The 71,760-nt window shown below is 37.2% G+C and overlaps 4 protein-coding genes across 6 annotated transcripts; 3 read left to right on the top strand and 1 right to left on the bottom strand.

Annotated features, from left to right (window-relative positions):
- The first annotated feature begins 22,422 nt into the window (after positions 1–22,422).
- LOC119998181 (plant UBX domain-containing protein 7-like) lies at positions 22,423–28,759 on the top strand. Of its 2 annotated transcripts, none has more exons than XM_038845430.1 (11): positions 22,423–22,722; positions 23,465–23,571; positions 23,704–23,814; positions 23,992–24,184; positions 24,299–24,376; positions 24,477–24,545; positions 26,056–26,199; positions 26,686–26,788; positions 27,416–27,681; positions 28,167–28,343; positions 28,450–28,759. In XM_038845430.1, the coding sequence occupies exons 1-10, from the start codon at positions 22,621–22,623 to the stop codon at positions 28,326–28,328; spliced, it is 1,335 nt and encodes a 444-aa protein (XP_038701358.1). In that variant the 5' UTR covers positions 22,423–22,620; the 3' UTR covers positions 28,329–28,343; positions 28,450–28,759. The 2 variants fall into 2 exon arrangements, with proteins under 2 accessions (XP_038701358.1, XP_038701357.1); XM_038845429.1 differs by having other exon boundaries at positions 22,424–22,722; positions 23,983–24,184; positions 28,450–28,729.
- Positions 28,760–29,168: 409 nt separating this feature from the next.
- LOC119998294 (vesicle transport protein GOT1-like) lies at positions 29,169–34,572 on the bottom strand. Its single transcript, XM_038845586.1, has 7 exons — positions 34,372–34,572; positions 33,940–34,001; positions 32,222–32,313; positions 31,957–32,037; positions 31,742–31,839; positions 31,577–31,658; positions 29,169–29,601 (listed from the first exon to the last, which is right to left on the bottom strand). Exons 2-7 carry the CDS (start codon positions 33,968–33,970, stop codon positions 29,563–29,565), a joined length of 423 nt encoding a protein of 140 aa, XP_038701514.1. The 5' UTR covers positions 33,971–34,001; positions 34,372–34,572; the 3' UTR covers positions 29,169–29,562.
- Positions 34,573–40,274: 5,702 nt separating this feature from the next.
- LOC119998175 lies at positions 40,275–55,184 on the top strand. Of its 2 annotated transcripts, XM_038845423.1 has the most exons (16): positions 40,275–40,525; positions 40,622–40,784; positions 42,342–42,887; positions 43,449–44,660; positions 44,788–45,115; positions 45,928–46,183; positions 46,289–46,505; positions 46,642–46,994; positions 47,155–47,691; positions 48,505–49,702; positions 50,137–50,490; positions 50,677–50,914; positions 51,387–54,046; positions 54,124–54,269; positions 54,472–54,593; positions 54,645–55,184. In XM_038845423.1, exons 2-16 carry the CDS (start codon positions 40,665–40,667, stop codon positions 54,977–54,979), a joined length of 8,622 nt encoding a protein of 2,873 aa, XP_038701351.1. In that variant the 5' UTR covers positions 40,275–40,525; positions 40,622–40,664; the 3' UTR covers positions 54,980–55,184. The 2 variants fall into 2 exon arrangements, with proteins under 2 accessions (XP_038701351.1, XP_038701350.1); XM_038845422.1 differs by having other exon boundaries at positions 54,472–55,184.
- A 4,381-nt stretch (positions 55,185–59,565) lies between these two features.
- On the top strand, positions 59,566–61,658 carry LOC119998550. The gene is made up of 4 exons (XM_038845899.1): positions 59,566–59,781; positions 60,186–60,622; positions 60,773–61,166; positions 61,245–61,658. The coding sequence occupies exons 1-4, from the start codon at positions 59,566–59,568 to the stop codon at positions 61,656–61,658; spliced, it is 1,461 nt and encodes a 486-aa protein (XP_038701827.1).
- Positions 61,659–71,760: the final 10,102 nt, after the last annotated feature.

Genomic DNA, 71,760 nt, shown 5'->3' with positions numbered 1-71,760 from the left:
GACTGTCTTAGAAGTAGTGAATAAACAAATTTTCATTGTCATGGTATGGATGCATTCGTCGACATTACATAGTAAGGTGGTCAAGTGGCATTCTTTTTCCATCATACATTTGGAAATCTCGCATTTTGAACTTCGTCGGTATTTCCAAGCCTTTCACTAAGCTCAAACTTTGCGGATCCAATATCTTAGACGTCTTAAATCCATCAATTAATCGTATCCTGCTCTCTAACTTCTTCATAGCCTCCATTGGATCCTCTATCGTTGCCTTCTTCATTTCAACTTCCTTATTGCCGAAGGTCAGCCCCGAACTTGGAAATGGAGGTCTAGAGTGGTGCATATCGTCACATGGGAATGACTGGCTAGGCATAGAGCCAACAGAGTTGGCGGAAGATATCGATGCAAAATCCCGTGGGCCCCAAGAATACATAGGTGCCTCGTTGACTGATTGCTAGAACTTCTCGGAAGTGTTCCCATGGAGACCTTGGGGTATCTCTTGGGTCACCGGCTTTTTCAAGGAGCTAGGTTCTTCCAATGGTTCTTTCTCTTTTACAGCTAACTATCGCATCAAAATTTCTATTTGACTTCTCATTTCGGTCGTCCTTTCCTTATGGGCCAATTCGCTATATTCCTTCTGTTCTTTCATCTACATCAGTTTTTGATTTATTTCTTCCATGACTTTAGTTCTCAAGCATGTATGGTGTAGGTGATGAGGGTTATGATGCTCAATGGTGTATGAACTTTCTACGATGAGAACATTATACTTATTAATTAGTTATATTTTATCATTATTTGTGTCATGTATGTATGGGTATGTGTCATGTGTGTAAGTATGAAATGAATTTCACTATTGGATTTTGTGGTTTGAAAAAAGTACTATAGCAAACCTTCCTTCCATTAACATCATTTTTCATATACAACCCCTTTTTTTTTTTAACAAAAGAAAAGTTATGTCAATAATACTGATGCGAAACCATGAGTTGGTGCCTATATGCATGAATGATAGAATGGAACAACAAAGAAAAAGGAAAACAAACACAAAGAAACAAACGTAGTGAGTAACAATCATCAAGTTTACAAAAGTAAATTCAAACAGTAGGTGACAAATTTAATAACAAAACTTAGTACCAGCCACCACGATTTTTTTCTAGTAGCGTAACAGTATGACAACAAGAAAGAAAATAACAAAAGTATGTGGACAGAGTAACAGTAAGGGTAAGAGATATCCTCTCAGTGTTCTAACACTACACTTTACGGTCATGGTTCTATCAATCTCGCAAGGTCCTAGCAAGGTGCCCCCGTAGTCCTATAAGGCATCGGGGTTCCTTGCTCAACTCATTAGGGAAGTTTAGCAAGTGAGAATGTACCTACTATCTATACGGGGATAGAATCCCATGAAAGTAATAGTCCATCTCTCCTATCCAAAGTGAAGCCTGGGTGGGGGGCTATGTGTGTGTAAGTGTGGTAAAAACATGTACATTGTGTGTGAGAGGTTTTACCAACCAAACCCTTGTCGTACTCTTGTCCAAACCTGTATACAACAAATGTCCATGAAATGCTACAAAATGAACAAGCCATTAAACCCCATAATCATCACAATAGAATATACAAATAAAAGAATGAAATATATATACAAATAAAAAAAAGAAATTTTATCCTTGTATCTACACACCATTAATCTACTATATTTACACCACCTTTAAAATTTTTGTAGTTTACATAAATATCCTTGTATACAATGACATACTAACCCTTAAATTAAAATTTTAAAATAAATAATTTTTACATATTTAATTAGAGACTCCTAAGCTTACACCAAAATTTTCCAAAGGGAAAAAAACAACAGGACGTCGTTTTTGTGGATGAAAAACAACATGGACTTGTCGTTTTTCTTCCAAAAAAACACACGACCTGTCGTTTTTCTCCTAGACAAACAACACGACCCTATCGATTTCTAGAGAGATTACAAATCAACATAAGCTGTTTTTTTTGTGAAGAAAAATGACTGATGGTGTTGTTTTTTAACATATAAACAATATGATGTTACCGTTTTATAACCCTAGAAATAGACATAGTGTGCCGGTTTTTATTTCAACCATATTCTAACTAGAAATCGGCCAACATTTAACAACTATACACACTTACTCATGCTATATACATAAATCGACAAATCCACATGTTCAATTTGAGAGATTTCATTAGATATAGAAATATTTAAGAGAGAATTCACAAGAACTTATCTCTCCTCTAAAGCTTTTTGACGTTGATAATGAGAAGTTTTTGGTCGTCTACTTGCGTGATTTTAGACGTCGATTCAGGTGTGAAAAATTGGTGGCAGCTAGAGTCTCAACATGCGAAAATTGGTAAGAGACTTGAAGTTTGAATGTGTAAACTTAACACTAATATTTCTAATATTGTATAAAACAAGGGGAATTTTGTATTTCACTATAAATTTGTGTGTAGACTTATAAATTTATGGTGTGAACTTATCATGTGCAAAGAGTGGTATAGAGATAGTAGATTAGTGGTGTGTAAATAAAATTTTCTAAATAAAAAAATTGTTAAATCAAGTGTTGGCCCAAAAAAGGAATAAAATCACGAAAATAAATATTGGCCCAAAAAGAAAACAAAAGGCATGAAAATGAATGTTGGCCCAACAACTGAATATTAGTCCAAGAAGAAAACACAAGCCATGAAAATAAATGTAGGCCCAAAGGAAAGAGCAAAACCATGAAAATGCATGTCGGCTCAAAAACAAAATATTAGCCCAAGAAGGAAGTACAAGCCAAAACTACGAGTCCAAATGTAATTTTGTCAAAAATAGTTCATAATCTAAATTAAATTCACGCATTTAAATTTTTATAATAAATACTAACTACAAATAATTTTTTATATCTTTACAAAAATAATTTTATTTGTGGCCTTTCATTGGCAAAGCAATACTTATAAAATTAAATATATTCTAATACAAAATCTTTCTCTAAGTTTGTTAGCATAGCCAAAGTGACATTTCGAGATTCTTATTGATTGTCCTTTGATAGGATGAGAGATAAAAGTGCGGCTACCAAGGGGACTCCGTATAACATACATGTCTAGGTTTTCGACACATTATTCTTTACCATCAAGTCCTACGATTAGGAAAAATATTTCTATTCATTGTTTGTCAAACACCACTTGAACTATAGATGAGCTTCTAGAGATGGACTGTTCTTACATTGAGACTTTTTCCTTTTAGAAACATGTCTCTGACATGTGAGAATCTGCCACTGTGACTTCTTTGTAGAATTGCTTATAGAAAGTTTCCTCCATTTCTGTCCATGTATCCATAGAATTAGTGGGTAACTTAATGTATCAGTATAAAGTTGTTCTAGTAGAAAGCTATACGAATGAAAGAGTTTCCAAACAACTTGAGCTTGTAATCATCTTCTGAGCCAACTTCTCCACACTGGATAGTGAAGCAGACTATGTGCTCCACAGTTGACCGAGCATATTCTCCAGAGAAAAGAAAAAGTTCGGAGGTCTAAACTCTCTACGGAGTGGAATACGGTCTACTCTCTTTGTGAAAGGCCTGCGGTACATGGGTCTCCCCAAACGCCTAGGGCCTAACATGTCCCGAAATATGTTCACGGCCTGGTCCCTGTTCACTGCATGCTTAGGTTAATGTTGAATCATCTATTGGGGATGATAATTTTGTTGATAGCCAAACGAACCCTACCCTTGAGCTCAGTCTGGGGATAAGGTTAGTGTTGCTACTGTTATGGTTGAAATAAAGATATATCCATGATTTTGTAGGAGGTGCAACATGAGGGGGTCTCAGGTTGGCCTATTCAAATCTCTTTGCTCATTCACCCTTATTCTCAAAGTAATAGTTGTGCTTCTAATGGTAGGAACGGTAGTAACCAGAGGTAAAGAAGTAAAGCAAGAAGGCATTACCTAAAAACTCCTTTCTTGCGAACCAGGTTTTAGAACATTCTACACCAGAGCTGAAGGAGTAGTTGCAAAAACTTGAGTTGGATTGGTCACAATAGCGTGGCCATTGCTGCTACTGAGATTGAATATAGATTGGTTGACTTTCAACATAGTGGCAAGCTCTGTTAGAAATTGTTAAAAAGGCTGACGTAGAGTTGGCTGCTGAATAGTCTGCATTGATTGCTGAGGGTAGAAGTTGAAAATATAACTTGTTGTGAGCCTTGCATTGATCGAAGAACTTCTCGAAACTCTTGGAAATTCCATTGATGAGTTTCATGGTTTTGCAAGTCTATTGACAAGCTTGCTACATGTTCTTGGCTATATGCTCCATGGTCTCCATCAAACTATTGTTTGCCGAGAAGATTTCTTGGCTAAGAGTTTGACAAGTGCAGGACTCATATTCCTTCTCCTTCACCTTCGTCGGAACGAGTGGATTGGAGGATGTTGTGCAATTCCCTTGATGAAAGCGATGGAAACGAATCTCCAGCTAGTTCACCTATTATTGTTTTTCCCGTTCTCTTTGTCATGGTTGCAAGTAATTGATATTTCACGGCCCACCAAGTGTGCCAAAAATATGTTCGGTGTCTTCTATACTGAATAGGAGATATCAAAAATTCGACCGTTCAGATCAAGAGTATTGGCATTGTAGATGATGAAAATACAGGTGTGCCAGGACTTGTTGTCAATCCAAAGGTTTTGATAATATGTTGCACCAAGTCTAACCTCTTCACCAAACGAACTGTATGTAATTAGAGAACACAAAGCTGTTGGCTCAAGGTTTGCCTTTCGAGAAAAGGACTTAAAATTCATGTAGTGTCAATCTGAAAAAAGCAAAATTAAAGATATGTAATAAGACTTCTAATAGAGGGAAACGGAAAACAACTCATTCTTGAAATGCATCAGGAATTTCATTGGAAAGGGGTACATCATGATATGTAATAAGACGTACTTTATAAGCTAAATTAAAGATATAGTCGCGGACGCTTTTGGAAAAGAAAAGAACAAATCTAGAACAAGTTGGCCTAAGACATGCTAATTGAAAAGATAAGTGATCGGAGTCATTTCCTAAGTAAGTAGTAAAGATTTGAAGACGCTGAGTCTATGGAAGACGAAGAGTCTATGATTCACGTGGAGTGTTTGTAAATTTCTCTTCTTTCTTCTTATATTGTGCTCATGGTATGTCTCTTCTCCTGTTTCTTTGGCATTTACTGTAGGTACTCTATCATGGGGTATCATGAGGATCGTGGTAAAACCACCTTCTTGTTGTGATTGGAGTGATTGGACTAGTGAGCTTCATAACCGTAACCTTCGCCTGGAAATGCGGACGATGATAGCATCTCTTTGATCTTGCTCATTCTTCAAGGTGGATGAAGATATTCTAGGAAACCGTGGTCTCTTCCATCTTTCTGATTGGTAGGTTCGTGCTTGAGATTATGGAAACATGGCTAAAGATCATCATTCTGTTGATGCTTCTACATGAAAGATCGTGGAAAAATGTCTTATTCCCTTAGGTGCAGGACGAACGTGGCTCTGGTTTCATAGTGTCATGTTTCAACTAAAAACAAGTTTGAGAAAAATCAGGGACGTAGGGCTAACAGACTCCGATTTTTCCTGGACTCTCTGAGATGATCTTATTGAAATCTCAGTTATTCCTCAACAAACCAACTTTGAAGACTATAATTCGTTAAGACCAAAATCACTTTATTATCTCCTTTTGGACACCAAATTTTCAGACAACCCTGATTTGTAGTAACTAATCCCTGAATTTCAAGTCAGCAATCACCCTAAAAACATATAAAATGAACAAATGTCAACAATAAAAATATTGTGTCCTTACCACGTGCCGCCAGAAGGTTAAATGCTCTTTGTAAAATGTGAGGTTCGTATTGTCACGTGTCAGCTGACGTGTGGGGTTATTTTTTATACAAACAATATGAAAACGTATCATTCTATTCAAACAATTGTCAGCAACATAAATTGGTTATCTTACATAAACTACCTCTCTTTTTGACAAGATGAACTAGAATATCACGGGGTTGAAATTAGAGCATAGAGTGAGAAACAAAGAAAGGAGAAACTTAATAATAAACTTCTAATATTAAGAACTTAAAGAAGAAGAAGAGAGAAAATCCAAGTTTTTAATAATTAATCTTAAAAAATTTTAAATTTGGGAAGGACGGTTAAAGTCATAGGCCATTAACTTATAAATATATTTCTATTGGCTAGGAAGTTGCCAGTGTACAAAGAGAACCCTCTTGGATGGATCCCATCATTAAGTATTTAACAGAAGGAAAACTTCTCGAGGAAAAGAATGAAGCAAGAAATATTCGGGTTAGATAAACAGAATACTCCATTATTCAAGGTCATCTTTACAAAAGATCATATATGCAGCCCTATCTAAAGTGTCTTACTCCTCGAGAGGCAGAATATGTATTATAAGAAGTTCATGAAGAAATTTGTGGCAGTCATGTAAGGGCAAGGACATTAGCAATAAAGTTCTCCGACATGGCTATTATTGGCCCACATTGAAGAAGGATGCCGAGCAATTGGTCAGAAAATGCGATAAATGTGGCGTCATTCAAATGTTGTCCATATCCTGTCATCCGAGATGATCAGCATACAAAACCCTTGTCCATTTGCGCAATGGGAATTAGATTTTCTCGGGCCTTTCCCGCAAGCAACGACTCAAAGGAAGTTCCTCATCGTTGTCGTCGACTATTTTACTAGGTGGATATAAGATGAACCCTTGGCAACTATCACCGATCATAAGGTGAAAGATTTCGTTTGCAACTCAATCGTATGTAAATTTGGAATTCCTCAGATCCTTATCATTGATAATGGAAGATAGTTCGTGAGCAATGCAATTAAAGCCTTCTGCGAGGAGTTAGCCATCAATCTCCAAGATACGTCTGTTGCTCATCCATAGGCAAATAGACAAATAGAAGTAACAAACAAGATAATATTGTAGGGTCTCAAAACTCGCCTAGATAAAACTAAAAGACTCTATGCCGAACAACTGTCCCATGTACTTTAGTCTTATCGAACAACTCCTTGGACATCAATAGAGAAACTCCTTTCTCAATGACTTATGGGTCAGATGTTGTTATTCCAGTGGGCATTGGAATTCCAACACACCTCGGGTGTAACAATACTCAGACCAGGAAAACAATCAACTTCACTTAAACAACTTGGAATTGTTAGAGAAAATCTGAGAAAAAACACGAATCAAGACAACAGCTTACAAGAGAAGGACTACTCGGTAAAGCTCAAGCAGCTAGATAAAAACCCGGGAAACTCGAAGAAACATGGGAAGGACCATATCGAGTCATCAAAATACTATTTGATGGTATCTACGAGATTGAAGGCCCCGAGAAACCGAGGAAAATGAGGCCATGGAATGCAGAAAATCTTCGAAGATATTATATTTAGAATTTCTTTTTAAAACATTTGTTTTGCCTTTCATTTATTACTAAGTTACAATTTTTAAGTAATAATAGCAGTAGCAGCTTCTTTAGATCTTATTTCAAAGTTCTCTTTCTCTTTCAAGTCCTTATCCATTACAACTTGTATTCAAGTTACAATGGTAATTATTGCTCGATTTGGCGACTTCCTCGGATAACATTTCATCAAAGTTTTTTCAAGATTTTGGTTAATTACAACTTGTCATATTCAAGTTACAATGATTATTGTTGCTCGATTCAACCTTATAACTATAAGTTACAAGGGTCGAGAATAACTAACTTTCGGTTATAACTTACAATTTGAGAGATCAAATTATAAGAACAGAATAATACAACAGGCTAACCTTACAACTTAGGACGTTAAGTTACAAGGACCGACCAAAAATCAAAGCAGTGGATTATTCTCACAAAAAAGAATCCAAATAATCACCACCGAACAATATTATTGCTCGGTAAACACAAGTTTTTTGCAAACTGAAGTAAACAAGATAATCTCGAAACAATAATGAACAAGTAGAAAAATATGAAACAAAAACCAAAGTTATTACAAAAGTAGTAACTGACCACATACGACCAAACAAATCGAAAGGAAAAATAGTCATAGACGACTAGAAAAAGAGTTTCTTCAGTTAGAAGCAAGATCATTCTCGGTAGGCTACTTAATTAGTGGCTAGGATAGAAGCCTGTTCAGTTGGAGGAATGACTGCTTGAACACTTGGAGTAGCGAGTGCATCATCTGACAACTCGTGAACCTCGGTAGGTGGATTTTCATCATCAATATAAGTGTCGATGTCAACATCTTCATCACCGCCCTTTTTCCGATCTTTACGAGCTTCCTCAGCAACTCAATAAGTTTCTTAGATGTCCTCCTTATTTTGGTCTTCTTCATTATCCTTCCCGGCCAAAGTCGGACAAAGAGGAGTCCTAATCTCGGGATCAAGCTTGGCATCAAAGAGAATTCTTCTGGCTGACTTCAAACCAGCTTGAACACCAAAAAGACCTTCTTATCGAAGCATGAAACCAAAGTCGTATGACCTCTTGAAGTCCTTGGCTCCAACTGTCAGACCCTTTTGATACCTTAGAGAAGCCTCATCCGTAGCAACTTGCTTCCGCCTCACCAGCTCGTCCTCCAAGCTTGCAATCTTTGCTCTCCAACTCTCCTCTTGCTCGACCAACACACTTACCTCAGTCCGAGCTTTCTTCAAATCCTCCTCAGCCCTTATTCGAGCCTTTTCAGATAACCTAAACTTCTCTTCAGCAACACTTTTTTATGCCATCATATTGGTAATAGCGTTCATTACGCTGCTTATCTGCAAACAAAAGAAGTGTTAACACTTATGTAAAATAAGGGAATATTGCTCCAGCCATAACACACGTTGCTTGCTCTTCAACTTCTCAAAACAAGAAAGTGCAGGAAATGGCAACTCCGCCACTATTTATAGTGGGGCCAACAGCTGAGATCAAGAGACTCCTCATATCCTTTCATCTGAGCCGTAATCTCAACAGTCGAAAAGTTACATGTATTTAATGACAAGTAATAAGTACAGACCTCCAAACCGGCCAAATAAATTCGACTCAACATAGGTGTGGGGGGTATATGATGACACTGTATGCAAGTAACCAATCCAAACGTAACACGTGGCATGAGCGAGCGAACCACTTGAAGATGTTCATACTTGGAAATCAACTAGATTATGTTATGCAGTTCTTGTCAGAATCGAGAATCACCTCGTCTCCGATGAATAATTTTCGGACCGAGATAATCATCTCAGCTAAGCGGAATTACCATATGAAAACAGACTTGGTGCCTAACTTAAAGATGACCATGCCCACCTCAGTCCCGAGATGAGCATTATCTCATTACCGAGATATTTTATACCTTAATGTATTTCAGTAATGAGTCATTATGATAAGACTTCTATTATAACAAGGAGAACAAACACAGTACGTCTCATGAGTTATATGGGCAACAAAAGTTCGACTCCTAATCTAAGTAAGACTACTCCAACACTATAAAAAAAAGGTATTTTCACAAGGTAATTGATTCATTCACAATTTTGCATACTTTCGTTCTAAGAGTTTTGAATCCCCAAGTTCTTGGTCTTGATTTTTGACTTAAGCATCGGAGGGTCTTTTCCAAGAAAAACGCCTTGCTTTTGATTTCTTAGCTTATGTTTGTTTATCTTCTCAGCCTCAAAGTCAATCGTGCTCCGTCTGATTTGATCTATCTGAGACGTCTAGTGAGTCAAGGTAGATTTACACATCATCAGATTCAATGTGAAAAAACTTGAAAGGAAAATTAGGGTCTGATGACCTGTATCAATAATAATGTCAGTTTAGTAGCTCAAAAATATATTTATGAATTAGTGATCTTTATTATTTATTGATTGCGACGTGGCTGTTGCACATGTATACGCAATACTAATCTTCACATGAACATTTAGTCATGCAAACTTATACATATGGTTAAAACACATGTACATAATTTACAAAAACATGTACCTTTTATATACAACTTTGTACACCGGTTATAAATATTTCTATTTTTTGTATAAACTTGTACATAAATATACAAAATCAAATAAAAAATGTTAAATTTGGGCATCTTAAAAAGATGGTTAAAGTCAAGAGGGTGGTTAAACAAGAGTATACAAGCTATTTTTGTTAAATCCCCTTCCATGGCTTCTAGGTGGGGCTATTTTAAGGAATGGGTGGCGATGGTCTTGGACAATGGCAGGGTAGAGGATGCTCTTATAACTTTTGTAGCTGCCTGGTCCTTGTGGATTGCCCGAAACAATGCTATTTTTCATGGGCAAGCTCGTGGCCCGGACAGAATAACTGAACAAATCACTGAATACATTTGGGAGTTGCAGCATCTTAAAGACCCGCCTGTTCCTAGTGCTACTCAGGTTATCCCTGCCTCTCCTTCTTGGCGTCCTCCTCGGACTAATGGGTTTAAGTTAAATATCGATGGAGCTTTGTTTAAAGATCAAGGATGTCATGGGATTGGAGCAATTATGCGTGATGATAGAGGAGCTGCCAAGTTTGCTCTCTCGGAGAAGTTTTCAGGTTTGGTTGATCATATTATTGTTGAAGCTACAACTCCGCTAAAAAGGGGTCTAGACAACGCAAGAGTTGGGTTTTTATGGTTTTCTAATTGAAACAGACTCTACAAATATTGTCTCTGCTATGAAGTCTTCCTCTTGCAATATGGCTGACTTGGGTCCTTTTATTGTGGCCAATAAGCAAATTTGACAGGATTCCAGCGGGTTGGTGATAAATGTATAAAAGTCTATATATAAACAGTGTTTTAGGTAGATATATACATATATAAGTCTATATATATAGTTGTATATATATATATGTGTGCGTGTGGTACGAAAGTCAAAGTAATAGTTATATATATAGATATATATATATATATATATGTATGTGTGTATATATATATGCAAAAGTCCAACCTAATAGTTATACGTATAGATATATATGTATATGTATATAAGTGTCTGACATTAATAAATGATCTTTGTATTGATATTTCATGTATACAGCCCAACTTTCCTCTAAAGTCTTCAAAATACGGCATTAGTGAAGCTTATCAATAACTTTTCACTTCTATAAAAGGACCAGACACTGAGACAAAAAGGGAGGAGTCTCTCTGGAGAAAGAAAAGAGGAAGAGAAGAAAAAATATCAGAGAGTGAGCTAGAATCATAGAGAGAGTTCTGGAGTTTCATTTTCTCTTTTACAACAATTCTATCACATATTCTTTCTAGAATTTTGTGAGATAAATTGCGGTTGTGTAACCTAGTATGAGGAACTAATCCTCTTACGAGGGTGATGATGGATCCACTCTATTATGTTTAAATAAATTTGGTTTGATTAATTGTTAGTTTATTTATGCTATGTCAAGTGTTAATTAGCTATTCTTTATTGATAATTAAATCCTGATGCTTAGCTATCATCTAGGGTTGATTACCATGATGCAACTTGAGACATATGCCCATGTCCAATTTGAGACCAGCTTCTTGCAGTTGACACCGGAGTTACTTAGGCATAAATGCCATATGCTAGGATCTCTGTAATCGCTACATAAGTTACCATATGTCCTAATGCATTTTTTATTGTCCTAGCCAATCCATATACCCATGGATGGTTGAAGTTGAGAATAGACGTGGTAAGTCAGATGCCCATGACTATTACGTAAATTAGGGGACTTGATTTTTGACATGCATGAATGAAATGAGAATTATTGGCTAAATAATTTAAATACAATAGAGTTGGTGAAATCGGATCCCTAGTGTTTGTCTAGTTGTGTTAATCTTTATTCATTTTGTTTCTACTGATAATTACGAAGAGTTGGAATTGCATATATTTAATATTCAGTTCTTGTGGGTACGACACTCGTATTTACCACTTCTATACTACAATTGATTCGTGCACTTGCGAGTATAATTTGGGTTTGAAATCGCTATATTTTTAGTAGGTCTTAAATTTCATATCAAGTTTTTGACGCCGTTGCCGGGGCCTGATTTAATATATTGTTATCTAACTTTTGTGTATATATATGTATATATATATATATATATATATATATATATATATATTAATATTAGTATCCTACACCTCCTTAATGGAAGGTTTTTCAGTTTTTTTTTTTTTTTTTTGTGGATGGCTTAACCGCCCCATCGAACTATATATTATTGGCTGGTTCTACTGCTACCGCCTATATCTGTTTATAATAACTGTCACTAACACTTACTAACTTACTAACATTTAAATTTCTGCCACTAACAGTAACGTTTATTTATTTATTTCTTTTACAGTATTATTTATATTTGTGGTTGGCTTTACACTGCCCCACCTTTATATATATATATATGCTTATGTGGTCGGCTGAGCCGCCCAATATAACTTTTTATTTCTGTTAATACTTATGGTTGGCCTTTATGCCCCATTTTATTGTTTTTTATATTAATTTCTTATTTTGTGTATATTCACTCTTTTAATTTTGTTAAAAAAAAAGAAAAAAAAAGGATTATTATTGCTTACATTTTCTTTTATGCAAGGACGTCGATCTCAAAGTTCAAATCTTCTTAAATACAATCCAGAGATTGAACAAACTCTTGCACAGCTGAGAAGAGAAGTAAGAGGAAAAATGGCAGAAGAGAATCCTGAGAATGCTCTTGCTAGAATTGCAAATCCACCAATCAATGAACCTGCTCGGAGGCCAATGAAGAATTCATTTGTACCTCAGAATATGGAGCAACCATCCAGCATAGCATTTCAACCCAATGTTCAAGGCAATGTCACATTCTCTCCAGTTCTACTCAATGCAGTCCCATAATTTCGAGGCACAACATTTGATGACCCTTACCTACACATCAGAGAATTCTTTGAACTTTGTAAGACACAATCTGTTCAAGGTTTGACATCGGAAGAAGTACGACTCATATTGTTTCCATTTTCTCTCAAAGACAATGCAAAACTGTGGTTCAATTCTTTGACCCCAGGATCGATCACTACATGGGAGGAAATGGCAACAAAATTTTTGAAGAAGTTTTTCCCAGCCCAGAAGACGAAGCAATTAAGAAGGGAAATTCAAACATGGCAGCAAAAAGATGGGGACTTATTTTATGAAGCTTGGGATAACTTTAAACAGCTACTGCTCAAGTGTCCACACCACAACTTGTCACAAGATGATCAAGTTCAAGCTTTTTATGAAGGACTCGACGCAACAAACACAAGCATTGTAGATTCAGCTTGTGGAGGCATATTAATGGAGAAAAGCAGTGAAGAAGCTTTTGAACTATTTGAAACTTTAAATGAAAATTCTCAACAATTTTCATCTACAATTTTCATCTAGAGTAAAGCAAGGGGTAAAGCTTCCAAAAGGTGTGTACGAAGTTCACACCAGAGTAGAAAATCAACCTCAGTTGCAAGCCATGGAGAAGAAGATTGACATGATAATGAATGCAATTTCATCTTCCCAACAGGCAGGCCAAGTTGAGATGTGTGCCATTTGTTCTCAACCTAACCACACCATGGAAACATGTCCCATATCTTCCAACTCTGAACAAGAACATACCAATTATGTGGGGCAAGGTGGTTTCCAACCCAACAACAATCCATTTTCAAATACATACAATCCAGGATGGAGAAATCACCCAAATTTCAGTTGGGGAGGACAAGGCCAGAGTAAGCAATACAATCAGAAGATGACGCAACAAGTCCCTGCCGAACCAAAGAAGTTTTCTTTGGAGGAGCAAATGGCTTTTCTAGCTTTCAACACCAACAATTTTATTCAGAAAACGACTGAGCAAAATAGCAAGTACGACCAATAATTTAGCAACATACATGGATCTATTCAGAAACTTGAAGTTCAAGTTGGTCAAATTGCTGAGCGATTAAGTGAAAGAGAGCTGGGCAAATTGCCGAGTCAACCAGAAGTCAATCCAAAAGGCAAGGAACAAATCAACGCCATTACCACCAGACGCGGAACAACTGTGGGATTTTTAGAGAATGATGGTGAAGAGGCCAAGAAGAAAACAAAAACTGATGAACAAAAGCCTGATGATGCAACTCAGCCCAAGCCGGCTGACTTGTCAAAGCATAAAATGAATGAATCTCATGTGCCCTTCCCTAGCCGGTTGGTGAATGAGAAGAAGATTGACCAGATGCGGTGAATAATGGATATATTCAGAAAGGTGGAGATCAACATTCCTCTCCTTGACGCAGTTCAACAAATTCCTTCCTATGCAAAATTTCTCAAAGACTTCTGCACCAGAAAGAAGAAACTGGCACCATACGAGAAGGTTATGCTGTCTGAACAATGCATTGCCGTTCTAAACAAGAAGCTACCACCAAAGCTGAAGGATCCAGGGAGTTTCACTATCCCTTGTGCTGTTGGGCAAGTTTCTTTCGAGAAAGCTTTTCTAGACCTGGGTGCTAGCATCAACCTGATGCCATATTCAGTTTTTGTGCAACTTGGTCTCGAAAAGGAATTACAACCAACTTCGATCACTTTGCAATTGGCGGATCGGTCAATAAAATTTTCACAAGGTATCATAGAAGATGTTCTTGTCAAAGTTGACACATTTCTCCTTCCAACAGATTTTATTATCCTTGATATGGAGGAAGACAGAAACATACCAATCATTTTGGGGGGGCCTTTCTTGGCCACTGCGGGAACTATTGTGGATGTACAAAAGGGTTGTTTGTCCATGACTGTGCAAGGACAAACGATGGAATTTATTCTGTTCGAAGCTACTCGACATCCTTCAGATATAGGGGAGTGTTTTAGCATTGAAGTTTTTGATGGCTCAATTTATGAATCATTTTTGGAGCATCAATCTACTGACCATTTGGCAACATGCCTTGCGTTTCCTGAACTGCAAGTTGAAGAAGATGGTGAAGTTGCAGAATTTTGTGTATATTTGCAAGCACACCAACCAGTGAATCATAGGTGGATCCATACATTTGAATCTCTCGGTCCTCCACTTCCGAAAGTGGTTCCTTCAATTGCAAATCCACCAAAGTTAGATTTGAAGCAACTTCCAGAGCATTTGAAGTATGTTTATCTTGGTGCTGAAGAAGCGTTACCTGTCATTGTAGCCGCTAATCTTACCAATTCGGAGGAAGAAAGTCTCTTGCTGGTGCTACGGTAATACAAAAGTGTTATTGGCTGGTCCATTGCTGACATCAAAGGCATCAGCCCTACTATGTGCATGCACCGAATTTTACTGGGAGATGATTCAAAATCCTCACGTGAAGCACAAAGACGCCTCAATCCAGCGATGAAGGAGGTAGTTCGATCTGAAATATTGAAGTTGTTGGATGTAGGAGTCATCTATCCTATTTCCGACAGTCAATGGGTCAGTCCTGTTCAAGTGGTTCCCAAGAAATCGGGAATCACGGTGATTACTAATGACAACAATGAGCTCATTCCAACAAGAAAACAGACAGGGTGGCGTGTTTGTATTGATTATCGAAAGCCGAATTCTGCCACAAGAAAGGATCACTTCCCTTTACCATTTCTTGATCAGGTGCTGGAAAGACTGGCAGGTCATTCCCATTATTGCTTTCTTGATGGCTACTCTGGCTATAATCAAATTGTGATCGCACCGGAGGATCAAGAGAAAACAACTTTTACATGTCCTTTTGGGACATTTGCGTACAGAAGAATGCCATTTGGGCTTTGCAATGCACCAGCTACTTTTCAACGGTGCATGACAAGTATATTTTCTGACATGGTGGGCCACATTATTGAAGTATTTATGGATGATTTCTCTGTGTTCGGATCATCTTTTGATACTTGCTTGTGCAATCTTGCCTTGGTTCTGGAGAGATGCCAGAAGACTAATTTGGTGCTTAATTGGGAGAAATGTCATTTTATGGTTCACGAAGGTATTGTTCTTGGTCATCTTATTTTCGAGAAGGGGATTGCCGTTGATAAAGCAAAAATTGAAGTTATTTCTAGATTGCCACTTCCGACTTCTGTAAGAGGTGTGCGATCTTTTCTCGGACATGCGGGGTTCTATCGTCGTTTCATCAAAGACTTCTCGAAGATTTCCAGGCCATTGTGCAATTTGCTATCCAAGGATGCCACTTTCCACTTTGATGATGAGTGTTTGCAAGCATTCCGCAAATTGAAGCAATTACTTACATCTGCACCTATCATGATGGCACCAGATTGGAGTTTACCATTCGAGCTCATGTGTGATGCCAGTGACTATGCAATTGGAACGGTATTGGGGCAAAGAGTCAACAAGCTACCACATGTCATTTATTATGCAAGTCGTACTCTCAATGATGCCCAACTCAATTACTCAACAACAGAAAAAGAATTGTTGGCGGTAGTTTTTGCATTGGAGAAATTCCGATCGTACTTGATTGGATCCAAGGTGATTGTTTATAGTGATCACGCGGCTCTCAAATATTTGCTGTCTAAGAAAGATTCAAAGCCGAGGTTGATTCGTTGGGTGTTATTACTCCAAGAATTTGATTTGGAGATAAGAGATAAAAAAGGAGCAGAAAATGTTGTAGCAGATCATCTTTCTGGTATTGTCCAAGCAAATGATGGTGAGAAGGCGGAGCTTCCATTGAATGAAACTTTTCCGGATGAACAGCTTTTCTCCGTACAAATTAAGATACCGTGGTATGCTGATATTGCCAATTACCTTGCAAAAGGTGTTATTCCCAAAAACTGGACTCACCAACAACGGAAGAAATTTTTCTCCACAGCCAAGCATTATTTCTAGGATGAGCCTTACTTATACAAGCATTGTTCTGATCAAATCATTCGGAGGTGTGTGCCACAGGAAGAACAACGGAGTATTTTACAATTCTGTCATACATTCGCCTGTGGTGGTCATTTTGGTACCCAGAGAACTTCTGCAAAGATTTTACAATCAGGGTTCTATTGGCCAACTCTTCATAAGGATGCCCACATTTTTTGTTCCACCTGTGGAAATTGTCAGAAACTTGGCAACATTTCTCGCAGGGATGAAATGCCACTCAACAATATTTTGGTGGTTGAAATCTTTGATGTTTGGGGAATAGATTTCATGGGGTCATTTCCCAAGTCTCATGGGAATGAATATATACTAGTGGCAGTAGACTACGTGTCCAAGTGGGTTGAAGCTGTTGCAAGCCCAACCAACAAAAGTGAGGTGGTAATCCGGTTACTTCAAGGTGTAATATTTCCAAGATATGGCACTCCACGTGCTATAATCAGCGATGAAGGGAAGCATTTTCTGAACAGGAGTGTGTCTACACTTCATGCCAAGTATAATATCACGCATAAGATTGCCACTGCTTATCATCCTCAAACCAGTGGACAAGCAGAGATTTCTAACCGAGAAATTAAACGAATTTTGGAGAAGACTGTGAATATCAAAAGAACTTATTGGAGTATAAAATTGAATGATGCTCTTTGGGCATATCGCACTGCATATAAAACTCCAATTGGCATGTCTCCGTATCGTTTGATTTTTGGCAAGGCTTGTCATCTTCTTGTAGAGCTCGAGCATAAGGCATTCTGGGCAATAAAAAGGTTTAATTTTGATTACGATGCAGCTAGTGAGAAGAGGAAACTGCAACTCAATGAACTTGCCGAGCTACGTGACGAGGCATACGAAAATGCGAGGATTTATAAGGAAAAGACAAAAAGATATCATGATCAGCGCATCACAATGAAAGAATTTTTTCCTGGTCAAAAGGTACTTTTGTTTAACTCTCATCTAAAACTTTTTCCAGGGAAGTTACGTTCAAGATGGTATGGCCCATTTCAAGTTGTTCGAGCATATCCCTATGGAGCTGTTGACATTAAAAACTTGGAGACGGGAAATGAATTCAAGGTTAACGGTCATCACCTCAAACATTATTTGGAAGTTAATTATGACACAACAGTGTCCAGCATTACTCTCCAAGACCCAGGTAATTGAGTGTTGGGAACACTTCGTCTTGCCCAGATGATAAATACAGCGCTTATGGGAGGCAACCCATATTTCTGTCTTATTTTTGTTTTTTTTTTAATATTATTATTATTTATTTGAAAAACAAAAGTATTTTGGTCTTCATTGAGCGTTGAACTGAACAGCGGAGCGTGATGGTAAATAGACTGGTGATGTGACAGGCACCCCAAATTTCTTCCATACTTGTAGTACGTTTTTCTTTATTATTCTTGATTCATCGAAATCTCAAATCAATTTTTTTTGGAGTGTGTTTTTTTTTCTCTCTAGCAAAGATCAGAAAATATGTCGAGACGCCCACGCACCATCTTATCAAAATTCCAGTCCAGGTTTGCATTATTCAACGAAGCTGAAATCATTCTTGAGTGTAGAATTGATGAAAAGATACAGCGAGACGTCATCAACAGATGGGCGATACACTACCTGAGGGAGCATTCCTTGTTGTTTCTCGTAGATCCAGATCCAGAAGATAATTTACTAGTGTATCCTCAAATCATTCGTTCTTTCTATCACACTCTCATCGAGCTACCACGAAGTGAGCGGACTGGGAATCATCCTGTTTACCAGGTTGTTATAGCTGGTGTGACTGTTCAATTCACAACAACATATCTATGTTGTTGCTTAGGGTATCCACTAGCATATGATAAGACCATTGGATTTCGACAACCGGTCTTTGCATCAAAGCAGGAAATGATTGATGATATGAGTAACGGAAAGAGGAATAAACACACCAATGCTACACGCCGAGCCTACTTGCCACCAAAGTTGTGGTTGTTGGATGATGCTATCAGGGAAAATCTATGTCCTATTGGCCATGAGCAAGAACGACGGGGAAAATTCTTGTCAGTTTTATACTCTATGTATAAAGGGTATTGGTTTGACATTGGGAAGATCTATCTGGCCATAATTTTCACAGCCAAATCTTTCGTCGAGAAGAAGCCAACAAAGGCAGGAAAGTTATTTTTCCCACGGCTTATCACAAGGTTGCTTTCATACAAAAGCATTCGACCTCCTTTGCCTCAGGCATCTTTGGGATATCAGGTCACCATGCTGGAAAAAAAGACATGGCGTCAAAGCATTAACCATTTGAAAACATCTTCTTCTAGAAAGAAGCAGCCCCAGGAAGAACCCTTAACATCACCACTTGAAGAGTCCTCCTCAGCAGTTGCAGTGTCTCAACAACCAGATCGTGTGAGTGTAGCGATAGCCCGGCTCGAGATGGGGCTACAAACATTAGAGGCTGGACAACAGAGGCTGGAGCACATGTTGACCGTGCTCATGGATATGATACGGCATTGAAAACATAGCAATCCAATGGTCCAAATTTTTTGCATCAGGTTGTATTTCTCTGAACCACAGTTTAGCATATTTAATTTTCATATTTAGTTTTTTTTTTTTCCCATTGAGGACAATGCGAAATTTTAAGTGGGGGAGGAAATGATTGTTAGATATAAAAAAAAAATGTAGCTAGAGGAGGCAAGTGTTGTGCTACCTTAGGTGCAAGCTTGAAACACTTGTAGTTGATCTCTTGGAGGGATGCCAACTCAACCAGCTAAGTAATTAGTAGTTTGTCCAGGAAACAACCACCGATAAGGTATTTGGGAGTCCTAAGCATGGACTAGAAGAAGTGTCCATAATTGTAAAGCCCCAAAGTAGAGATACAAAGGACTGTTGACCTTGGCTTGGGTTCCATTGAGCCGACCAGAAACTCTTAGAGAATGACAACCTATTGTAAGGCCTTGTTAGCCTTTTACCCTTTGCTACGGGGTACATTTCTTTAGTTAGGTTGATAGTAACCTAGCATCCAGTCTCAAGGATCCTGGTGTTGAGACAAATTCCGTTTGTTTGCGGTGCTTTGGGAATATTGAGTCTTAGAACCGTTTGTTGTTAAATGTTTATTCCGTTTAGTTATTTGAAATATATATATATTGTTTGTGATTTGGAAGTTATGATTTTACCGTATTTCTGAATTGGTCTAAATATCTCTGAAGTATGGATAATAATTTGAGTTGAAAACCCATAACCACTTGTGGATTATTCTGACTTTAGTTTTGTCTCACCTATTCTATTTAATAATTGGATCAATTGCACAGAATTACGTATTTGTGGGGTATGATATTTGAGATTAATTATGAATATTGTGATTTTCTAGAGTTGATTTGGAATTCTTTGAATATTTATATCTTGGGATATATATATATATATATATATATATATATATAAAGTAATTATAAATAACAGGCGTGTCTATCAGTTTCTCTGCTGAGTAACCGGGCCTCTTGCCTCAGTAAGCAGTGAGTGTTCACGTAAAAAGGTAGAAAAATAAAGACATCAACCTATGTGACAAGCGAAGTTTTGTAGCCTTTTTGACTCGAGTTATTAAACTTGTTGGGGTGTCTTTACACCTAATGCCCTGAGCCAACTGGATTGGGAGTCATTGGTTGAACGCTTGTTACAAGGGTCAACTAGAAAGCTTAATAAAACTGAGCATTGCACAAGTCACATAAAAAATATATATATTATTGAAAAAAAAATCCCTTGATATTAACTGTTCATTGAGTCTGATGATTCTTGTGATATTGCAGTGTTTGTGTTAAGCTTAAATTAAAGCCACATATTTATGTTAAATTCGCTACGCTAGTCACCTCACGCTAAGAAAGAATGGGTGGTATGAAATTTAGTCAGAATGATTTGTTCTAGTGATAGTGGTTGATGGATTCTTGAATATATTCATATTATCGAGATACTTGGATTATTTACAGTTTTTGCATGAATTTTCCGAACGCTTGAATTACTAGGGACTAGCAATAAGCTGGTTGGGGGTTGTGATAAATGTATAAAAGTCTATATATAAACAGTGTTATAGGTAGATATATACATATATAAGTCTATATATATAGTTGTATATATATGTGTGTGTGTGGTACGAAAGTCATAGTTATATATATAGATATATATATGTATGTGTGTATATATATATATGCAAAAGTCCAACGTAATAGTTATACGTATAGATATATATGTATATGTATATAAGTGTCTGACATTAATAAATGATCTTTGTATTGATATTTCATGTATGCAACTCAACTTTCCTCTAAAGTCTGCAAAATACGGCATTCGTAAAGCTTATCTGTAACTTTTCACTTTTATGAAAGGACCAGACACTGAGACAAAAAGGGAGGAGTCTCTCTGGAGAAAGAAAAGAGGAAGAGAAGAAAAAATATCAGAGAGTGAGCTAGAATCATAGAGAGAGTTCTGGAGTTTCATTTTCTCTTTTATAGCAATTCTATCACATATTCTTTCTAGAATTTTGTGAGATAAATTGCTGGTTGTGTAACCTAGTATGAGGAACTAATCCTCTTACTAGGGTGATGATGGCTCCACTCTATTATGTTTAAATAAATTTGGTTTGATTAATTGTTAGTTTATTTATGCTATGTCAAGTGTTAATTAGTTATTCTTTATTGATAATTAAATCCTGATGCTTAGCTATCATCTAGGGTTGATTACCATGATGCAACTTGAGACATATGCCCATGTCCAATTTGAGACCAGCTTCTTGCAGTTAACACCGTTGTTACTTAGGCATAAATGCCATATGCTAGGATCTCTGTGATTGCTACATAAGTTACCATAGGTCCTAATGCATTTTTTATTGTCCTAGCCAATCCATATGCCCACGGATGGTTGCAGTTGAGAATAGACGTGGTAAGTCAGATGCCCATGACTATTACGTAAATTAGGGGACTTGATCTTTGACATGCATGAATGAAATGAGAATTATTGGCTAAATAATTTAAATACAATAGAGTTGGTGAAATCGGATCTCTAGTGTTTGTCTAGTTGTGTTAATCTTTATTCATTTTGTTTCTCCTGATAATTACGAAGAGTTGGAATTGCATATATTTAATATTCAGTTCTTGTGGGTACGACACTCGTATTTACCACTTCTATACTACAATTGATTCGTGCACTTGCGAGTATAATTTGGGTTTGAAATCGCTATATTTTTAGTAGGTCTTAAATTTCATATCAGTTGGGTTATCACCATGTCAACAGAGCTGCTAATGGAGCTGAACATTCTCTTGCTATAATGGCTATGCATTTGGTTGACATGACTATTTGGTTGGAGAGTTCTCCACGTTTGTCTCCCTTATTGTTAAGGGAGAGTGTTTAGTTTTCTATTTTTTCAATTGTCTTTCTATTAAAAAAAAAACAATTACAACACCTTAAATTTTTTATTTTTTATTTTTTATTTTTACTTTTGGACAATAATTTCCTTTTACAAGTTGACTAAAATCACATTAATTTAACCGTCCAAAAGACATAAGTCAAATGCCTTTAATTTATAAATATATTTTTATGGACACGAAAATAAAATTTCTTTTGTTACAAAGCCCTAATTTCCCAAAACGAAGTAATCTTGTTACTTAGTAGCCCATATGATAGGTTCAGCCCGCCCACACTTGATGGCCCAACTTTCCTAAAGGACTAGGAGGACATTTACGGTTTACCTCACGAGCTCTCAAACATTCATGAAAAGCGCAACCCTAAGAAAGGGTAAACCTTGATTGGGTATAAAAATGTACAAAGGAAAAAAAATCCTACATGGGTTGGGATTTTGATTTGGATTTGGATTTGCATTTGGAGATGCTTTAAATCGCTGGTGAAAAGATCACTCATTTTTTAATTCTAGCAATCGAAACTGAATAAGCAGCCATGGAAGGACTGTTGTCTGCCACTGATCAGCAGACGCTAGTCTCGTCCTTTCTGGAGATCGCCGTTGGCCAAACGGCGGATACTGCCCGACAGTTCTTACAGGTACTTCTTTCGATTGCTTGTTCTGCTAATTTTTCTGAGCTCGATTTTTGCCTCTTGACGAAGCAAATCTTTGGTTTGTTGGGAGTTTTATGAGGGTTTAGTTATTATTGTTGCTTAAATGATGTATGGATTTCTGATGGTCTTTACTGATTGTTTTCTTCGAAATTGTGTTCGATTTATTCCAAACTTTCAAAATTTAGTGAATTAATTGTTGAAAGGCTGGACTTAATCTGTGATGAGTTGGAGGTTTGAGCATGTTCAATGTGATAATGAATCCAATTTCAATAACATGGGTCTGAAGTCTTACTAGTTTCTGACAAGGTAATCCTTTCATTGCGTTTCTGTGGAGAATATGACTGCCTAAAGTTGGCTGTTATATGTTGCATAGATGAGTTAATGTGAGATGTTTTCTATGGCTGGCTCTTAAGCTCTTCCCACACATGTATGTGTGTATTATGTATGTATATGCCAGTGGGAGCAATATTTCCCTCCACAAAATATTAAAGTTTGTGCCTTTATGTGGTTTCGGTGTGTACTAAAGCTAGCAAGGAAGTGCAAGCATCATTGTCTACTTTCTGGAATTTAGTGATTCCAATATCAAAATCTTTTTTGTTTTACATTGATGGTCTGTACAAACTTTTGAGTTCTGTTTTTCACCTGGATTTACTATTAGTATGTGGGCTAGACATCCATAATTGTTATACATTTGAGTCATGTATGCATAAATGTGATATTGTCGTAGGCTACAAGTTGGCAGCTTGAGGAAGCTATCCAACTTTATTTTGTGGGTGGTGATGGTGGGGTAATTGCATCAACTTCATCAACTGAAAATCCTAACCAAAATCCAAGGTACTGCAGATATTTATTTAGATTTTCATATTTAAGTTGTTTAATCATTCCAAAATATATGTATTTTTTAATTTATTATTTTTTCTGTGCTCTTCAATTTATTTTTTTGTCAATTTCAACCAATTGGCTAAGCACATCAAGCAATGTTGTGAGTGACAATCATGGTCAAGAAGGTGGAGATGAAGTACGGCCTCCTTTACCAGTTGTTAGGGAGACTCTTTATGATGATGCTATGCTGTATGGGTATGTTCCCTATTTGCCAGCTTTGTTGAAGCTTTAGCTAAGATAATTTGTTTTGATATTTTCCCTTTCTGCCTTACTAAATTATAGCTTGTCTTCATTTTCTTTTTTCCCTTGTTTTCCAAAAGCAAATTTATTTTCCGTCACTTTACATTTGTTTGCTTCCTTTAGATCATCCAGGGCAGGATTTATTCCACATGAACCAAGTTCCTTGGTCGCATTTCGTAATTTTGGCGAGGAAGTGAGGCGTGCTGGTGTTTGGGAATCTGATCAAAGTGCTGCATCAGCATCAACGACGGAGAATCCAAGAGATAATTTGGCTTCTTTATATCGTCCTCCTTTCCATTTGATGTTCCAAGGCTCATTTGAAAAGGTAGATAGGGTTCTAATGAGTAGGGCTACATAATTTGTTTATTGTTAGCTTCATTTTTGAATATAACCATATATAAGCTCATATAACTGAAAATTAAGTTACGTGCAACTCCAGGCAAAAGCAGTTGCTTCTATGCAGGACAAATGGCTCCTTGTGAACTTACAATCCACGAAAGAGTTCAGCTCACACATGGTACCATATGATTGTTTATTTATCTACTCCTGATTTGGACAGTTTTTATGTTTAGATTTCAATTCTAATTTTTGGTGTTTTGTATGCCTATTTTTTAAAGCTTAATCGGGATACATGGGCAAATGAAGCAGTTGCTCAAACCATCACAACCAATTTCGTCTTCTGGCAGGTAATTGACTTGCTATGCCTATGATAGCATTTTTTAATCCTATCTGTGTTGCTTGTCTAATTTTTTATTTTTGGTTGATTTTTGCCATGTGCTTCAGAGTTTAGATACTTTTTTCAAATCTGGCGACCTTGATGCTATCTAATAAAAGGTTATGTTGCTTCTAGCGTTGGTCTATATTGATATTGATAGAGTTGTCATATGATCCTTTCTAGGCAGTTGCCCTGTGTACCACTTACATTGGTATCCTGGTATTTATATCTTTTTTGGGAATCATGTAAGGGATATATGTTCAGTTTAGATTGTGGATATCTTAACAATACTGAGATATTTTTAAAAGGCTGATGCTATGGGTCCGAAAAATTTAGCCAAAACCGGGAGGTCTTTTGCCCAAAAAAATTTAAAAAAACAAAAAGATGAGACAATGAAAGTTCAGCATTGTAGTCTTGTGCAGAAGATGATGTAATGAGTTCAGCATTGTACTGCAAGAATTCATGAGTTATCTCAATTATAAAATATTCACATATCAGTCATTTTCTTTTCTCAGGCATCTTTTTTTTTTCTTCTTTATTTTTCTCTCATTTTCTTTTTATGGGAGTGACAAGAAGCTCTTCTTTTGAGGAAGCACCAATTTTTTTAAAGGAGAAATGTCATGATATCTACGATGGTCTCAACTGTAAACTTTAGGATACAAAGGTATATAGGAAGCTCGAATGCTGTCCCTGCCAGCAGTTAATGTTAGTGCTGAGATGAGTAGGCAACACGGGACAACTAGAATCATCCCTGCCACATATATATATATCTTAATCAATCCTGTCCATATTTTTTAGAGGAAAAGGATCAGACATTGCAATATCTACGGCAAGATTCTGATGATAAAAAAATGCATTTAATAGGGAAACTTTAAATTCCAGTTGGCATATAAAACTGTTGGCGAGTTACTTATTAGGTGTTATTCTGGTTGTCGATTATCTAGGCAATGCAGTAACCTTTTAGAAAATTTTACCCTTTATAGTTGATACAAGTATACAACATAACTAGTGTTGTCCCCCCCCCCCCCCCCCCGGGTTATGTTGGTTCTTTTTGTAATCCTTATCTTTGGGTTGCACTATCTTTGTGCGCCATAGTAAAATTCTTCTTTTGCACTCACAAAGGAAAAAATTATATTTGTGAATTTTTTGTTGGAGTTACTGTAACATGGTTATTAAATTAGTTAGGCAAACTTGAATTAATGTCCTCTGACACCACAATTGTAGTTATTGACTCCTTTGTTTTTTTGAATGGTTAAAATCGTACTCCTGTTGAGGCTCACACATACATGATTATTGTAGGATGTTAAAGTTGAAAGATGTAACCTCTCTGCAATGGGATCCTACCCATGACAATGTTTATTGGAATTTTGTGATATTAGGTGTATCATGGACTTGGATTTTTATATTATTGTTGTTCCTTCGCATTATTTATTCAGTTTGTTGATATATTTATCATTATCAAGTTCCCTTTGTAAAATTAGGTTTATGATGATACAAGTGAGGGCAAGAAGGTTTGCACTTACTACAAGTTGGATTCTATTCCTGTTGTGCTGGTCATTGACCCAATCACTGGGCAAAAGATGCGTTCATGGGTTGGGATGGTTCAACCGGAGAGTTTTCTAGAGGTATTTTGTTCATTTTTTTCCTTTTATATATTTGTGTAGTAGGTAAACAACATCAATGCTCAAGGCTCCCACAGTGGGCAGGGTCGGAGACATACAAGATGTATGTAGACCTTACCCTCATATAATATGATTATATGGAGAGGTTGTTTCCAGCCTATGACCTCTAGATTGCACCCCTGCAATTCTACCACTGGGCCACATGTTTGCCTGTGGTAGAGTTGCAGGGGTGCAACCTAGAGGTTACACGTTTAATTCCTAGAACAGTGGGGGTAAGGTGTGCATATATCCAGCCTGTCCCGGCCCACTGTAAGAGCCTTGTGCACGGAAGTTGTTGACCTTTTCTTTTAAATATTTGTGCAGTATTATAGAGAAAAATCTTCCAATGAAGGAAACTAAGGAATTTTGTTTTGTTTGTTGTGCATTATGAATTCACCTTCGTATTCTGAAATTTTAGCTTGCTGATTTGAGGCATGTCTTGAACTGCAGGATCTCGTACCCTTCATGGATGGTGGCCCACGAGATCATCATGTAACTCTTTCCCATAAGCGTCCAAGGGAAAGTGCTACTATTCGACCTCATAATGCCAAAGGTAAATTATTTTTCTTCCTTATCTGCTGTATTAAATAATTATTTGTGGTAGAGAAGTTTGAACTTAAAACCAATCAACAGTGATTGTGTCCCAGACAATTGTTGTCTCATTTTGGATAGGGACATCTTCTTCCAAGTGATTGTGGCAGAATATTAGAAACTAAAAAGGCATGTTGGTATTAATGGAAAAAATGTAAACATAAAAGAGTCTACAGAAGATAATTCATATAGAAGCTAGACCTTCAAAATTGATAAATATTTTATCCGATGATCCAGGGAAGAACAAAAAAAAAAAAGTAGCTATCTTTGATTGAACCACTTTTCAATCAGATAAAACTTCACTTTGATGCCTTATGCAGAAGTTGAATAGAATAGTTCTACATGTTGACTAGCTTTGGGAGAAACTTACCTGGTTAGATCTTCAATTGAAGTTACTTTTTCGAAGCTTTATTCTCCTATGATGTAATTTTTTTTTGTGCTTGAATGTAAATTGCTTATAGTGAGCTGATATTTTCGAGCATGTCTAATATGATGTTTACCATGATTTTTATTTAAGTGATGTTTTTAAGTACATTTGAATAGATATGTTCCTAGTATCTATAAGAAATAAAACCAAGTTAATCTCCAGTGTCCTCAAGTGAAACTCATGATGAAGATAAGGAATTGCAACGAGCATTAGCTGCTTCTATGGAAAGGGTTAAAGATGCAGATATTGGTGAGAAAGAGGTAACTACTATTGACAATGAGCTAGAAACCTGTCCAAAAAAGAGCCCTGCCTATCCACCTCTTCCCGAAGAAGCCAAGGGTGATAGGAAGCTCCTATGTAGAGTGGGTGTTCGTCTTCCAGATGGACGCAGGGTTCAGAGAAATTTCTTGCATATTGATCCAATACAGGTAAGCCATTTTATTTTTGCCTTTGTTCTTTTGACACCTTTTGGCTGTAGACATTTTATGTGGTACATGGTTGTTGCCAATACATTGGGGTTGGGGTTAATATAATGCTCTGCTAAATTGTGAATTTTTGTAAATGTCTTGATGGAATAATTAGTTTTGGAATCTGCTAACTGCAAACCTTTTACATCTTATGAGTTTGATGGTTGCTTTCCTCGGATGTTTAGTGACTGAGCGAGGAATTATGTTCTCACTTGCATGTCTCATCTTTCCTTGAGAATAGAACATGTCATTTTTATGGACTGCCGCTATAGAGTGACATACAAATAGGTTTATTTTCTTCTTAATTGCATTGAGACCACGATCAAGCATGTTATTTCCTCAAGGCATATTGTCTTTAGAGAGAAGTATCCTTAGCTAGAAATTATTATCATCCGGGCCAGAAGTTTGGCACAAGGATTGTTACTTGGCATGCTTGTTATATGCAGCTGCTGTGGTCATTCTGCTACTCTCAACTTGGGGAAGCTGAGACGAGACAATTCCGCCTGACACAGGCAATTCCAGGTGCCAAATCTCTAGATTACGAGAGTAAGTTGACCTTCGGACAATCAGGCCTGGACAATTCTATGGTCTTGGTTACTTGGGAATGAGAATTACACCATTAGGTACGTACTTCACGACTCATTCAGCAGTAAAACAGGCGAGAAAAAAATATATTGAATTTTTGTTCTTAATCTCTCATGACTCGGTTTTCTTTTTTTTCACATGCAGTTTATTGTTGTTCTTCGGGAGGAATGAATTGCGGAGCCATGGATAAGTTTATTTTATGTAGATAACCGATGTGCGAGGCCTGAAGGTTGCAGTAAATGTCATCTTAGCTTTCTTTAGTAGTCATGAATTATGTTTATTAACATCTGATCAAACAATTGTTTCTTTATTTCATTTGTTGGATTTACTTTAAATTAACAAACGAAATACAGGAATTCATCAATTGTGATTTTTTTTGCTTGTAATTTATGTTCCCAATAATAATACTTTTTGAGTCTTGACAGTTTCGGCCTATTAGAAATACTTCACATTAGCGACTGTGTATTTATCGGTCAGTCTTTTTTTTTTTTTAAAAAAAAGAGGGGGAATCAAACCCTTATCAATATACTCGTGATATAAGTAAACAAAATGATATTCGATATATATATATATATATACACACGCACGCACGCAGTGGTCTATTAGATTTATGTGGCTGTTCCAAGAAATGAACTCCAAACTTTGCTAATTGGTAATCAACAAATGGTATTATTTTAGCATTAGCAAGTTCAACTGCAGAATTCAATAGTATCTAGTTCATTCGTGCTGGTATAATCACAACTAGTCTATTGTGCATCAACTCCCGAAGTCTTGTGCTCTCTTAGCTATGCATCGAGCAACAACCCCCTGTAAATTAGGGTTAGGGTATTTGTTATTTCATATGAAACAAAAAAAAAAAAAAAGGCCAGAAAAAACAGAAGCTATATATATGTGTGTAATCAAATGAAGTTTTTCTTCTTTTGTAAATCCTCATGCTAGAAAGTAGAAAGCTATCAATCCATTCATCAGTGGTCTTTTTCTTTTGTACATCACTAGTGTCTGTCTGTCTGGAAACAACAGAGCAAAGCAACATAAACTCAAACTCAGGAATACCTTGATCTATAATATCATTATTTTTAATAACATCCACAATACAGAATCATTTGAGACTTGAAATGATCCTGTTAGTGCTAGGGGAAACAAATGTGATACTGGGCACTCCAGACCAGCCAAGATCACTGGGCACTTCATCCGATTGTATTTACATGGACTTGCAAAGTGTTTGTCACAGTTGTCACACTTCCTTTCGATATCTGGTTATACAGGAACCCTTTTGCCTCGATATCGGTCAAAAAGCTGCACATTTGTTCAGTTAAAAAAAGAAATATTAATAAACAGAACAAAGGTATAGCTCATTCTGCTTGCAAGAATGAACAGCGGCCAGAATTGGAACACATCAAAATTATGCAGCAGCAACCAGAATCGGAACACATCAAAATTATGCAACACCCTCTCTCGTTCTTTTTTTTTAACTGAGAATGATACCATAAAAGTTTGCCTTTGGACATCCAATATAATCCTAAACTCAGGCCGCCAGGCTCGCACGCATAAGTTTCTCACCTGACGACAAGGTAACTTAGGCCAAAACCCAACACATAGCCATAAATGTATTGCTCTCAGTGAAAATCGAACTCAGAACCTTCCAAGTTCATACGGTTTGACCCCAGAGAGATTCACTACTAGGTTATCACCCAAGTCGTTTTTCACACACACAGACACAACAAAATTGTCTTACAGGAAAAATATTTTTCCGGAAAATGTTCTATATTAGGTAGAGGATCCAAGAGCGATAATTTTATGCTCAATAGTCTTTTCTAAGTTGGTTATCTCTTCTTTATAGACCCTCCATTTTGTCATTGCCAAGCTTCCTTTCAAAAGTATGACCAAACGTACTCAAAACATGGTCAATCAGCTAAAGCGGTGGTCTAGGATAATCAAACTAGAAAACTTCAATGCACTTTTCTTCATCCTATCAACCAGTTATACTTTGCCTAATATGAAGGCACTATAAGCAGGCAGCACTAGGCAGTTTTTCCCAGATAAATGTGAATTATTCTTTGATTTGTCAAAAAGCAAGACTGCCCTCATTATTTTCCTCTTGTGAGGCTCCCGTTAAAACATCAAATTCTAGACACTTTCTGTTGAACTTTATCCTGGTTGTAACTAAATTCTCACACAATCATTGTATAACCTCCCCTTGTTTTGTTAAGCAAGTAGTACCTACATATAAATGCATTATTTTCCAAAATTCTCTTATTGATCTAGAAACATTCCTACAAAAATTCCTTTGACTGAACTAGTCATCACTAAATTTAATGTATTGCATTGACCTCCAATTTGTCTCACCTCAACAGAAGTTTATCATACACATTTGTACAACTCAATTATTGTCACTACGATGACTTTCTAATAAAAATAGCTCATAGAACCTGTACATTCCATGAATATTTTCTGATAAAAATTGTGGTTATTCTTTTGTCTCCCGTCTTTCTCACCTCCATCCCTCCTCATCATGAAAGTTATACCAGTGAACACTTTTGGCAAAAATCCAAGATATCTTAAGAGTAGTACCCAAGCTAATCAGAAAAGTAACTAGAGAAGTTCCACTTCATCAGCAATGATACTGACCGGAAAGAAACACAATCTCCTTAGCACATACCAGAAAGTATTAGAAATTTGGCAATCATAGTTCATTAAGCTATTCAATTTAACGATCCATGAAAAATGCCCAGATTGTTTACTGATTTATTTCAGAATGCTCCAGTCATTTGTTTTACACAAATTGAAAAATAATTATAACAATTAGGTACACTGTGAATTCTACAATTGCCTACGATCTCAAATGACGAGAATAACACCAGCACTAAGTACTTAATTTGAGTCATGCACAGCATATCACCCAATCACCAAACACGAAGATGGCTTCTCAAAATGCATAAATCTAACTGAACATCTTCTTATTCTTTTTTTCATTCTGTTTGTTTATATACTCTTCTGACAGGTGAACATATGGCCTAGTAATAGAATTGTAGGGGTGCAACCTATATAGGTCATAGGTTCAATTCTTGAAAACAGTCTCTCCACATATTATGTTGGAGTAAGCCAGGAAGTTTGTGTACATCTTGACCGTCTCTGACCCTGCCCACTGCAGGAGCCTTAAGCCTTATGCTTACCTTTTATTCATTTTATCTTCTTAATTCTTATCCATAGAATTATTTATTTTTAAAGGTGTTAACTATTATTTACACTCAAAGTCTCAAACTGAACATACCGATCTGATATATGGTTGTTGAAACACCCAACCAAGAATTGGAATCCTTTGCAGAAAAACAGCCAGTGTAGGCCAGAAGCCACTGCACAAAAAATTCAATTAGCAATCTCAGAAGTAAACCTTACAACATAACAATGAAATCAAGAACTTCCAATTCCAATCAACCTGAAGAGAACAATAAATCCATATGATTCCAAAATCATGCCCAGAATAGGCCATCCTATTACAACAACGAAGAAGCCAGCACCAAAAGATATAGTTCCCTATAGCAAAGGAAAAAAGAAGCATAGAGCAAGTAAAACGATGAATTTAAAAATGCAGATCTAGCTGCAAAGGATGAAACATAAATTATAATGACATAGTCATCAAACAAAAATGACCTTGTAGTTTTGACGTTTCACAAAAAATTGCATGGTAGACTTCAGTCCAATAGTTAGAGTCACACCCGATAAGAAAAGGATCTGATAAATAACAGAAAATAAGCAAGCATTAATAATAGGAGAAATCAGCAATAGGCAGAATAGACATCTTTCTGCCAAAAGCTAAAAGGATGACTTTAAATGTGAATATAAGCAAGAAAAAGATGTGCAAGACACTAATGTTTCCTTTTGCTTATAGTATAAGTGATAAGAATAAGAAGCTTACATTCCCCATCGCGAGCAATCCCTTGTCGAAGAAAAATATAACCCCAAGGAAAGTGAACAGAATGCCAAACCCCGTCAATCCCAGTCCGATCTCTGTTTCATTTCATAAATAATCATAATAAATGTTTCAACTTTCAAAATTTTCTAAACTAAAAAGGGAGTACGCAATGTTCCCCATCAGATTATTCAAGAATATACAACACTGGGATGTGCCCAAATTATAGAGGCAACAAAAGAAATTAGGTCTAAGAGTGAGCACAGAGCATTTGCCACTGTAATATTTAAAGGATACTATTACTAATATTTGAGAGCATTTGCTTGTATTAACAAAGACAAAGAGTTAACAGAATCATGAATGTAACTCAAGAACCAGTAATTAATTGGTTCTGAGATCTAATATTCCAAATCACAACCCTGATTAGATCATCATAAAACAAAAGGAATACAACAGGTGCGTACGTTGCCAAACTTGAAATTTTTTTCTCACTAGTCATTTTTTTTTTATAAAAAAAAGAACTCAGTAACAAACCCGAAATAAAGGCCAATGTCTGCCAAAAGATACTAAAAATTTCCAAAATGGAAGGAACAACAAATGAAACAAAGTAGTTGAAACAAATTGCCAGCTCTCAAAATAGTGAGTGCGTGGGGGGGGAGGGTGGACAAAAGGAAAAAAAGAGACTATCATCCAGCACAATAAGGTCGACACACTGGGGACAAGCAAATAAGCTGAGTTCGATTAAAAAAAAAACTGAATTTGAGATTTAAACGAAATATTTAAAAATGAGGAAAAACAAGTGCACAAAAACCTTCCACCAGTGCATAAAATCAAGCGGAAATTAATAAGGAGTCAATAAAGAAGATAAGCTTTAATTATTCATTATCGTTTCTCAAAATGAATCTGAATGCTTTAATCGTTGATGATCATTTCTCAAACGAATCCACCATAGAATATGCCAAAATCCCAGGACCGATATTCATCACTAAAATAGAATGGCCTTGCCCAAATAGCAGATAATAGATTATTGAGGTACCCTAAAATAGAGGAGTTTAGTACATTCATGCTTTCAAACAACAGAACACTTAAGCTACCAAAGCCAAGGATTCTTCATACTATGCACTCTAGTGCATCAAGTAGTAAAAGTAAAAGGGGAGAAGTATGAGGAACAAATTATTTCTAAATTTTTCATCAGTCAATCGTATTTGCAGTGACAAATGATTTCTAGTTGATTCCTGCCAAATTATTTGGAAGAAGTGTTAATCTAAAGTTTAGATTCTAAACTAAATTAGGTATATCTTCACAGGAGTTCTGTCAAATAGGGTAAGATTTCAGGAAACGAATTCAAGTTAAAGATTGTGTCATTATAATTTCACACCACTCCTTTCCTTGTAAAGAACACAAGTGAAAGTGATATATTTACAACAGTCTTTCGGTGATAATAAACATAATCCTTTGATTTTTTTCTTCTACATCCCGAACAGATTATCAGCGCCAACAATTTCCATCTAGCATCAGACAAGATATGCAAATAACTAAAACAGACTTCCTTAAAACACTGCAGTTTCAAAAACATATAGATACACATGTCTACAGATTTATTAGGATCTAAATGGTCCACAACAGCTCACTCTCTGAAAATAACAGGCAATTTCTGTCTACAAAACTATTATAGGGCTTTAAAAAAATCCACATATCATAAACAACAGAACGAAATCACTCACTCTTTCGGTCGTTCATTTCAAAGGAAATCATTGTTTTGATCTTCAGGTACTTGTCAGCTTTGCTGCATCACAACACAATGAACTTAAGAAATCAACACAAAAAAAAAAAAAAAAGGTTAAAGACCGAATTGGATTTCAAATTCGACATAACTACAGAAATCTATGGCGAGGAAACCAGAACTAACTCGATCTGGCGGAATCAACACAACAAATAAGAAGTTAAGGACGGAATTGGAATTCAAATTCCAATCCGAAAAGATCCACGCGTAGCAACATTATACCTATTCAAATCTAGGGCGAGAGAATAAATAAATAAAAAAAGAAGAAGCAATGGAATGCACAAAGCGAGAATATCTAAGGCCCAGTATTTATCCTTCACTTCTCTACAATTTCTCAACAATCAAACAGCAGAACAGAGAGAGGGGAGGGTACCTGAGACACAGTGATGCAGAGTCGAGGTGTGCAATAAGTCGGGAGCAAGAAGGTAAGGATAGCAAAGATCAGCTTCGAGATGGCCAGGTCAGCGATTGAACTCGTCTAGTAACCGGAGTTGTCTCTGCTGTGGCATCCCCGTAGGCCGTAGCAGTGGGCTACGGCAAAATTTTCTTTTGATTAAAAATAAAAATCACGCTATTTATTTCAACTATCTTTACGAAATTGAGCAGTATTTTTTTTCTAAAAGAAAAATTAAGGATATGTTTGATTTCTTATTTTTTGTTTTAGTTTTTAAAAAATAGAAAACAAAAACAAAATAATATTGTTTGCTTGTATTTTCTATTTTGGTTTTATGACCAAAAACAGGTTTTCAAAACTTTTGAAAAAAAAAAAGTTTTTAAAAGTTTTGGAAACAATATTTTTTGTTTTTGTTTTTTATTTTTTGAAAACTAAAACAAAAAACAAAAGTGATACCAAACAGATCTTAAATTTATCCAAAAAGGGTAGTGATATACATATATAGGATTTATGTACATAAAGATCATAATGATGTAGCAGTTGATTGGACATGTTGATTGTATAATTTTAAAATTCAAACTTATAGATATTAAATAATATTTTAAGTTGATTTTACATATTTCAAGACTAAACCCTCTAAACCTCGATAAACGTATCTATAAAAAGTTTTCAAAATCCTCTCAAACTTCTCTCATTTGCTTGAGCTACCAAGACCTCCGACTCCGACTCCGACTCAGGAGAACGTCCTTCACAATGACATGGAAAAAAGATGGCATGGGCTTTCGACCAGCTATGCAAAGCCTTTGATCAATCATCATGGCTCCAAAGCAGATAGCTCCAAGAATGAGGTTGACACTCATACAAATCCCAAAGACCCCCACTTAAAATCTCCTAAGGAAACAACACAGAGAAGCACACAAGTCTTCTAAAGATGCCATAGCTAAGTTCCCAAGATACGTACATAGCAAGCTTGGTAGACGAGTAGCATCCCAAGAACCAATCCGCTACAACCAATCAATCCCGATGACCAAGTCTTCGTACTACTGTAAAGTTTTTTAACCTCAATTCCCCTTTTGATAACAAAACTAACTTGAGCGTTAGAGGGTCAACGACTTCTCTATTTTGCGCGTAACAAAAGACAATCACTATCACGGGAAAGCTTAATAGCATGAGCATCCTCAATCCCTAGGCAGCAAAGCCTTTCCACCATATCTTTATTCAAACTCAACAACTACGACATATTGAATGTCAACTGAGAGGAAAATGCAACTATACACTTACCTCATACCCATATCATTTTTTAAGTCTTGTTTCAGTTTTCTATGATCTCGGTCCAATGTATTTCCAATAAATACCTACTATCTCATATCCAGCCTAACTACTTTTAATATTTTCAAAATTCTATCTAAAAGTGTTAAATTTTGTTCAAATTAATAGAGAAAGTACAAACACAAAAGTCAGATATATGAACTAATCGATTTCATATACTTTCAATCATACTTATTATCTCATACCTAGATTGATTGTCTTTGTATGCTAACACCTTGCTTAAGCTAGTTAAGCCAAAATCTCAGCTAAAATTGAATAAAAACATAAGTGTCGTACTTTCAAAACTATTTGTTATGTTTGATTTTCTGTTCGAAATAATCGACATCATTTGCCCAACAAATTTTATTTGATTACCTGACTTGCTCAAATTTTGTTTGAAACTTGATTGAGAAGATTACAACATCGCAAATAGGTTACACAAACTCAATTATATTCCATCATGGCATTTCGAATTATTCTAAACCATTTGAATCTCAAACAGCTTCCTTCTTATCTTTGAAAAATAATACCATATGTCCAACATTCTTATCAAACAAATATCAAAATATATATAGTTTGTATTTAAAAATAAATATGTTTTGACAAAAAATAAAAGTAGTTTTACAATAAACGACCCCTCTAAGAATATTCACAAGAATCCTTCTATCATCATACCATCATCTATGACGACATCCAACGCTTTATTATTTTTAATAGTACTTGTGCTTTCCTAGTTCAACAACAAACCCTTCAAACATTATTGCTATCACTTTTGAGATTGACCTAATCCATTCTTCATTTATCAAGCTCAATCCTTTGACCTAAAAAAAGCTACAAAAACACATAACAAGAAGAGAAGGTAATCCGACGAGAAATCCAACCTTCAACACGACAACATCATCTTCTAAAACGAAACAGAGTATTATAGTTTTTTTACACGACACTAGCCTCTTCCACAAGTCGTGACTTTTCTTTTATCTTAACACGTAGCCTGGCAATCTTGTCATAACGTTCTTGGATAATGGCCTCGTCAAGAAAAGAAGTACTTTCATCGACTCTGACATCCAAGCACATTTTTTTACCAGCTCTAAGCCCCTTCGAAGACCCATCAAGCGGACCATTATTATCCACAGCATAAGATGTCACATCCTTTCACCTCCCTATAAAAAAACCACAAAACTCTCATGAAAATACATGTGTCTAGTAAGAGCATATCCAACACCTAGGGGTGTTTATTCAGTTCAACGTTCCGGTTTTGGTTTTTGTAAAATCAAAAACTTTCGGTCCCATTTTTAGGCAAACCGAACCAAATCGTATATGCATAGAAAACCGAACCAAACCAGACTGAAAAACTGGTTTGGTTCGATTCTATATAAACCAAAAGTGGCAAAGATGAAACATGAGCCCCTCATCTACACGACTATTTACAGATTAAATCCAGACATAAAGTGTCATTGTCAAAGAAAAGTATCGAACCCAACAAACACAAAAAATCCACTCTAAGCATGAAAAAAATGTTGTATAGGGTAGGAGAGATCAGAGATGGAGAGATGAGAGATGAGACGGAGATAAACGGAGAGTTTGAGAGATCACCAGAAGCCACAAGGGGCAGCAGCCTCTCGGTCTTTAGTCTTCTTTGTCTAGGTCATCTCAAATCTCAAATCTCAAATCTTTAAGGTGTTGGTAGAGGTAGAGCTACGGTAGTAGAGACTAGATAGTAGAATCCTAATCTAAGTCTAAAACTAAAAGGGTAAAGTAAACTAAATAATAAAATAAGCCAATAATATATATCATGGTATGAAACCTGTGTCAGAACTATCAATAATGTACTATTACTTTATGCAAACAAGTAAACTAAGTATAAGTAATATTAATACATGTATCTATCTATTATCTATTACTTATATCTAAGATTGCTAGAATTCTAGCCCTTTGGTGGCAAGTTCAACTCCACAATGCGTACTTGCGCGTTTGGTTTTTTCGATTTGAAACGGAAAAGTTTGTTTTGACAACGAACAGCAAACTGAACACTGAAAAACATATAAACCTTAAACCATAACCGACCCAAAAATGAAAAAACCGAACTAATTCAAGTATATACCTTAACCATCTCGGTTGAGGGATTGTTGGCTTGATGATCGAACTTGTCGAAGAGAAAGAATAACTTCAACTTTTCAAGAAGTGATTTGGATTTTGTTGAAATTTAACCTATTTGTTTTATAAACTATTTTTTGTTTTTCAAAACATGAAAACATATTTGTTTAGCTCTTTTTATTTAATTGTTCTTGAAAATAGAAAATAACTTTATTGTTCCTTGATCACTAAAAATAGGAAACATATCTTATATGTTTTTGGAAAAAATTAATGATATTTGTGTAAATGTTTTATGTTTTATAAAAATAAACACAAAATTTGAGTTATATGTTGCCCAAATATTTTGTATATTTATAATGTTGAGCTCATATTTTCGTAAGTATATTATTAGAAAATTCATCTTTAGACATCTTGATTTGATTCCAGTCGCCTAATCTTGGATTTCAGACAAAACATTTAATGGGTAAACAGGGAGGTGTCCCGTGACTACTTTGTGTCTGATGAAGATGATGGGATTTATGTTTGACTATGGACCCTGAGGGTCGGTTGACCTTGATAGCGTCAGATGCTATTTAGTTTGTTGTGTGATCTATTTACAAATTGGATTCCCCAATTTATGGGGAAATATTGTCGAAATTTCTAGTGAAATCATAATGGTTTGTGATATAGCACGTGAGGTGCTCGTTTATGTTGTCATTTTCTTCACGCTCCGTGGATCGGGGCGTGACATTATAAGTCGTTTGGTAGAGCGGAAAGATTGATTTTCAATGCTAGCGGAAAAGTTGTGAAAAAAAAAGCTGAGCTTAAAGCTGTCTAATATACTGTGAGGTGTTTGGTGAACTAAAAGCTGACGTTAGCGGAAAAGCTATTGAATTAAAGTATTATGTTAAACTTTAAAATATTAGATTTTAAGATTTTTATAATAAATTTTATTATTAGAATATTATTTTTAATCTTAAATTTAATTTAACAAATATAATTTATAATTAAAATTAATTTTAAGTATAAAATATAATTATGTTAGAAATATTTTATATTTATATATTATTAGTGAATTAGTAAATTAGTAATAATATAAAATGTCATTTCAAATATATATATATATATATATATATTGTTAAATGTAAACTTATTACATTTATTGTATTTCTACAATTTATCATTAAGTATTAAAAGTAAACAATATAATATTAAAAGTTTTTTTTAAAACAGGGATTTGGGGAGGGGGTATGATTCGAACACACGACTTAATGGGTAGGTGATTCCTTACATGCAATGTAATTGTCGTTCAACCAACGGCTCACTTGCTAATATTAAAAGTAATAAAATAGATGTTAAACAATATAAAATTAAAAGTACTAACAATATATCTAATACAAACAGTGGGGCCAATATTTAACTTTTAAAAAAATTATATATATATATATATATATATATATATATATATATATTTCAGGTACAATCAGTGGGGTCAGTGTGGGCCCACGTTAACTTTTTTTAAAATATATATAAATTGAAGTGAAACCGCCCCAGAAGCTCTGATCTGGAGCTTCTGGGATCCGCTGGCATCATACCAGCAGATCTGTTGGCATCTGCACCCTATTTGGTGCAGCGGCGGCTTCGACAGCGGAACCGGAAGCACCAAACAGGCGGTATATGTTTTTGGAAAAAATTAATGATATTTGTGTAAATGTTTTATGTTTTATAAAAAAAAAGCACAAAATTTGAGTTATATGTTGCCCAAATATTTTCTATATTCATAATGTTGAACTCATATTTTCATAAGTATATTATTGGAGAATGCGTTTCTCAGACATCCTAATTTGATTTCCAGTTTCCTAATCCTGGATTTCAGACAAAACATTTAATGGGTAAACAGGAAGGTGGTTCATCGTACATATGGGGGCTCTATCAACTGAGCCAGCGCCTATTCATGTGAGGAAGATGTTGGGTTAATTGAAGGAAAATTAACTAAAAATAATTATAGGATTTTTTGATTGATAGATATGGGATTTTGGGTACGGAAAATAATTGAAGGATAATTAATTGGGGGAGTTTCTCTTAACTATATTTAACAACTTGTTTGTTTAATTAACAATACCAAGTTCATATCTTAATTTTTGTTGGCATAATCAATCATCAACTACTAATTAAAGCAAGTTCACAAGATAAAAAAAGTAGATTAATTAGTTACACAGCCACATATGACTTTCAATAATTGAAACTCTTTTCTTTAGTTTATGTGAGTCTTTTATTTTATAGTCTATGCAAGTCAAGACACAATCTTTATCATGCATTGTGATAATCACTTTTCCTTTGTTGCAAGTCTTTGTGACTAACATTATAAAGATAGAAAACAGTATAGAAAGGACAATCATTATTAGATAGATAAATCGTATGAAAGAAGAAAATGTGTGTTTGTTTTCTTCGAATCACCAAAGAAGACGAGGTTTATAAGGTCAAGAGTTGTACGGAAGAAGAGGAAGGTGGAGCAAAGCAAACTCTCTTTTTCTCTCTTTTCAAGGGGACTGTTTTTGCCTTACGAAGGAAGTAGTTCATTTTTCTCGCCAAAAGACAAAAGAAGAAAAACGGACTTAGTTCATTTGCTCTTCCGATAAAAGCTTTTATGAAGGAATGTGAAGATGCTTCTCTCTTTCTTTTAATCATCCATGTACTAGGATTCCTTACTCTGTTGCTTTTCTTACGTTTCCTTTCTTTGTAGCCAAGAAAGGTGACTGCTTTCTCTCTTTTAACTCCATTTCTCTACTTGTGTTTGTGGGTTTTTGGGGTTAAAACTGAAACATGGGTTTTTGATATTTTGGTCCAGAGAAATAGAGGAACTTGAAAAGATTGTAGCTTTTGTGGAGTAAATGATGGAAGGGAAAGGATCAAGAGAGAACAGAACAACCCGTCATGACTGTGGCTTCACTGATGTTGTGTTTTCTTGGTCTCTGGAGCAAATTTTTAATGAAAATCTTTACAGAGACAAGGTTTTCTTCAAACTCTGTTATCATCATTGTTTATGCCATGTTCGTTAGAATACTGTAATTGCATCATTTCCCAGTTACATGAACACATTAACAGTTGGTACATTCAATAATATCTTGTTCCATTAGTCAATGCTCTATTCCGTGTCTATGTATGATTGAAGGGGGTTAATGAAAGCAGTCTTAGTGTTACCATCGCAACCGGCTTGCCCTGCGCTATGTTTGTAAATTTTAAATGGTATTATATATGTATTCATGCATCTAAGTGCACATAAAATGTATTGAAATGACAATTTTATCCCCCTCCCATTGGAGAGGGAATTTAGACCTCTCTGATGGATATGAGAATTTTATGTAATCCCACCTGGAACTGGATGGGTGTGGGGAGTTTACTCTCCAACCACCCTGACTCAGTAGAGTACCCACTGAGATATATTTGAAGTTATTTCTATATTATATCTATCATACGTTATTTGAGCTCCAATAGATTATATATTATTTGATAGATGTTGATTTAGCCAAGCTAGTGCTGAATGAAGATGAACTACTAGTTATCCCATTCTTCAACATTGGTGGTCAGCAGTTTCCCTTTATTTGGTGTTTATGTGTGAATTTATTCCTATTGACTGTTGGTTTGAAATTAGTTTTATTGGCTGCCCTATTTTTATTTTATTTTTCTCTTCTTGTTTTTCCCTTGGTAAAACTGATTATGACCACTCCAGTCCTTTTTATGATGAATGGCACAACCAAAATCCCCCTTTAATTTCTTTTTCTAATTTTTTAAATTTATTGTGTTGTTCAAACTAATGTAACTGGCTATCTCTATAGTTTATATGGAGTAGTACTGTGAACAAAGCACTTACTTAATTGTCTTACATTGTCAGCTTATGTTTCTGCCTTTAATTTGTGGTCCTGATGTCGACTTTGAGATGCTAGGCAATTTCATAGAAATTCTGAAGCCAGCCTTCTTTTTAAATGCCTGCTATTGCTTCCTATATTTCTCTGATGAATTTTTTAAGGACACATTGGCATTGTTTGATGTTTGATGGAGGCAGCATTGAGGCATAGTTCTGCAGAATAACTCTTTTATGATAGATTGAAAGGCACTTTTTCTTCTTTTTAAGCTGGTAAAATTGTGATGGTTAAAACTTAATAATTTAATTAAAGTCTTGTAAGTTGTACTAAACTTTGAGTCTTTTTCCTCATCAATCATATAACTTAGATACTTCTTACTATTCATGACGATTTGATGTGAATAAAAGTAACTCTATGTTTCCACACTGAAAGTTCTCCCGATACATTGCATGCATGAAGGCTGCATTGTGCATGTTCGTTTATAACTCATACGTCCTTATTTGTGCTTCTACATTGATCATGTTCTCGCCTCTTGTACATCCACTTATTTAGCTGTTGACTCTGGTTGTCTGCTATGAATTTTGTACTGAATGATATATACGAAATGTTGTTTCTGTTCTGTTCTTTTCTTGAATTTCATAGCAGTGTTTGAGGAATTTCTTTGATAGACAGTATGTGATTGGGCCATTATTACATTCTTGTTAGGTGGAAAAGATTCCAGACACATTTGAATCAGTTGTTCGGTACTTCAATTCTTATATATTCCCTTTCCTAGAAGAAACACGGGCACAGTTGTGCTCAAGTATGGAAGTTATTTCGAGGGCACCATACGGTGAAGTGATTGCTTTTGATGAATCCAAGCCATATGGAGAAAAGCTATACGATATTAAGATTGACTACTGGAGGAGCAGATATAGCTGTCGCAGCAAGGAATCCTACAAAACGTTGCCTGGAGATATTTTGGTTTTGGCGGATAGCAAGCCTGAAACTGTCTCTGATTTGCAAAGGATGGGAAGGACATGGACGTTTGCAACAGTCACTTCAATTGTAGATGATGAGAATGAGGATGACAGTAGCTCTACCTCTTTCAAAGTCAAGGCTTCAGTGGATCCTGACGTTGGTGATGGCTTGCGGAAATCACTTTTTGTGGTTTTCCTGATAAATGTAACTCCCAGCAAAAGAATATGGAGATCATTACACAAGTATGGAAATACGAAGGTCATCCAGGAAATTTTATGCGCTGATTCTGTGGTAAAGTATCCAGAGAAGTCTTAATTTCAATTTTTTTTTACCATGAACTAGGATTACATATATTTCTGTGTCCCATTTCTTATGCATGGAAGACTTGATCCAAATGCACAATCATGATACTCACCTCTGATTTTAATTTTTTTCTCCCTGATCCTCTTTGTGGAGAGCATTGAAATTTTCCTTTGGCAGGTTAGAAGGAAGTGACAAAATTCATATATCATTTTAGAACGACTTGCAAATAAATAAGTTTTGAGACATTCTTTATAATTGTTATTTTAAAGCAGTGTTTTGAGATATTTTAAAGCAAGAGGAATGCATTCTTTACATCTGTAAGAAGTTGGATCCCCATTGTCAAGTGTTAGGTTCTTATTGTCTCTCATTTTGTCTCCTGCATCTATATCTATTTAAGGTGATCAATATGCTTTCAATTTTCCAATTTATCGTGCGCCATCAATTTCCTTAAGTTTATTCTTAAACGAGACATCAATGAATTTAAGTTTCAACTAGTGTTTTCATTTCTTTCTTTTTTTCCTTTTTAAAATATTTGTGTTAAATCAACAGATAGAGAAAGCTTGTGACCTCTGCTCTGTAGAGAGTGAATATCTCTGGGATGAAAATTGTGCTGTGATCAGATCGTCTACTTTGAATGAATCCCAAACACAGGCAGTTGTGGCTTGTCTTCGTCTGATGCATTGTAATCACAAGTCTGTAGTCAAGCTTATATGGGGTCCACCAGGGACAGGGAAGACCAAAACCGTTAGTGTGATGCTCTTTACACTCTTCAGAATGGAGTGCAGGATCCTTACCTGTGCGCCAACAAATGTTGCAATTACACAAGTGGCGTCCAAGGTGCTAAGGATGCTGAAAGATTCATTTCAAGCAGAATGTGAAACAAATGATTCCTTTTGTTCATTGGGAGACATTCTCTTGTTTGGGAACAAGGAACGGCTCAAAGTCGGTGCAGAACTTGAAGAGATTTATTTGGACTATCGTGTCCGACAGCTTGCTGGGTGCTTCGGGCCCTTGACTGGTTGGAGGCATTGTTTTTCCTCTATGATAGATTTTCTCGAGAATTGTGTTTCTCAATACCACATTTTTGTGGAAAATGAATTGATTAAAATAAAAGAAAAAAATGATGAGAATGAAACCAAGGGGATTGAATGCCTGAGCACAAAGGATATGAATTTTCCCAAATCATTTATTAAGTTTGTCAGGGAAAGATTTCGCGCTACTGTGTCACCATTAAGAAACTGTGTTTCCAACTTTTGTACTCACATACCAAAAAGTTACATTCTGGAACACAATTTTGAGAAAATGGTATACCTTATTAGTTCCCTCAACTCTTTTGGAGCCTTGTTGGAAGATGTGAATGTGTCTTCTGATGAATTAGAGGAGCTTTTTTCTGATGTAGTAGGTGAAGATTTTCCTGGGTCACTTGAGGGTATAAGATACATGTTGCATGAGAGAAGAAGTGAATGCCTATCAGTTTTGAGAATTCTCTGGAATTCCCTCTCTCAACTAAAACTTCCAAGTGTTATGAACTATGGAGCGATAAAGGACTTCTGTTTTCAGACAGCCTCTCTAATTTTTTGCACTGCTTCTAGTTCATATAAGCTGCATTCGATTCCAATGAAACCACTAAGCATTTTAGTTGTCGACGAGGCCGCACAGTTGAAGGAGTGTGAGTCGACAATACCATTACAACTGCCTGGTATAAGGCATGCTGTTCTTATTGGTGATGTGTGTCAATTGCCTGCAATGGTTGAGAGCAAGGTAAATTTATGCTATTTGGTCGTTTTAATTATTGTTTTATTGTTACATTTCGGTCCTGTTGTGTGTATGCTTGAATATTTTTATTTTTTGATTTTCTTATCTACATCTGTGGTTTGTTTAATTTTAGGCTTCTGATGAAGCTGGTTTGGGGAGAAGTTTATTCGAGAGGTTGAGTTCATTGGGTCACTCCAAAAACCTGCTCAATATGCAGTACAGAATGCATCCATCGATAAGTTTCTTCCCAAATGCAAATTTTTATCACAATCAGATCTTAGATGCCCCAAATGTCAAAATGAAAAACTATGAAAGGCAGTATCTTCCTGGGAAAATGTTTGGTCCCTATTCATTCATCAACGTACTCTTTGGAAGAGAAGAATTTGATGATATGGGACGTAGTCGCAAGAACATGATTGAGGTAGCTCTTGTGTTGAAACTACTGCAGAACTTGCACAGTGGTACGTATCGTTGGCCCACGTTTTTTATATGTTACATAAATGCTCAATATGCTATTTTGTTGTGCATTCCTTAGTGCCCTTTGGTATAGTCCTCTTCGCATTCCAAAAAAGAAAAACAAGAAAAAATAATATTTTTGAACAGATATTCATTATATTAGCCAAATGAAGTACACATACAAGGATAGGGATTTATTGAGATATATATCCCAAGGATTATGCAGAGAGACCTAACAAACTACATGGAAACTGACCTACAAAGAAGAAAAATACAACAGCTAGAAAATTGAAAAGTAACCTACAAATAAGAAGAAAGAAGTTTCTTCTAACTTATGGTCGTACTCTTGCCCTTATAACTTTACTTCCAAAATTTGAGTTTATGATTATTAGTTTTTGACATTTAAGAGGCTCTCGAACAAATTCTATTTTTTTTTCTCTTTTCTCCCTACTATGGATTGCTCGACTTTTAACGTGGTTTTACCTACTGGTAACATGTTTTCTTAAGTTTTAGTTTCACTTAGGGTTTAACGTTTATGGTTTAGTTTCCATAATACACTCTTTTTTTCCCCCTGTTACGGAAGAAAGGAAAGGACCAGAAGAAAATGAAAGCTGAAGCTATTTAATTTATTGTAATAGTCATTTTCATCTTTTCTTTTCCTTCCTTCTTTCAAATCTTTACCATTTGCATGATATAATTACTTAATGCCTTTATAAAAGCTGTTAAATCATTTCTGCAAAAAATATTGTTTTGTGGAGGATTAGTACTTCTCTTTTTCAATCATGTTAATATTATTGATAATCTTTCTTGTATGCAGCATGGATTCGGTCAAAACAGAATCTCAGTGTTGGTGTTATTTCACCTTATTCTGCTCAAGTAGTTGCAATTCAGGAGAAGCTTGGGCATAAGTATGAAAACAGTGATGGCTTTGCAGTAAAGGTGAAGTCAATTGATGGTTTTCAGGGTGGGGAGGAAGATATTATAATACTATCCACAGTAAGGTCTAATAGTGGTGGGTCGTTTGAGTTCATATCCAATCAACAGAGAACTAATGTTGCTCTTACAAGGGCCAGGTACCATTTTGTGTCATCTTATGTATACATATGGAATTTATATTCGGAGACTGGTTATCAAAATAATGAATAACAATTAACTAGTACATGTTTTATGCCTTCCAGACATTGTCTCTGGATATTGGGGAATGAAAGAATTCTTCTTAGTAGCGAATCTGTTTGGGAAGCTTTAGTTCGTGATGCTAAGAACCGTCGATGTTTCTATAATGCCGATGACGACAAGGATTTGGCAAAAGCCATATTAGAGGTTAAGAAAGAGTTCGATCAGTTAGATGACTTGCTTAATGGGGACAACACACTTTTCAAAAATGCGAGGTGGAAGGTGTATAGCTAACAGTTTTCTACATTTACTCCCAACTATTTATTTATACTTGAGGGATTTTTAATTTTAACTAGTGTTTATGGATTGGGCTAACTGGGTTTTACATTTTTTTCCATTCTGCCCCTTGTTTTATCAGGTTCTATTCAGTGATATCTTCTTCAAATCATTTAAAAGACTGGCTTCAATCCGGACAAAGAAGTCAGTTTTGAGCCTTCTATTGAAACTTGCTAGTGGGTGGCGACCCAAGAAGAGAAAGGTAGACTCTCTATGTGGAGGCTCTTCACAGACTTTAAAGCAGTTCAAGGTTGAAGGTCTCTATGTTGTTTGCTCAATTGACATAATAAAGGAATCGAGGTTTCTCCAAGTACTAAGGGTCTGGGATGTATTGCCTCTAGAGGACATTCCAAAACTTGAAAAACGGCTTCATGATATCTTTGCAAAATATACTGATGATTTTATCAATCGCTGCAAAGAGAAAAGTCTTGAGGGGTATGTTTTATTGTTGGATTTGGGTAACCATTACTTATTATTGGACTTTAGCTGCTGACTAGTGTAGGACAAGTGAAAAATCTCTTTTGCTCCTTTTTCTTATTTGCTTTTGTCCCAAGTAATCGCAAAAACTGCTTTTGATTTTTTTTTTCCTGCTCAGGGATTTGGAAATTCCGAAGACGTGGTTAACATCCTCTAATATTGTTCGGTTCAAGAATCTTACTGACAATGATACTGAGGAGGATTTAACTGGTGCTGCTTCTGAAGCTAGAAGTTATGTTGAAAATTCAAAGGTCAGTGAGAGTCTATTGCTGATGAAGTTCTATTCCTTGTCATCCAGCGTAGTTAACTATTTGCTCTCGAACCGTGATGGTAAAGAATTAGACCTCCCATTTGAAGTGACTGATGAAGAATTACAGATAATTCTTTTTCCTAGAAGCACCTTTGTACTAGGTCGTTCAGGTACAGGTAAAACAACTGTTTTGACCATGAAGTTATTTGAAAGAGAAAGGCTGCACCTCATGTTGATGGAAAGATTACATGGTGTCCAAAACGATTCGCTTCTGCATGGTAAACAGAAAAGTGGGGTTGGTGAGGATGTTGAAGAGACTAAAAGGGAAACCTTGCGGCAACTTTTTGTGACTGTCAGTCCTAAACTCTGTCATGCAGTCAAGCAACATATATCTAACTTGAAAAGGTGTATTTCTCAATTCTGTTAAATGATATAGTTGTTTCGTTCTATTTTTCCTTTTGTTATTTTTAAGAGTTGTTTATGTTTTGAATTTTTTTTCTTAATGTTACAGAAAATCAAAGCTCCATAAATATCTTACCAGTAAATAGAACTCGACTTTGGTGCCACAAATTTTACCTTGTTCAGTGATCATGCAAAAATGTCTGAGTTGATAAGAACTCTCTACAAGCTAAGTTAAAATTCCGTTAAAATTCCATTACATTTGACATGTTCATGCTTCTCGTTTGATTGAAGTAACAATTGTTACTGCATGTGACCTCAAGGTTGTGGCGATTGGTGAAGTAACCTTACCTGTAGGCCAAGTGTTTACTTTACCGCTAGGCTTTACTTAGGTAGCTTATACACTTGAATGTAACCATCATAAGTGAAAATTACATGTGGGAGAAAATGAGTTTTCAGCCAACTTAATCTTGGTCATGTTATTTAAATGTGTTTTGGATGGAATCATCATATTGACCACTTGATAAGTTCAGTGTCGACAAATTTGTTCCAGAAAATCACTTATTTTAGAAGCTTCTTGAAATAATTTTCATATGTTGTGTTATAAACTGTTCTCAGAATTTTGTTTTAGATTTCTACGCATCGTTGTTTTTTTTTATTTTTTATTTTATTACAATTATTCCTCATCAGAAGTGCATTAGCTGCCTTCCCTATTTTATGACTTGCATTTGTTGGATGATATGATGTCTCTGATTGATTGGTCACTCACATCTGTCTTAGAAAAAATTAAATTAATGTTAAGATTTGCTATGTGTGCAGGTCTCTGTATGGTGAAAATTCTTCAACAGAAAGCAGTTCTATTGATGTGGAAGATATTGATGATACAGTGCAATTCAAGGATATCCCAGATTCCTTTGTTGACGTTCCATCCAAGGCTTACCCCCTTGTTATAACATTTCATAAGTTCTTGATGATGCTTGATGGAACGCTGGGTGAATCATACTTTGAGAGATTTCATGAAGCGAGGAAACTTTATGGTGGTGAAATTCGAAGTTTAAAATCAGTTATCTTAGAGACCTTCATAAGGAATAACGAAGTTACTTATGACAAGTTCAGCTCATTGTACTGGCCCCATTTCAATACACAGCTAACAAAGAAACTTGATTCTTCCAGAGTTTTCACGGAAATCATATCTTACATAAAAGGTGGCCCACGAGCCATGGAGGCAAGTGATGGTAAACTCAGTCGAGAGGATTATATTCAGTTTTCGGAACGCCGTGTATCCAGGTTAAGCACGCAGAAGAGTGAGAAAGTCTATGATATCTTCCTAAATTATGAAAAAATGAAGACAGAAAATGGTGAATTTGACCTGGCTGATCTGGTTATTGATCTTCATCTTAGACTCCAGGAAGAAAGGTACAAGGGTGATAAAGTTGATTTTGTGTATATTGATGAGGTGCAGGATCTTACCATGAGTCAAATTGCTCTATTCAAATATATTTGTAGAAATGTTGAAGAGGGTTTTATATTTTCGGGTGATACCGCACAGACAATTGCAAGGGGCATTGACTTCAGGTTCCAAGAAATACGATCCTTATTCTACAATAAATTTTTGCTGGAATCAAGAAGCAGCATAAAGGATGGAAGAAAAGAAAAGGGACAACTCTCAGACATTTTCAATCTGAGCCATAACTTCCGTACTCATGCTGGTGTTTTAAAGTTATCTCAAAGCATCATGGAACTTCTTTATCATTTCTTTCCTAATTCTGTTGATGTTTTGAACCCTGAGACTAGTCTTATATATGGGGAGCCTCCAGTTTTGCTTGAATCTGAGAACAATGAAAATGCGATCATCAGTATTTTTGGAAGTAGTGGAAACATTGGACATATGGCTGGCTTTGGAGCAGAGCAGGTAATACTGGTAAGGGATGATGTTTCTAGGAAGGAAATATATAGCCTCGTTGGCAAGCAAGCACTAGTACTGACTATATTGGAGTGCAAGGGCCTTGAGTTTCAGGTGAGAAGAAAGTCTAACTACACAGTTTTTCTTCATATCAATGTATTTAACATTCAAAACTTTTTCTTTAATGTATTGATTGGATGATGGGATCCTTCTTGTAGAACTCATCTGGTATACATAATATTAGTGCTTGGCATGGGTAATCTCTCAACCAGTTAGGGAGTTTCAAGTAGACAACATTTCTTGAGCTCTTATCTAAAGTCTTGAGTGTTCGTGTTGCACAGGAACAAATGTGCATATCCAAGCAGTAGTCTAACTTGTGGTCTGGTAATTTTTGGGTGGGGCTTCCACTGCATATTCATAAGAGAAAGAAAAATGCATACGTACATTATGTTGCCTAAATTTATCATTTCCTAACAGACAAGTTTGCTTTACTTTTGCTGAAAGTTCTATAGTTCTTTACATTAATACTTTGTGCTCTCCTTTTGTAGGATGTATTGTTGTACAACTTTTTTGGATGCTCACCTCTGAAAAATCAATGGAGAGTAATATACGGGTATATGAGAGAGCAAAATTTACTTGACTCAACTTCATCTCATTCCTTCCCTAGCTTCACTGAGGCTAAACACAATGTCCTGTGCTCAGAACTGAAGCAGTTATACGTAGCCATCACTCGTACAAGACAGCGGTTATGGATTTGTGAGAATGTAGAGGATCACTCCAAACCTATGTTTGACTATTGGAAGAAAAAGTGTCTCATTCAAGTTAGACAGCTAGATGATTCACTTGCACAGGCAATGCAAGCTGGAAGCAGCCCAGAGGAGTGGAAGTCAACAGGAATCAAGGTTGAATTTTTTTTCATTTAAATACCATAACATTAATTGTCATCTTCATAATCATTATGCTAGTTGTAATACCCTATTCTGGCAAGTCATTCTTTTTTTTATTGACTGAAAACACAGAAGAAAATGATTCAAGGTTTCGAAGTGTAGCATATCATTTACTTGATACGTGTGTTGTTTTCTTTGCAGTTATTTTTTGAGCATAACTATGAGATGGCGACAATGTGCTTTGAAAAAGCTGGAGACACCATTTGGGAAAGGAGGTCTAAAGCTGCCAGCCTCAAAGCCAACGCTGACCGTATGCGTGGTTCAAATCCTCTAGAGGCAAATAAGATGCTCAGGGAAGCTGCCGAAATATTTGAAGACATAGGTCGAGCAGATTCTGCTGCCAAATGCTTTTCTGAGTTGGGGGAGTATGAAAGAGCCGGTATGCATTTATTTTCTATGATGAAAATTTTTTAAGCTGCCCTTTCTTTTGTTATATTGTGCAAAGAATAAAGTTGTAGTTTTTCTAACCATTTAATGAATAACATGACAAGTTAAAATCTATCTGATGATTTGTTTAAAGGAATATATGCCATTAAATTTTTGTTTTTGCTCTAATGCTATAAATTTGAACTTTCATCTGATGTCGGGCACCAAAATTCCATGCCTTATAGCTTAAATTACTAGTATAAATTACAACTTTACAAATTTGAACACCTGTTGTTTTGTTTTTTGGGTTTTTTCTTCTCTTTTGAGGAGGGATTTGATACATGTAATTATGCACTCTTAGTAGCAAGAATTTGGTACATACACGCACACACACATATCTCTTTTTTTTTTTATTTGAGATTGCAAGAAACATTTTAGTGCTTGTAAGTTTTTATGTTTGAATTTCCTTTCTTTTATTGCTCCAGGGAAAATTTATCTGGAAAAATGTGGGGAATCTGAGCTGGAAAGAGCTGCAGAATGTTTTTCTCTAGCTGGCTGCTATGAGCTTGCAGCTGATGTATATGCTAGAGGCAATTTTCTTGCAGAATGTCTATCTGCCTGCACCAAAGGAAAACTGTTTGACAGGGGTTTGCAATACATCCATTACTGGAAACAAAATGCAGCTGCAGTTTATAGTCTCAAACTAAGGACTAAAGAAATTGAAAATATGGAACAAGAGTTTTTAGAGCATTCTGCTCGTCTCTATCATCAGCTCAAAGATAACAAATCCATGATGAAATTTGTCAAAGCTTTTCTTTCCATGGATTTGATACGTGACTTTTTGAGGTCGTTAGGTTGCCTTGATGAGCTTTTGTCTTTGGAAGAAGAATCTGGCAACTTTTTGGAGGCTGCAAATATTGCAAAATTTACAGGTAATATTCTTCTTGAGGCCGATCTTCAAGGAAAGGCTGGGTGTTTTAAGAAAGCATCAACACTTATTCTTAGCTATGTTCTTGCAAACTCACTTTGGTCGTCTGGCAGCAAAGGCTGGCCCCTGAAGGATGTTTCTCAGAAGAGGGACTTGTTAGCAAAAGCCAAATCAATTGCTAAGAATGAGCCAAGCCATATTTATGAGTTTGTTTGTACAGAGGCTGACATATTTGCATGTGAAAGTAATTTACATTTGTTAAATCAGCATTTGATTGCTTCTAGGATCCAAAATAATGTGACTGGTGAAATACTATGTGCTCGTAAGATTCTGGATGCTCATCTTCATTCCAATTCCTCGAAATATTCGTGGGACAATGAATTCGTGTTGGATCTTGTCAAGCATGCAGAAGACAGAATCTCTGAAAATTCCATTTCAGTGGAGACACTGGTTTACTTTTGGAATCACTGGAAGGATAGAATTATCTGCATTTTCAATTTTCTTGGATGTATTGAAATGCAAGAGACTAAATATAGAAACTATGGAGAATTCTGTTTGAGTTACCTGGGTGTCAGAAAGCAAATTGAAAATCTCCATACCAAGTATCTTTTACTAAACCCTGATGCCTTTTGGGTGAGAGAATTGGATGATAGGATTCTTCAGAGAAGTGGGAAGTTGACTTTTATTGATGTCCGTCATTTGGTCTCGACTGCTCGGAATTATTGGTGTTCGGAGCTACTTTCTACTGGGATTAAGGTTTTGGAACATCTTGGTGCACTCCATGATTTGTCAGTCAAGAATGCCATGCTTATTTTCCATCGAAGCAGATGTCTTGCTCATATTTATGAGGTTGCCAAATTTCTTTTGGAATCCGAGGTTCTGAATCGCAGGTACCATGACAAGAAGGTGCTGCAAAAATTTCTGACGCTGTCAACTGATAACTTCTTTGGCTACATATTTCCTTTAGACTGGCAAGAGTCTTTGAATGAAAATATGTTTTCCTTGAGAGCAACTGAGGCTTCTAGGAGTCTTCTTAGTGAAATTGTTCTTGAGAACATTGCCTCGGGGATCAAGCTAACCTATGGGCAAATTGGAAGAGTTGCAGTGGTCAGTCTTGGATCTGTTACGCTAAATAGTGATGTACGTGAGAAAGTATCAAGAAGATTTGATGGAGATTCACAATGGAAGGCATTCATGGACACTCTTTTTGGGAATGTAATATCAGATGTACCCCATGGTTCCTTGCCTGGCACAAATAATGAAGTCCAGAGCAATATTTCTCTCCTGTTTAGATTCTGTGGAGCTTTGATGGAGACCTATGGGGCCAATTGGAGAAGCGAAGATGACTATATTTCACCACCTTGTTTCATGTATCTCCTTGAGAGCCTTCTGCTTATGTTGAGCTACTACCAGGGTTATTTCTTCTCTACAAAGTCTTCTTTTGTTGAATGGTTTATGTGGCAACGAGACAATACCAAGCAATATTTTATTGTAGAGCGTGATGTGAAAATTCCTCGAGAAAGAATCTTTAAGTTTGCGGTAGATGTTATTATGCAACTTCTTCAAAACAAGAATGATACAATTGCCTGGATCAGAAAGTCTAATATAGATGCGAAGGGATATCGAGCCCTTGTGTTGAGATTGGTGGTTATGTTGTGTTTGCTTCATGTAAACTTTGGGCATCTTTTGAATTTGATTGTTGACTTGCCAGGTAGGAATTATATTACTGAACAACTGCCTCGAGAGTTTTTCGATGTCCTCTGGCCAAGAAGGAAACGGAAGAATGTTGATGTAAATGTGCTTGCTGAAGCCCTACAAAAGATTGGAAATCCCCTTGTAATTGTGAGTACTGGGAAGGATTGTTCAAAGTTTGTCTGCCGTGATGCCATTTTTGTGGACCTGAGGGCCAATCCATGCAGGGAGGATGTAATAAGAATCTTGTTCCCGAAGAAAATAAAAATCTCCGAAAGTCATACTGGAGCGGTTGATAATGAACACCCTAATTCAAGCAGAGGAGGACTCTGTGCAGAAAGTTGTGATCAAGGAAAGCATTCTACGCTTCCATCTTCAGAGATTGTTTCTTCTGTTGCAGAAGCTCAGGATCATAACGAGCTTAAGCTCCAAATGAACTTTGACCGAGCATGGAAGATGTTGGAAGCTTTTAGAGCGGATACTGAAAAATCTGGACCAAGTGCAGAATCATTTGCGGTAATCAAGGTAATTTGTCAAATTGTTTCATATTGCTACAACAGTTCATAGCGCATGATCATATAATATTGTGGACTGTTTTTCAGGTAAATGTGGAGGAACTTACGGACCTTTTCGCTGCTATGAGGAGCGTATGCTTGCAAAGCACTGTTTATAACAAAGATAAGCAGTTATTGGCTGGAATTGACTGCTGTCTTGACGAACTAAGACTACTTCTTGCTGCGTATTTGATGTTAGTTAAATGTTCACTTTTGCCTTGCATGCTCTTGCAGTTTATTTCCTAATTTCAATTTTGAGATCTTGTAAACACATTAATTTGCATGGATAAAACATAAGAAGTTTCTTGCTTGGGTTTCCAATTCATAAATTAGTTGGTATACACAATTATAAAACCGAAACTGGGTTTATTCTTGACATATCCAATATTCTTTCAGTGAGATGGAAATTGGGGACAACATTTCGACGATCAGGGAAACCTACAATAGGTTGCTGTCTATGAAGCAAAAGGTTGAGCCATTTCTGAAGCTGCTACAGGCACTGAATTGTGACGAGAAAGGTAACTTCAAGGCTGAGGTACCTAGCAATTCTGATGATAGTATAATGAAAGGTAACTTCAAGGCTGAGGTACCTAGCAATTCTGATGATAGTATAATGAAGGCTTTGGAGTCCGGTGACACTAGAAAACCAGGTGATGGTCTATTGCAGCAAGATGGAAAAACATGTGATGGGGCATTGGAAGCGCACGACGCTTCTGGTGGCCAGGGTGACGAGGAAGGTAACAGCAAGGCTGAAGAACCTAGCGTTTCTGGAAAGAGTACAGGGACGGCTCAAAAGGCTGTTGTTGATGAGACTGAAAACCCAGGTGATAAGCAGAAAACCGATAAGAAGAAGGCGAACAAAAAGAAAAAGAATAAGGGAAAAGGAGGCAGGAAAAACAAGTAGCTCACAAACCCAAGAAAATGGACAAGTACATATTATCCTAGTTGCCTTTCTCTCCTCTTTGTATCTGTCATGGATCAGTACAAACCTTGAGATTCTTGAAAGTATTATCATTTTGTGTAGATTGTTGTAAAGCATCATGCAGATGAACAGATGTCAAGAAAATTGTTTGCTTTGAGTTACAATATATATATATATTGTGATCAAACGAGATGCTCCCCATATCGGGATTCTTATGTACGATTGATTTTGAATATTTTGAGCTATATAGGCCAATGATGATCTTCATGATGAATGATACTTGTCAAGCTATAGAAAATTTTGATTATTATGGAGATTTTTCATGACAGATATGTTATCATGCTTTGGTAATAAGTTGAGAATTCAGTGAAATGGAAAATGTGCTACTAATTTCCACGGGCATGACAATGACATGGAAATAATTAGCCGAGAGGACGACATAATTTGAGGAGTCTAGGTTACTCAGCAACTCTTTCTCAAAATATATGAATACAAATAGATTAGTTGGTCACCTAGGCTTTCACTCTCCCACCTAATGGGTTCGAGTGGGAGGCATGATCTATTTAGGGTTTAGATCTATCTTGAAATAATTATGTGTGAGACTTAAGCCCCAAAGGCACGATACCTTCATTCGTCTCAAACACCTTCATCCTCGACAATGATGTCCTCAAAATAGCCCTCCACTTAAATCATAAACCCTAAACTCTAAAGCTCACGATATTTTGCAAACTGCTCTTTGGCCTCCATATTTCTAGCCAACTCTTGATGACTTTTCAAGGCACCATTTACATTCTTCTTTTGTGACATTATCTCGCCTCTTTCTCCTTGTTGTCCTCCTTAGCAATGCCCAAAGCCTCCTGCAACCTCCTCATCACCGCCTCCCCTTCTCCACAAAGGTCCATCAACAAGTCATTCTCCACTAACGCCTCCAAGGACAGTAGATTCGCAACAAGAATTTCCTCGAACACTTTGGTTTTCCCCAATTTGACCAATCTCGCTCAGCAGTCTCATTCGAATTTCCATTTGAACACAGCTGGTTGGGCTGAGGCTACGCGCTCCGCTATTCGTAAAACAATTTATTTCTAAATTGGATTGAGGGATTTATAGGAAGGGAAGAGAGCGGAAAGAGAGTTTTCCTTCCAATTCTCTTGTTTGGATACTTTATAAAAAAATTAAGGAGAGATTTTATTTGCACACCACTAAGGGCTTGCACGTTTGAGGTGTTCAGGGATGTTGGGTTGGGAGGTGTTCGGAACTCCCAACCCTTGACCGTTTCAGGCGTTCGGGATTGTTGGGACAAAACCTCTCTATACGGTTATATATAAAAATCCCAACACCTCCCAACCCAACACCTTCCAACCCCTCCCAACCCAACACCTCACAAAACGGGCAAGCCCTAAAACACTAAGTTTACACTGAAATTTTATAAGTTTACACATCAAATTTAATGAATATACCAAAATATCCTTAACTTGTAAAAATTAGATATTATGATGTTAAGTTTACACACATTTTAACTAAAACCCACAATTGTCCCTCCCCAGGGCTTTCAAGTTTAAGAATAAATCGACATAGTTAAGATTGATAATTCTAAGTTTCTAACACCTATTGAAGAAACTAACACTGCCTGTAATTTTTTTTTTTTGATAAGGCTCAACGCATGATTACTGATAAGAATAATTCAACCTGCTAATTTGGTTAAAAAAAAAAAAACATATACTATAATAGAAGTTCATCTCCAACATCTTGTGTTGAAATTATAATAGAAGTTCCTTGAGACAAGTCTAGCCATCTCTCTTATTTTTCTCATTCATTCATTTCTTAGATCATCTCAAGTGCAACACAAGCAGCTCTGGTTTTTCAATTAACTGCTTCCACTCGTAGCAAAATTTTGCAACAGTTGCTCCATCCAAAACTCTGCTAATGATTGAAACAGGGTACACGTTTCTGTCATCTCCAAATTGAGGAACTTTCTAAATTATACTAAGTGCAATGTCTTCTTTCAATACCCTTCCTTCTTTGCAAAGTGCCGAACAGCAGGAGTGGATAGGACACCATCGATACTAGTTTTGTTCTGCTCGGAAGCAGAAACATTATTTTCATTCTGATGAAGATCAAATTCAGGAGTATCAGAACTCGGACCGTGAGATCCCACAACAACCATCTTTACAAGGGTCTCTCCAACCTTCACGATGGCACATTCACCAACCCGGCAATCTCTATTGTTAGCAGCGGCCCTCTCTGCCGTCATAGCTCACTCAAACCAGTAATAGTTCTTCAAACTCCTTCTGCACAACCAACAACGAAAAAAAAAACCTAATTCAAAACTCTGGTGTAAACTTAATATTTTTTTGATTCAATATGTAAATATAAATTTATTTTTATTTTTAGTTAAGGATTAATATGTCATTCCAAAACAAAGATATTTATGTAAAATAAAAAAAATAAAAATGCTGTAAACTTAGTATTTTAATGGTGTGGAAATAAAATTTCTCAAAATTAAGAGGAGAGATTTAAGAGGATTTAGGAGGAAAATTTCATTAATTTTTTGTCAAAATTATTCCTTCCAAAATGGAGTTATTTGAAGGGAGTGAATCCAATGAAAAATGCAATGCATGCCTTGAGCCCATCCTCAACTTTTGACAAAAAATCCATATATTAATGAAAAATCTATATATTAATGAAAAAAATCCATATATTAGGGACTACTAAATGTTTCAAATTTCAAAATAAGACCATTTATTTTTAATAAAATCCTAATAATTTTTTTAAAAAAATTTATTTAGTAGTTCTTTTGTACATATATAGTTGGAGTTTAAGAGATTTGATTTTTTGGACTTGGAAATTAGATCGCAAGATCCTCATATTAATTTGTTGATCTTTTTATTATTTTTTGTTGGCGTGTCAATAAATAGTGTTTGAAAAAATAGAGAAAGCCGAATAACAAGAGATCCGTCGGCGGAATTGATCTTCTTGTATAATAATATCGTTCAGGTCTCGGATACGGTACTAGACTGGATCCGAAATATCTATAGCACAAATACCTCAATAATTCACAAGAGTAACACCAAGATTAGAATATTCGTAAGAGAAGAGAAAAGACAAAGAATAATCAATTTTTCAGTGTATCTCTCTATATCTCTACACCCCCTATTCATAGTGGAGAGATTGAGAGTCCTACAAGAACTATTAGAAGAGTTCCAGTTTATTTAGAACTGAGTTTCCAATATCTATAAGAATTGGAATAGTCTTTACAAGTTTTTATAGAAAAGGACTACCTTAATCCATACCTCTTATCTAGTTAGGATTCTTTCTCTTATCCATTTATATTGTATATTGCATCGATGTCAATTGTCGGCTCAAGCCCACATTGGTCGAACCCGTCACAACATTCCAACAAATAGTCCTATAAATTCCGAACACCACCATTAACTAAGCCCACCCTTAAATAATTTTCTAGATCCGCCCCTAAATGGATCACTAATTAAGTTGTTTATAAGTAAAAACCTATTTTACCATTGTACATAATACTTAAACATAAAAAGTAAGGATAGATTAGTAAATTAAACAACCCTTATTTCCTTTCTGTTTTTATCTATCCAAATATGAGAGAGAAATGTATTCTCCCTTCCATTCTCTTCCTTCGCTTTTCCTTCTCTTCCCACCCCCAATCCCTCAATCCAAAACACACTCTGAAGAACTTGATGAGAAAACCTTTAAAGTTGTATCTGATATGAGCCCGATTATGAAGGGCACAATTGTCTTTTAATATCCATTTTATTGTTGGTTAGTTCCGTTAATTAGTCTGTTAACTCTTAACAGACTTAAGTCGATTAGGTGGTTATATTAGTTTTCTAGATTACTGTGTAATTCAGTTTTGAGAATGATATTCCTAAAATAACCCTCATAATAGGAGAAGGCCACGTGGCGGAAAGACTGCCAGCAAGGCCCTGGATGAAGGAGAGCCGAAGGGTGTACTTCGGTTATTAACCGAAGTATGCACCTTGATGCAACAAGGAATAAGGCACTTCGGTTCAACCGAAGTGCCCATCTCAGTGCACAACAGAAGATGCTACTTCGGTAAACAAGGTTCAGCTACAGAAGAGTCTTACTCCCCTTTGGAGAGGAATACATATGGAATTTACCAATCTAGAAACCCTCTGGAAAACCAATGAGAGAGAGCCTGACTCCTACTACAACTCAAACACTTCAAACTCATATAAAAGGGGAACCTCTGCCCTCAGGTAGATCATCTAACTCCCGCACTCTAAAATACTTATTGAGCAAGAGGCAGCGCTCGAAGCAACGAGCCATCCTCCCAAGTTTAGTACTATACTGACTTGAGCATCGGAGAGGTCCCCCCTAGTATATCCTCGGGGCCCCACCGAAGCTTACGTTCGCTTCTTGTGCAAGGAAGAAGGAAGAGACTACGTACCAAAGAAGGAGAGATCAGTTATTCCTGCTCAGTCTGACTTGGCTGATCCATCTAATAGGGTAGACCTGTTTCAGACGTCATCAGTTTGGCGCCGTCTGTGGGAAGAAAGTACACTTTCCCAAAGAAACTCACAATGGTCAGATCGAGAAGGAACGTCGCTACTACTTCAGAAACAAGCCGTCGAGTTACTGACCCTAATGATCCCGATAGGGAACAAGGTGATCACCCCCGTCAGGAGGAGGTAGAACACCAGGGGGATGCTACTGACCGAACCAACCGGCATAACTGGGAAGCCGGACCGTCCCAAGTACCTTGCACTCAGGAACAGTTCCAACAACTCTCTCATCAGGTGTAAATGTTGACCGAACTAATCATGAACCAGCAGTCACAAGCGAATCAGCCTGGAGGTTAACAAGAAGTTCCCCCACAAAACCAAGAAATTCGGGATAATGAGGAAATAAGAAGTTCGCACTCCGGTAAATCTAAAGAAACAACCAGGAGAGTGAACCCGAGGGTACTGTTGGAGAAAGTACTAGAAGGGGAACAACCTACAATGAAGATGTCGGCCGACACCTAGATGAGATGAACAAAAAGATTGCAGCACTACAAGGAGTGTCCCTAATGGAGGGAGTGTGGGACAGTACGTTAACACCCTTAGCTTCGGAGATACTTGAAGCTGAAATGCCACGTCACCTTATTGTTCCAAAACTGGAGAAGTATGAAGGGTTGACTGACCCCTGTGACCATATCCAGGGTTTCAAATCAATGATGGAGTGTCAGGGGGCAAATGCCCTCATAATGTGTAAGATCTTCCCATCAACCCTTTTCGGGCCAGCAAGAACATGGTTCAATCAATTACCAAGACATAGTATAACCAGTTTTGGGGACTTGTCCGAGAAACTTGCCCTTCACTTCTTCGCCGCACGAAGGACATCAAAGACAAGTTTAGACCTGATGAATCTAGACCATGAGCCAGGAGAATCACTTCGATCATTTCTTGCTAGGTTCAACAGAGCATGCTTGGAGATCCCATATGTCCAAGTAGAGGTAGCTATTTCGGCCCTAGTAAGAACAGTAACGGATGAAGCATATGTACGTTCATTGACGAAGAAGCGCCAGAAGAGCATGGGAGAACTCTACGCTAGGGGGGATAAATTCATGCAGTCTGAGGACATGATGAAAATTTCCCAGTTCTCTTCTTCCTCGGCCCCTGCCAAAAAAGTCTCGAGCGCCTTGGGAAAGACTGAGAAAGACTTACTCCCTCCAAGCAAGAAGCAAGGAAGAGTAGAAGGAAACCAGGGTCCAATCCCACTGTATAGTTCCTACACTCCTCTTAATAGTTCATTGCATAATATCCTCCTTGAAGTAAGCCATATGGATATATTGAAGTGGCCTAAGAAAATGAGGGCCCCGACCGAAAAGCGTACTTCGGATAAGTACTGTCTGTTCCATAAGGATCATGGCCATGACACTGAAGAATGTAGGCATCTCAAGGATGAGATTGAAGGTCTCATTAGGAGAGGCTACCTAAAGCAGTTCACTTCAGATAGAGAAGAAAAGAGGAGAAGAACCAAGGGTGACGATAAGGATGACGACCGAAGAAGACAAAGAAGAAGGGATAGGTCTCCTCGTCACCAAAGGGAGACTGCTAGAACAATTGGAGTAATTGTAGGAGGTTTAGCTACAGGAGGAGAAAGCTCTTCAGCAAGAAGGGCTTATGCTCGAATTAATGAAGTAAGTAAGGAAAGAAAGAAGCCAAGAAGGGATGAAGAAAAAATTACTTTTTCAGAAAAAGATGCTGAAGATATCCAGGATCCACATGATGATGCCCTAGTAGTAGAAGCAGTCATCGCCAACTTCACAGTGAAAAAGGTCCTGGTAGATAATGGTAGTGCGGCAGATATTTTACTTTATCATGCCTTCAGAGAAATGAAGATCTCAGAAGATAAATTGAAGATTTTTTTGGTTCCTCTATATGGATTCGCTGGGGAATCCATAATACCCAATGGAGTCATATCCTTACCAGTTACTCTAGGAACATACCCAAGAACAATTATGCATATGATCGATCTTCTTGTGGTAGATGTTCAATCTCCCTATAACGCCATCATTGGCAGGCCATTGTTGCACAAGGTTCGGGCAGTGGTCTCCACTTATCACCTCAGAATGAAGTTCCCAGCTTCTAATGGGGTAGGAGAAGTGAAGAGGGACCAGAGATTAGCTTGAATGAGGTACTATACTGATTTGAAAGATAAGAAGAAGACCTCCATATCAGTGGGAAGCTTAGATGTTAGGGAGGAAGAGAAGATACTAAAGCCCACTCCAGCTGAAGCGCTTCTTCCCATAACCGCGGAAGAAGGAACTGAAAAGAGACTATTCTTAGGGACTCAGTTAAATAAAAAGTTAGCTGAAGAGGTAACCAAGCTCCTCCTATTTAACATTAGAAAATTTGCATGGAGTGCGCACGAGATGCCGGGTATTAGTAGAGAAGTTATCTCCCACAGTTTGAGTATCATACCAGGAACCAAGCTGGTTAAGTAGAAGAAACGTAATTTCACCCCAGAGAGACAAATCGCTATCAAGGAAGAAGTAGGAAAATTACTTGAAGCTGGGTTCATCCGAGAAGTGCAGTACCCAGATTGGTTGGCCAATGTGGTCATGGTGAAGAAGGTGAATGGAAAATGGCGTATGTGTGTTGATTTCACAGATCTAAACAAGGCCTGTCCTAAAGACAGTTATCCTCTTCCCAAGATTGATCAATTGGTGGATGCAACTTCAGGCCAGGAACTCCTTAGCTTCTTGGATGCTTATTCAGGGTACCACCAAATCAAGATGAACCCAAAAGATGAGTAGAGTACCTCATTCATAACTCCAGAAGGGACATATTGCTATAAAGTTATGCCTTTCGGACTTAAGAATGCTGGTGCCACTTATCAGAGGTTGGTAAATCATGTCTTGGCTGATCAGATAGGGAAAACAGTAGAAGCATATGTAGATGACATGGTCGTGAAGAGTAAAAGGGCTGAAGATCATCCTTCAGATCTTCAGAAAGTCTTCAACACTTTGGCAAAATTTCAAATGAAATTGAACCCAGACAAATGCGCATTTGGAGTAAGCTCCGGAAAATTCCTTGGCTTCCTTGTCACTAGTAGAGGAATCGAAGCGAACCCAGAGAAGGTAGAAGCCATACTTCAGATGGAGCCTCCAAAGTCTCCGAAGGAGGTTCAGAGATTAACTGGAAGGGCAGCGGCACTTGGGCGATTCCTTGCTAGGTTAGGAGACAGGTGTAGACATTTCTTCCAAGCTTTAAAAAAGGCCAAGGAGTTTCAATGGACTGAAGAGTGTCAGAAGGCATTTGAGGATTTGAAAGAATACCTCGGACACCCTTCCTTACTAACATGTCCAAAAGAAGGAGAGGTATTGTTCTTGTACCTTGCTACGACAGATCATGCAGTAAGTGCAGTTCTTATCCGGGAAGAAGATAAAATGCAGAAACCGGTATATTATGTCAGTAAGGTCATGATTGACGCAGAAACTCGTTATACTAAAGCAGAAAAGTTTGCTTTAGCCTTGGTTACTGCTGCTCGAAAATTAAGGCCCTACTTCCAAGCCCATACTGTAGTAGTTCTTACAGATCAACCACTGAAGAACATACTTCAGAAGCTGGATACATCAGGAAGATTGATAAAGTGGTCCATTGAGTTGAGTGAGTTCAACATTCAATACAAACCAAGACAGGCGATTAAGGCTCAAGCCTTAGCAGATTTTGTTGTTGAATGTCTTCGACCAACCTTAGTAACCCTCACCGAAGAGGACTACCCAAAATGGAACCTTTTCGTCGATGGTTCTTCTAATCAGGAAGGTAGTGGAGCTGGAGTACTCCTCTTCGGTCCGGGGGGCATATATATTGAACATGCACTTCATTTTCACTTCAAAGCGTCAAATAATGAAGCAGAATATGAGGTGATCCTAGCTGGATTGAAACTTGCCGTTGAACTTTAAGTTAAAAATTTGTTGATCAATAGTGACTCTCAGCTAGTGACCGAACAAATGAAGGGAGACTATGAGGCGAGAGGCCCAAACATGGCCAAGTACTTAGCTGCAGTCAAGAAATTACTGGCCAAGATTCCCAAGGTAGAGATCAATCGAATACCAAGGGAGGAAAATTCAAAAGCAGATGTCCTTGCTCGATTAGCTTCAGCTTGTTCAGCCAAAGGGCCTACTTCGGTCAGAATTGAAGTACTTCCTCAATCGAGTATTTTGGCTGAACTAGAAGTTGCTCCGGTTGAAGCTGAACCAAGCTGGAAGGACCCGATCAGAGAATTCCTACTTGAAGGGAAACTTCCTAAAGATAGGAATGAAGCGAAGAGTCTGCGGAAAAGGGTAGCAAGATATACTTTGATTGACGGAGAGTTATACAGAAGGTCCTTCACACTTCCATACCTGCGATGTTTGGCACCTAGAGAAGCTTATTATGCTCTAAGGGAAGTGTATGAAGGAATTTGTGGAAGTCATATAGGAGGAAGAACACTGAGCTATCAAGTGCTACGTTGTGGATACTGCTGGCCTACGATGGTATCAGATGCCAAAAAACTTGTTCAAAAATGTGATAAGTGTCAAAGGCATTCTAACATACCCTACCTTCCTCCTAGTCAGATGGTGCCTGTTCAGAGTCCTTGTCCATTTGCTCAGTGGGGTATGGATCTTCTTGGTCCAATAACACCAGCATTGGGTCAAAGGACATATCTAATAGTAGCCGTGGACTACTTCACTAAGTGGGTAGAAGTGGAGCCACTTGCAACTATTTCTGAGAATAAGGTAATAGACTTCATCTGGAGAACCATTGTCTGTAGATATGGGATACCAAGAGCCCTTATTGTTGATAACGACAGACAATTTGTCGGAGGAAAGATGAAGAAGCTATGTGAAGACTTGGGGGTTGATCTCAGAGTCACTTCAGTTAGCCACCCACAAGCTAATGGGCAAGCCGAAGTGACAAACCGAGTGATCTTCCAAAGCTTGAAGACAAGACTAGATAGTGCAAAAGGAAGATGGGTTGAAGAACTACCTAGTGTGCTATGGTCCTACCGAACAACAACACTGACTTCTACAGGAGAAACACCCTTCTCCCTGGCATTTGGCTCCGAAGCCGTGATACCTGTAGAAATTGGAATCCCAACTACAAGGATCATTAACTTCAATATCCAGGAAAATAATGAAGCACTTCTGAATAATTTAGACTTGGTGGAGGAAGTTAGAGAAGAGGCTCGAATCAGAACTGCTGCGTATAAGCAGAGGACTGCCCGGTATTACAACCGAAAGGTCAAAGAGAGAAAGTTCCACCCAGGGGATCTTGTCTTAAGAAAGAACGAGGCCGCAGGAAAGCACCCCGGAAAGCTAGGGGAGACGTGGGATGGACCTTTCAAAGTAATTAAAGCATTCAAGGAGGGAACTTACAGGATTGAAGACCCAGAAAACCCTGGGAAGAAGATGCGTCCTTGGAATGCTGATAACTTACGTAGATATTTTATTTAGTTAAACAATAATTTTTTATAGAGTTGTTATTATTTTATCTTAATAAAACAACAGTTTAGAAGGTCTCATATAAATCTTCACAATAGACCCTTCGGTCCAACGAGGCCCCTCTGACCCAAAAACTTAGAAAAAATTTCTAAGTCCTAAAAATAGACCCTTTGGTCTAACAAGGCTACTCCAGCCCAAAAACTCAGAAAAATTTCTAAGTCCTAAAAATAGACCCTTCGGCCCAACAAGGCTACTTCCGCCCAAAAACTTAGAAAAATTTCTAAGTCCTAAAAATAGACCCTTCGGTCCAACCAGGCTACTTCGGCCCAAGAACTTAGAAAAAATTTCTAAGTCCCAAAAATAGACCCTTCGGTCCAACAAGGCTACTTCAGCCCAAAAACTTAGAAAAATTTCTAAGTCCCAAAAATAGACTCTTCGGTCCAACCAGGCTACTTCGGCCCAAGAACTTAGAAAAAATTTCTAAGTCCTAAAAATAGACCCTTCGGTCCAACAAGGCTACTTCAGCCCAAAAACTTAGAAAAATTTCTAGGTCCCAAAAATACACCCTTCGGTCCTCTTAGACCCTTCGGTTCAACAAGGGCACCTCGACCCGAAAACTTGGGAGAATTTTTAAATGGTATGCTTAAGTCTTGAAGTGGACTTCATCCGAGCCAACCCTTCGGCTACAAAAAGTACCTCATGCCCGAAGTACCCTTCGGTCGTGTAAGGTGCTTCATCAACAGAAGCTACTTCAGTCAAAGGAGTAACGTTAGGCAATAAAATACTCTTTGAATATTCCCAAAAATTTTTACAAGTCAGAATGCAAAGAACTAAAAAGAGAAATATTATTACAAAATCGTACTAAATCGTTCATACATGAAAATATATATATATATATATTTTTTTTTTTGAAAGTTAAGTGTCTTCCATTGAGGGGGGCAGCTCGGTCTCTGCAGGCTCATGTAGGGTAGCTTCTGGCAGGATAGGTTCAGGAGGATTTGGAGGAGGAATACCCTCTGGAGTAAAGGGATGGACCTCGCCAAGCTCGGCTGATTGAATGGGAGAATCACCCTCGGTAGGGATGACATGAGGGTGATCTTCATCTGAAGTGACTACGGTAAGATCAACAGTGGAAGGATGTTCATCCACATCCTCGAAATCTTCTTCAGAATTCTCCTCATCTTCAGCCTGGCGACGAACTTCATCCTCAGCCCTAGCAAGTTCAGCATATATTTCCTCTTTGGACTCCTCCAGTCCGTCCTTTCCAACCAAAACTGGACAAAGCTTGTCAAGAACACTTGGATCCTGCCCAGCCTCAATTAGAGCCTTCCTGGCCATCTTAAAGGCACCTCGACCACCGAAGTACCCTTCTTGACGAAGAGTCAATTTGAACTCCTCTGAAGCTTTAAATTCCTGAACCCCCAGTACCTTGCCTTCGCCAATCGCCTTCACTCGTTCAGCTTCAGCGGCTTGTGAAAGCCTAGTTACCTCAGCTTCTAGCCTCGATTTGTCTTTACGGTACTTCAACTCCCTGGCATTGGCAGCATTCAGAGCTTCGGTCCTCTCAGTTAGTTCGGCCCGAAAAGTCTCTAGCTCAGCTTCAGCCTTCGCTTTAGCCAAGGTAGCCGCTTCAGCCCTCTCAATTGCCGCTGTTTCTTTGTGAGCCATGTTTGTAATGCCTCCAGGCAACGTGGCAAGAACAAAAACAACCTACACAGACATGAAGATTGACTTCAGTACTTCGGGACCAATTTCATTTGAAAAAATAGCGCAAGTTAAAAAATCAGAACCGGAGCTAAATTAAATTATTATACCTTCATAGCAGCAACGTTCAGCTCTGACACTTTGTCTGATAGAGCAAGTGCTTCGTATTTGCTAAAGTCAACGGGAGTTGGTGCCTTCGCACCCATCCTACCCGCAATGGTCGGGTTATTGGCTGAGTCACTCACCAGAACATCCCAGTTCGGTGTATGAATGGTGAGGTCTTCAATATCCATCCTTCGGGGTGGTTGGGTCACTGGAACAGGGATGTTGGCGAACTCTGGGGTTCGGGAAGGGTTTGAGCCTAGTTGTGTTACCCTGACCGACGAACGGACGATAGTGGGGGCGTTAAGCACGGTGGCCGCAGCCGAAGTCTCTCCCGTAGTGTTCTTCCTTGAACGCTTCGGGTTCGGCTTCCTTCTGTTTCCTTTACCAATGCCATGCTTCTTGCCCTTGGAAGCCCTGGCATTGAACATATTGACGTAATCCTCCATGCTCGCCATATCTGCAAAAAGGATAACCGAAACTATTAGTAAAGAAGCAATATATACAAGTGGATTTTCGTAAGTCTGAAAAGGCTAACTGTAGCACACCTCTCTGGAGAATAACCAAAGAATAGGCATAAGCCGAATCAATTCTGCTGAATGATAGAGGGACCGAAGGATTGGGAGGAAGGTAAGACTTCAATCAATCTAGCATCTCTCTATCAGTCTCAAGCCTGAGATCAAGAGGATTATTGAACTGAAGAACGTGAGGAATACCGAAGGTTGTTCGGAAAGGAAGGTTCTCTCCAGGATGAAGGGGGGCCTTCACGAAGAAGTAACCCTTCTTCCAATCCTTAATGGAAGCTTGGTAGTGAGGGGCTTCAATTGGAGGCCGAAACTGGAAGTAGTATAGCCCGGCCTCCCTACCATGCCGACTTAGTCTAAGGACGTGTTGAATGATAAAAGAATTGAAGGGTACCTTATACTTAGCACAAAGGTTGATAATGGTATTAAGGAAGAACCAAGAGTTCGGGGTCAGAAGGGTTGGACAAATACTGAAGAGACGGAAGAAGCTGGTCAACGCAGGGGGTACGGAATCCTAGCAACGTATTTCAAAGAGTGTAAAGAGACGGCGAACTCCCCTTTCTTTGGATGAAGGGGGTGTTCGTCTGGAAAGATACAACGGCATGGCCAGGGGATACCGTACTCTTTCCTAATATTGGACACCCCATGATCATCTAATCCCGAACCAGATAGACAGGTTGGTTCAGAATCAACCTCGTCTCCCCCCTCCTGTTGATTGAGAGGAATCTCGTTTGAAGCAACAATTTCTGGGTGAGTCGACTGAAGTATCGAAGCCTCAGTAAGACTAGTCTGAGGTGAATCAATAATGTTCACCTCAGAATCGGATGCAGTCCGCTCACTCGAAGTGGAAGAAGAAGATGTAGCCCCTGAAGAGGAGGACGAGGTGGAAGTGGAACTTAAAGACATCACTTTAAAATGAAAAGGAAGAAGGGACTGACCTGATGAAAATTGAAGGGACTGGAAAAAAGTATGTTCGGTCGAATGGAGAAATGCTTCGGTTGATCGGTCAGATGGAGGACTCTTGAAGCAGTGAAAAGGACGAGTAAAAGTCGAAGAGAACAACAAATCTTGTATTTATACAAGGTAAAGGATCCGATCTAATGGACAAAAGTTTGTGACGCTTCATATCCTTCGATCTCATCTGCAAAGATGAACCAACGCATAAGCATTATTACACTTATACCCAGTTCATCATTAAGATGCCTCGGTACAAGTGTAGGGGGCAACTGATATTCCTAAAATAACCCTCATAATAGGAGAAGGCCACGTGGTGGAAAGAATGCCAGCAAGGCCCTGGATGAAGGAGAGCCGAAGGGTGTACTTCGGTTATCAACCGAAGTGCCCATCTTAGTGCACAACAGAAGAGGCTACTTCGGTAAACAAGGTTCAGCTACAGAAGAGTCCTACTCCCCTTTAGAGAGGGATACAGATGGAATTTACCATCCGAGAAACCCTCTGAAAAACCAATGAGAGAGAGTCTGACTCCTACTACAACTCAAACACTTCAAACTCATATAAAAGGGGAACCTCTGCCCTCAGGTAGATCATCTAACTCCTGCACTCTCAAATACTTACTGAGCAAGAGGCAGCGCTCGAAGCAACGAGCCATCCTTCCAAGTTTAGTACTGTACTGACTTGAGCGCCGGAGAGGTCCCCCGAGTATATCCTCGGGGCCCTACCGAAGCTTACGTTCGCTTCTTATGCAGGGAAGAAGGAAGAGACTACGTACCAAAGAAGGAGAGATCAGTTATTCCTGCTCAGTCTGACTTGGCTGATCCGTCTAATAGGGTAGACCTGTTTCAGACGTCATCAGAGAATATGATTGACATGAGGACTCCTTTCTTCACCATTTCCTCTGTAACTTCACCATTTCACTCGTCTATCACGAATTAGCCTTTCGATTAGATAAGAAAGGTCGACCTTTGTTTACAGAGCTTAGATTCTTCCCGAAAACAACGTTGCACTCGCATGCATTAAGCATATAGCTAGCTAGCGTAGCATGATTGGACCTTTCAAGGATATGATGATCTGTCAAATTCTGATTTGATATTCTGAATATTATCTTCCCTTTGATTAGGTTTTTGGAATAATACTAAGAGAAATTTTATTTCCACACCAATAAAATACTAAACTTACACCATTTTTAAAATTTTTATATTTTACATGAATATCCTTGTTTAAAATGACATATTAACCCTTAAAATAAAAACAGAAAGTAAATTTATATTTATATATTGAATTAGAAAGTATTGAGTCTACACTAGAATTGTCCAAAGAAAATCTACACACGCCATGTTTGTAAGACCCAATTGTGATGGCAAAGCACCTGTGATTAGGGATGAAAATGAGCCGGGCCGAGCCGGGCTTTGACAGTCCCTAGGCTTGGCCCGAGCCCTATAGGGCTCCAAAAAGTCGAGCTCGGGCTTGGCTTGTTGAGCCCGGCTTGTTTGAACGCTTGATCATTAATAATAATAAAAAAGCCTAGAATAACAATCAACATTAATCCATAATTAAATTCTAAAATAATAGTAGTCAACATTATATTAAATTCATAATTAAACTCCAAAACTATTGAGAATTCCCTTATTGAGTCTAAGTTCATTCCCTGAACTTCTGAAGTGATAGTGATGTTTCCATTATGATCCAAAGGGTCATAACAATCTGTAACCAAAAACAGAAGTACATGGAATTGATCATCAAATATTCAATTATATATATTAGAAACACATATCAAATAAGTAGCAAAAAAAAGGAAAAAAAAGAGGGTATGTGCCTGATAAACTGCAGAATAATATTAATGTTAGAGCTACAGACCTTAGACAATAAAGTAAAAGTTCCATTGTGATACATGGAATTAATCATCAGGGTTTAAATGGATAGAATGTGTTAATAGATGAATGAGATGAACATTGTTCTTCATGAGCTGCACTACGAAGAAATTTTTTTTCTTTACAATTAGTCTACATTTCAACATATTTATAGCCTGGAAACAAACAAAAAGCGTTGTAATAATCATATCAGCTTCATTGATATTAACAGAAATTTCAGAAGGAATGATAAAAAGATTCATTATTGTGCCATTATTACAAGGCAACAGAGCAGAAATTTTTATAGTCACCTAACTTTTATGAAACATTGAGAACAAACTCTTCATCCTTTTCTTCTTTCTGCAAACGAATGAAAGAAAATCATCAATCTAAAGTGTAAGGTTTTAAAACTTAACATTAGAGGTAGTTAATTGATATGAAATGTAATATTTCACCTTGCGCGATTTCTTCTTTAACCCATGACGATTTTGGTCGTTCATTGAAGCTAAGCATCATCGTGATCATGGGTGGAGCCAATATTTTAGACAAAGGGGGGCAAAAAATCTTGCAGGGGTTTGGGGGTAGCGCCACCGAATTTTTTTGGGGACTATTTATAGAAAAAACATAGTTAAAAATGCTTGTTCTATAATCGTCGTGGAAATATGAAGAGTTTAACACTAAACGAATCAATCTCTCAATCATATAATAGTTATTTGACTTTCTTGATAAAATAATTTCCAACTGTGATATAATTTGTCTGATTGTGTACTTTGTAGAGAGAAAAAAGTAGGGTTAAGCTTTGACGTTGTAGTTTTAAGGGAACCAAATTGAGTGGGTCTAAACTTTCATACTTTGGATATTTCGCAAAGAGGTCAAAATAGATTTTGATTTTGGCCTTATAGTTTTAAAGATAAGTTTAATGACTTTGGAATAAAAAGAAAGTTTAATTGAATAGATTTGGAAAGGTATTTTTTTGAAGGGGGCAAGATTAAAAATGGATAGCTTATAGGATAGTTTTTAAAAATAAGGGGGCAAAGTAGAAAATCTTAGTACTACAAGGGTATTTTTCAAAAAACCCAAGGGGGCAAAGTAGAAAATCTTGATACTATAAGGGCATTTTTCAAAAAACTATGGAGGGCAATTGTCTCCCTTAGTGTCAAGGTGCATCCGCCCTTGATCTTGATCTCCTGCATTATCTTATCGTTCTCTACACTCTTTCCGTGTTGAACCTTTGAGTGTCACATGCTCCCAATCCTAGCCTAGAAGAACTAGACCAGTGTATCTTGCAATACATGGCTCAGCTTCTCTGCTAGAATGATAAAGTTGTTTCTTCAAACTTTTTCTCTCGAGTTGCTCTTCCCCATGTACAACATCTCCAGTGGGACTCAGGCTTCACGAGCCAGCGCTTGTGCGATTCTTGTGAATTTGTGAAACCATTCTATGTCTTCCAATCCATACAAGCATATGTATCTGTTTTATGGAATCTGATATATACATAAACAGTGGAAAAGTTCATAAATAAAGATTTGCCCAAGTAAGGTTGAATCAAGACCCCTATTCATTCCAATTCTCCTTAATTCTCTTACAATTTGCAATCTAATTCGATCATCAAGATAGACTTGAAATTTGAATAAAACGAGGGAAAGAGCTATGTAGACATTTATATTG

This window comes from Tripterygium wilfordii, chromosome 5 (assembly GCF_013401445.1).
Source record: "Tripterygium wilfordii isolate XIE 37 chromosome 5, ASM1340144v1, whole genome shotgun sequence".
In the NCBI taxonomy this organism is placed as follows: domain Eukaryota; kingdom Viridiplantae; phylum Streptophyta; class Magnoliopsida; order Celastrales; family Celastraceae; genus Tripterygium; species Tripterygium wilfordii.
Note: the sequence above shows the minus strand (reverse complement) of the source record. Positions and strands in the feature narration are given on the sequence as shown.

Excerpts from the sequence above, each read along its gene's own strand:
- LOC119998181 (XM_038845429.1), top strand. The coding sequence starts at position 22,621 with ATGGAAGGACTGTTGTCTGCCACTGATCAGCAGACGCTAGTCTCGTCC. Across the intron at positions 24,546-26,055 it reads CCAATTTCGTCTTCTGGCAG|GTTTATGATGATACAAGTGA; the intron begins GTAATTGACTTG and ends TTGTAAAATTAG. Across the intron at positions 27,682-28,166 it reads TGCATATTGATCCAATACAG|CTGCTGTGGTCATTCTGCTA; the intron begins GTAAGCCATTTT and ends TGTTATATGCAG.
- LOC119998294 (XM_038845586.1), bottom strand. The coding sequence starts at position 33,970 with ATGATTTCCTTTGAAATGAACGACCGAAAGA. Across the intron at positions 31,659-31,741 it reads GGATTTATTGTTCTCTTCAG|TGGCTTCTGGCCTACACTGG; the intron begins GTTGATTGGAAT and ends TTTTTTGTGCAG. Across the intron at positions 29,602-31,576 it reads AACAACCATATATCAGATCG|CTTTTTGACCGATATCGAGG; the intron begins GTATGTTCAGTT and ends ACAAATGTGCAG.
- LOC119998175 (XM_038845422.1), top strand. The coding sequence starts at position 40,665 with ATGATGGAAGGGAAAGGATCAAGAGAGAACAGAACAACCCGTCATGAC. Across the intron at positions 45,116-45,927 it reads ACTGCAGAACTTGCACAGTG|CATGGATTCGGTCAAAACAG; the intron begins GTACGTATCGTT and ends TCTTGTATGCAG. Across the intron at positions 54,047-54,123 it reads AATCATTTGCGGTAATCAAG|GTAAATGTGGAGGAACTTAC; the intron begins GTAATTTGTCAA and ends ACTGTTTTTCAG.
- LOC119998550 (XM_038845899.1), top strand. The coding sequence starts at position 59,566 with ATGGTCAGATCGAGAAGGAACGTCGCTACTACTTCAGAAACAAGCCGT. Across the intron at positions 60,623-60,772 it reads GACATGATGAAAATTTCCCA|TTCATTGCATAATATCCTCC; the intron begins GTTCTCTTCTTC and ends TCCTCTTAATAG. Across the intron at positions 61,167-61,244 it reads CTTATGCTCGAATTAATGAA|GATCCACATGATGATGCCCT; the intron begins GTAAGTAAGGAA and ends GAAGATATCCAG.